Genomic DNA, 70,422 nt, shown 5'->3' with positions numbered 1-70,422 from the left:
TATGTGTGTGTGACTGTTTGCTCTCTGGAGATCAGAGTCCCAGTGCTATCACCAAAGTCCCAGCTGAAGCTGATGTCGGCATTGTTGAGATACTGGCTGGGATCATGGAGTTTGACGCTAAAAGCAATAGCTCGATTCTGGATGAAGTTCTGGTCATCCTGGTTTACATCACTGACTTGGGCAAGTGATATGGTGAAAGGAACCTGGTCTGAAGACAGAGAAAAAAATTGTAATGATGGGGGTTGTTAAAGAAATACAAATATTGTAAATAGTTTTCCTCAAGTTGGGTTAGAGATTGTTCGATAGGTTACCTGTGATGATGAAGGTTGAGGAGGCATAGCCGAGAGGGATGAACTTGTCTTTGCCACGGGTGTGATAGATGACAACCTCCATGTTGTAGGAGCCTAGGGGGACATTGTCTGTACCAATGGTCAGGAAGGAGGACGGTCCATCTGCCACCTGCCAGTAACGCCCTTTAATACAGTGACAATGGGATTATTAACAGTAGACTGGTAATCACGACACAGTTCAGTTAATTCACACATGTTGGAGACACTCCAGATGTGACTTTCATCACACGGTACATGAGATGCTTTTGTGATGGTGAACAAAAAAAAAAAGGCTCATGTTTAATTTGTTGAGAAGTAACAGCAGAATAGAGTGAGGAACAATTTTAAAGTCTTCATCTGGGAATCTGTTTTAAAATTTTAATAATTTAATGCAGGTGTGCTTCCACTTCGCTGGTTTGGATCTCTGCTATTGTCATAAACGCATATTAACATGGATAATGTTCTTGACTTCGTGACTTATTTTCCAACACAGGTTAGTGTTGTTGGATTAGCCCACTCAGGGGACCATTAGTGATTTGGTTGTATACAATTTTATATAAAAATTTGCATCATCAATGAATACGGGGCCTTAGGTGCCCATGAGGACATTGTTGCCCCAGGTGGTCACCCTCTTTGCCTGGTTGGTGATCCAGCCTTGCAGGTTAGACTGATGAATGACAATGGTAAACGGAGGCCATTGCATCAACAAAACTTCTTACAGGGTGCCACTACTTTAATCTACGTAATGATAATTATTCACAGATTAATTTAACCAAAAGATTATTTTCTTGAGTTAAGAGAGCACAATTTAAATCTAACATGTATTTCCTGTTACAATGTGTCTTCAGATATAAAAGGTGATAATCACACGTCATAGAAAAATATAAAAAGCCAGAGATGTTCACAGCTCATCTTCAGCACAGACAAGCAGTTTAAAAAGGCTTTGTCATTTTGTCACTTGTTAACCTCACTGGCCAGAGGAGAGACTTCTCATGGTTTTACAGCCATGGTCTGTAGCTACGGTCTGTTTTTTGGAAATCATAGCTACATTTGGAAGATTGTGTTGTCTGTTTTATCATCACTCAGTTATTCAGTAATAACGATCCTGTGAATTTTTTTCACCACAAATGGAGCAAAATATTTCTTTATACAACACTTGTAGATAACGAGCAGCCTAGGTTTCAGTTGGGCACATTATTTCAAAATCTTTACCCCATGTCTTCCACACAAACACATAGTGAGGTTTCTTGCTCTGGCTCCTGGGGAACGGTGTGCCGTCAGGGAAAAGTCCCGTCTGCTCAGAGTCCTGGTCAGGATACACAGCCTGACCCTCCTGATACTGTTGTCCTGAAAAAGAGGAAGGCCATAGATCATACATCAGTGTAATAAAAGACGTGAAAACGATGAAGATGAGGCACCACAGGTGAAATAAAATAAGAATAAATGATCTTTTATTCTAACACAAACTAGCGGAATTTCAAAATCACATTGGTTTACTGATTGAAATAAATTGTCAGGGTTTTAACTGGTAATTAAAAAAGACATTATTTTGTTGTCACATCTTTGGTAAAATCATCAGCTATCCATTCATAGCTGCTTGTTATTGTTTGTGGTTTTGAACTTTAATGAAAATAGGAAAAAATAATGACGTTACAATAGGTTGTATAGTAACCTGTGGTCCCTCCACTCCACAGTGTCAGTGCGAGAGAAGTCCTCTTACCATTGATGGTGCAGTTACGCTCCCAGACCACCTGCCCGTCAGGGAGGACTGTCTGATTTGGTGGGAAATTTAGATTAATGGTGAAGGTTGCTCTTGCTCCAGTCAGAGTGGGTGCATCATTTTTAAGATCAAAGGTCACTTCACCTCCTGGAAAGAAGATTACACACACAATTTATCTCATTTAGACTGTGACAGACTCACAGAGAGAAGCTTTTCTGTATCAAAATAAAAAAAAAGGAGGCTCACCGGACCAACAGTTTCTGAATCTGGGGTCTCCATCTTTCCACGCAGGATACATCCGTGAGTTCCATGAGCGGTAACGTGTGAACTGACTTCTAGGCTCTGTGAGGAATATTACAAAAGCTTCAGAAAAAGCAGCTACAACCTGCAACTCATGTTATTCTCAACAACAACCAAAACAATCACTGAGTTTCCAGTGAAGAAAAGATTGCAAAACATAGGTTTGGCTGCAGAAATATATGTATTTCCTTTTGTTTGTCAGTGTATTTAACTGGATATTTATATGTTTGTTTTGGCCAGATTCAGTAGAGAAGACACATCAGTAGAGATAAAGTTTGTTGGCATGAATCCTATATGATAACCAAGCAGGTTTTAAACATTAATGATAGAGATGCTTAAGTAAACAAGAGCAGCTCCGTGATTATGGCGTTGAGGGTGGTTCAGGAGAGTCGGGGTTCTTGGCGGTGGAAGTCACACGACCTGCAATCCTCCTCAATCCCTTTCATGTGACTATCAGCTGAGCAGCAACATCAGTAATCCCAGCAAGAGGAATGAGAGGTCCCAGACTCTGGCTCACTGGCTTTTCTCTCAGCCTGTGTGTGTGTGTGTGTGTGTGTGTGTGTGTGTGTGTGTGTGTGTGTGTGTGTGTGTGTGTGAGAGAGTGTTAGTGTGTGTGTGAAAATGACACTAGGGGGATCTTTTTAAAATGTTATTGTTTCAAATACCCTCACTCAAACAGAACTAATAATTTTCACATTTCCAAGTAGGAAAAGAAAATAACATAATGAATTACAGTAGAGTTTCCTGAATTATAGCAGATACCTTGGAAAATTGGCATAAGAAATTATGTAATGGCGTAAAATTGGCATGAAAAAGTTTGTACAGCTTCCTCCTGTTTAACAGAGTGGAGTGTGTTCGCATGAAACAAGCAGAAAATTACACTATAATACATTTGCTGTTCAATTTGTAGTGCAAACACATAATTTCTAACTCAAAGATCCACACATAACCTTACAACTAGTGGGAAGCAGAAATTGCACATTAATTAAAATTAATCACTTTCCCTGGTGTTAGTCTTACCTCACGTACAGTAAAATACTCAACCTTAACAAACAATTTAGACTCATTTTCAGCTTTGAAACTTTGTTTTTCTCAAACAGAAGAGAAAAGTGGCCACTGGTTTGAGATAATTCCACTTTATCAACTTGAAGTTTGTCTTGTTTTAGATATGTGTCAAACAAGATCTATGAATACAGCTCGATGTAGTTGCACTGTGAAAATAAAAGGTCTACAAAATACAAAACTTGATTCTGCAAGAAAAAAAGTCAATTGAAAAGTTGTTTTACTCTTTTGATAGAAAATAGTGTGTGAAGAAGAAAGGAAATGTGATAAAATTTTACAAAAAAAACCCCAACATAAAACCACATGCCTGACCAGAAATTGATTATCAATAACTTCAGATGTACTCACTTTTCGCATTGGCTGATGTAAGAGCCAAAACCAGCAGCACAAGTGCCAGAGTCCTCATCCTGTGTTTGTTAGTCTGTGTCCTCTCTCTGAGCCCCGATCCTAACCCGGCTGAACCCCAACTCCCACAAACACGACTCCCAGAGAGATTTAAAAAATATCTCCTCACGCTCTTTAAGAGGGCCTCAGACCTGAATTACCATAAATTTCTTCTCACCTCTGACATCATTGTGAGTCTGTAAACTGGCACCACCCACTTCAAGAACAGATGTAAGTGCTGTTTTGTTAACTATTGTTGTGAATTGCCAGAAAAGTTGTTTCCACTCGTATTTTTTTAAATTAATATTATCTTTTTTTTTTAATTTTATATTCTCACATAAAAGTGTTTTCACTTCATGTGTACCGTGTATTTTTACTTTTGAGCCTCATTTAAGCCCCATTTCCATTGTCTTTTTCTGATTCTGATGCTACATGTCATACAGTAAATACAGTACCTCCAATAAAGCGTCCAGGAAATTGTACAGTAATCTAACACAGAAAAAAAATGGATAAAGTGCACGTAAATAATTCAAGTGAACACAAAATAATGGACATCCCTCAAGTAGGACAATAATTTCTAAGTGCATTATTGGAAAATCAATGGATGCTTTCTGCACAGTATAAAGGCAAATGCCGGCTTTAGGATGGAGAGTAGTGAGAACTGGGAGCAAAGCTCGAGTCATGCCTGTGTTTGACGTATGACCTTACAGCTATGTGTGCATGGGCGTCACAAGATGAGTGTGTGGACGGCAAATCAATGGCATCCTTTTATTTCCACAGCCATTGCTCCGTATCCTGCTGTCCACCTCGGGCTGCTGCAGCTCTAAGAATCTGTGCTCGTGGTAACACACAGACACACCCGTGCTCGGATTATGAGACACATCCTCTGTAACAACGCAGAGTTTCATTCAGATGGGGACGAGAAAACATTTACTTGAATGAGCTGATCGATTCTGGAAGTGATTGAAAAACTAAAACCAATTTTCACTCACATCGATTTCAATATTTTTTGTGCTTATTTAGAGTGTTCTCTCAGCAAATATGAGTCACATCTAGTCTATGACAAAGCATCCCACATGTAGCATCTTCAAGTAACATGATGCAAATGTCAATAAATCCTGAAGATATCATTGATACATCACAGTTAATTATTTATGTTTCTCTGTTGGCCTGAGTCTAATCGGGATGTGCTGTGAAACTGGAAAATAGAAGAGCAACATTTAAGTGTGTTTGTTAGGTAATCCACCGATCAGTTTCTCTATAATAAAACAGAGTAATGTAGACTCACATAGTATTTATCTAACACATTATACATGTTTATACTGTGTTACAGCACGAGAAGTATCATAATATGAAAACCTTTGCTGTTGAAGAGGCAGGGTTGATTCTCACACTCATAATCTACCCATTCATTCAATCAAAATGAAGCAATGTGCATTATAATAATGGTTCTGGTGAAAAATGCCATATTTAAGGGAGAAATATGAATGTATAAAACATGAGTAAATAATAAAGAGCGGATGCTTTCATAAAAGCTTTTATTATTTACTCACCTTTTATTTATGTTGTTATATTTAGTATTTTTATTTAGTTATTTATTAGTTTTTTACTTTTCCTGTTTTTGTTTCCTGTTTTTGCCTTTTCAGATTTGCATGCATGTTAACTCCTATGAGCAATTAAAGTTAAATGAAAGAGATGATTAAGTGGTCATACTAAGTACTAATATTTTACTTTAAAAAATCAGTCATTAAGAGCTCTGTTATCACAGTGATTGGTGGTTTTCCCACTGATGTTGTCTCATGTCTGTGGGTCTGTTCAGGCTGCGCTACATGTGACCTCTCATGTGCTAACAGCAAAGTTCAGGAGGAAATAAATCCGCCCCACAGAGCACCTGACTTAACATACCACAAATAGTCAACCATCAGCCTCTTTCCTCATTAGTCTCTACTGTATAGTATCTTAATAGCATTGTTGCTGTGGTTCAGGGACTTTCTGGGATTAACATGAAATTTTGAGAGCTGTTTAGACAGAAGAAGTCATGGGAAATAATCAAAAATCAGGGAATTTTACAAGTGCTCACTTTCCAGGAAAATTCTTGGATATGTTTTTTCAATGTATTACACAGATTTACTGCATTTGGTAGTTGACTTCACAATAAGTCAAATTAAAAAAATTACATGAATTCTAAAAAATTACAATATTAAAAAAAGTAGTGAATTATCACATTAACTGAATAAAAAGTAATCAAAGTTCATAGACTTTAACAATGGGGGCCAGAGTTAATTTCGAGTGCTTGAAAAAAAACACCTAACCACAGAGCCACTCACTGACCTGCATTCACACACACACACACACACACACACCACCACACCACACACGACACACCACATAACACACACAACACACGCACAGCTCTTTTCTAAACACTAACTCACAGAAAATGAGGATTGTGGTTTGCAATCGACCAAAAGTCAGATCAATAAGACCATCTGGTTTGTAAAAAGCCAGTTGAAGATCAGACCAGACAGTCACATCAGTTCATGAATACAGCAAGTCCCAAAAATGGGACAATAGAAACCTTTCAGTCGAACATGACTTTCACCAGGATACCTTTCTGAGGTAGCTCTTCTAAAAGGGTAGCTACCTGTTTCCTAACAATGTCCACACTGATTATTCTTTTGCATGTGTACTAGTAGCCAGAAAGAATAGTGACCGGCATCACTTTCAGAAACAATCTCTGTTTATTAAACAAAATTAGACAAAACTAGAAACCAACCTACATTCTCATCTAACCATGGCAGCCTTTTTAGCTTGTCTTTATGCCTCTAACTCACACATAAACAATAAATAAATGTTTCCTTTGTTGTGGACAGAGACTTAACCTCACATATAAATCTGCTGGGTGGAGACATGTCAAGCCTCTGGGCTTTGATCATGTGCAGTATTGGGCATGAATGCTTTCATGTCTAGACGGATCAACAAAGGCTGTTTCAGAGGACACCTAATGCCTCATGACAAAGCCTGGTCCATATTTTAGATCAATATGGACCAGTTGTACCAACATTGACCTACCCTACATCTAATAGGAGAATCAGTGAGATTCTACATAAGTCTACATAAATACAACCACAAAATCATGATAAGAAGTGGAAGAAAAAATAATGTGTCCCTCTTCATGTTTCATGCCACCTTGAAGCCAAATGGTTGACAGATAACGACATAGGTTATTTATCAGACCTGACAGGACTTTGGGTACGTTAAACTGTTCACTTAAGCATCCTGGTGACCTGTTGATTCCCATGATTATCTAACTGCTCTGTCACCGGCTTGATTCCTGCTGGAGATCTTTGTTGCATGTTGCATAATATCATTTTAACTTGCCACACACAGGTATAACTCATAACATTACTACAGCATTGCAATAATTCCTGCAACAAAACCATTAATAATGTTAGTGCTAACACTTAATCTTTTATTGTCAAGTCAAAATGTCTGCTGTGAAAATGGTCTTTGAATCTTGTTCATTTAGAGGAGAGTTAACAAAAATTTTTGGCTTTCCCAGAGGAGGCATGACAGAGAAAGGTTAGACACCTCAGCTTTACAGAGCAAGTGATTGCACAGCTACACTTTCTTTCACTAGAGGGAGCAACTGTCCTCCCTCAGTCCCTCCAGTACACAGTGAAATAATTGAGGGCATATTTACTGCATCAATTTGACATTCACAGCAAACCAGACTAAATCAATAGTGTGCAAAAATTCTGAAATAGTAAACAAAACTGCCACTCATTAGATTAATGAAGGTATTCTGAAAGTAATCTTGAAAGTGTTGCTTGTTTCTTTGTGTTGTGTTAGTTCACTGTCATTTGTTTCTACCAAATTTTGCTCAGTTGATAATAAAAGAGAGATTGAGCAATACACAAATGTGAGTAGTAATCATAGTAGTTCCCCTGTTAATTGTTCTAAAATTTGTAAAAAATAAAATAAAATAAATAAATAAATAGAAAAATTTAAAAAAAAAAGAGAGGGAGATTTATGAAGAGACTTAGATTTTGTTTAAACTTTCTATTTTTTAAATCAGGTTTCTGTAAACGTCACATGTGTTTATCTTTATTTTATAGCATGATATATTTATTTATTTCGATTAAAATAAGAAATTAAAAAAAAACTTCCGCATCCGCCTCTTATAATACACCCATGCGTTGAATATGTCACCATGTGACCTGTGAGGGTTGTTCGTTGAATGCTCTTTCTCATCCCGACATGAATCGACTCCATCTCCCGACTTACACTCATTGACATTAAAACCAAGAATTTTAACACAATTGACAAGTGCATTTGAAAAACATGTTTACTTACTCAGCACTGCCAGTCTAATACAAGACGATTCCCTCGGTGGGCGCTGGTGAGAGGCGATTAGAAAAACTCAAAAATACCACCCGGCTTCGGTTGACGGTGTGTCCTGAACAGAAAAACGAACGCTCTCGGGGTAACGCGGGAAACGCCGCTGTGTTGGTTCAGTGTTTTCCACAGAGCAGCAGCCACCGCGCTAATCCTCATATTTACTGAACCCACCATCACCAGGGCCGGCTAATGACCCTTTCTACGGCTTTTAGTGGCTTCACTCTGACCTGAGAAAGTTTATCCTCAACAGGAACTCCGTCCTCAGGCTGTGGTGAGTCCGGACAGTTTTAACCACCCCGGAGGAGCGGTTAATTATATGTCGGTCCCCCACGTTTGTCTCCGTAGCCACCGAGCAGTTGTTAGCTCCGACACAAAGAGAGGAGTCTTGCTAACTGGCTAAACAACCAACAAACTTATCCGGAAATGGATACGTTTCAGAAAGTGGAAAAGATAGGAGAAGGGACGTACGGAGTGGTTTACAAAGCGAAGAACAAAGTCACCGGAGAAACTGTCGCTCTGAAGAAAATCAGGCTAGACACGTAAGTAACCGTGAGACTGCTGCGTGTTATCATCTGGCCGATTTCTGCTGCTGCTGCTGCTGCTAACTACACAGCTTCCTCCTGCCGCGCTGAACACAGCTGAAGGATTTTCCCGGGTTGACATCAGAAAATAAAAACATTACAAAAACGATGTGTGTTATCCACCAGCCTTTAAGCTGTAGCTGTGCTAAGACAGTACTAACATATATCCCTGTGCCCCTAACACTTATATTTCAGATTTTATTTTTCATACACATTGTACAGCATCCATTTAGCTATAACATCAAAATACGATCCATTTAACGGAGAAGAACCTATAAGTACTGTAGATGTTTTTGCATTGAGTCCCAACCAGCAAAGAGAAACGACTCTGGTTGAACTCATGTCTGATAAGAGGTCACAAGGTGAGCTGAAACAGTGAGTTGGTTAGCTGCTTAGTCGACTGACAGAAATTAATGTACAACTATATTGAGAATTGAGCAATCGTTTGTTATTTTTCAAGCATATTTTATGAATATTCGGGTTTTGGGTTGGGTGGACAAGACATAAAAACATCTCCTTGGAGTTTTGACATTTCATAAACTAAACGACTAAATAAGAAAAATAATTGTCAGATTAACTGATTATTAAAAATGGTTAGTAATAAGTTGCAGCCCTTTGCTTTATTGTAAGCAATCGGGGTCACGGGGTCAGAAGCCCCAATAATTCTGGGAACCACTGAATATAATGCATATTTAAACATGGGTCTGATTGTTGCTTCAGTGCATGTGTAAGTATGTAAGTGTATTCCTTATTTAGGCCTACAAAAGGAATTTTTTTTATTTATAATATTCCTGTGCTGTCATGCTGTGCCAAGTAACAGACATTTCCCAGGCCTCAGCAGGTGGCACCAGTGAGTCTCTGTATCCAGTGTTTTGTGACTTTTGTGTCAGACAACAGGAAGCAAAATCATTAGTGGGCTTATCGGTCCTTTTGCTGATTTGTTAGCTGTACTGCCAGTGATGGTGCAGTGATGTAATTATAGGACTTAGAGCAGTGCCACTACAACAGAGGCAGCTGACGGCACGACTTTGGTCGTCTTCATCCAGTTATTTTGTTTTTATCAAGTTAGTTTTTGATTGGATGCTTTACACCTGCCCCAACTGTCAAGACACAGAAAAGATAGAATAAAACTAATTAAACACGATAGTGAAACTGTCGTCACATCAACAATAACCAAGCAGAAGTAAATGACAAAAATGTTAAAATGACAGTTATTATAACCTGGTATGTATGAGCGAGTGACACTCAATAACATAACCAGTTAAGTTACCATGGATTTCATACAGGGAAACGGAGGGTGTACCAAGCACTGCCATCCGAGAGATTTCACTTCTCAAAGAACTCAGTCATCCAAATATTGTCAAGTAAGTGCTTAATCTTACTTTTGGCTACTTGCAAGATAATTGTATTGTTTGTGTCAGATTTTAGTCCAACCTGCCTGTTAATGCGTTTCAGATTGCGAGATGTCATCCACACCGAGAACAAGCTCTACCTTGTTTTTGAGTTCCTTCATCAGGACCTAAAGAAGTTCATGGACTCCTCATCAGTCACTGGTATCCCACTGCCTCTGGTTAAGGTAAACATCAGCTAGATTTGCAAAACAGATTGGTCTTGATATCTTCAAGAAGAAAATGAACTCTGTCTGAATCGGCTCACCTGGGTTTATATTTCTTGCCTTTGTAGAGTTATCTTTTCCAGCTGCTGCAAGGCCTGGCCTTCTGCCACTCCCACAGGGTCCTTCATCGAGACCTGAAGCCACAGAACCTCCTCATCAACGCTCAGGGGGAGATCAAGCTCGCTGACTTCGGCCTGGCAAGAGCCTTCGGAGTACCTGTCCGCACATACACACATGAGGTAAAGTGTATAGCTACCTTCTTTGATCCACGCCAACAAGCTTGTGAAGTAAAATAAAGGGTTATATGATTTAAAGTGCAAATTCATTACTATGACCAGTTGGGGAATGAACTCGGAAAGTGTTCAGACCCCTTTTAATTTTTTCACATTTTGTTATGTTTTAGCCTTATGCTAAAATAAATAAAAAAAAAAAATAAAAAAAAATCAATCTAAACTCATACCCCATAATGACAAAGTGAGAGCAAAATTTTAGAAATTTATTATAAAGGAAAAACTGAAATCACACTGACATAAAAATTCAGATCCTTTGCTATGACGGCTCAGGTGCCTCCCATTTCTCCTGATCATCTTTGAGATGTTTCTACACTTTGATTGGAGTCCACCTGTGATAAATTCAGATGATTGCACATGATCTGATCTGAGCAGAAGGGCCTTGGTAAGAGAGGTGACCAAGAACCGGTTCATCCCTCTCACTGAGCTCCAGAGATGGGGGAATGGGGAAGTCATTTTGGGGTACTGAGTGTAGATTTATGAGGTAAAAAGTGATTTTTTTTTTTTTTTTTTTTTTACATACAACATAACGAAATGTGAAAATATTAAAGAGGTCTGAAGACTTTCCGAATGCACTGTACATTTACGAACCACAAATTTCCCAAGCTAGGGTGATGCGTTTTGTCAAATAAGCCTTCAACAGAAAGTGTTTCTCTTGCGGCACATTTTTGTGGATATTTTGAGTGTCTCTAAGTCGCTTCTGTGATATTTTTCAGGTGGTAACACTTTGGTACAGAGCACCAGAAATTCTCCTTGGTTGCAAATACTACTCCACAGCTGTCGACATCTGGAGTTTAGGCTGCATCTTTGCTGAAATGGTAATGCACTCAGTTTTCATCCTTCTCCACTATACAAGATGCACAATGGATCAACATCTCACCAACAGTCGGGCCTCACTGTTCTTCTTGTACAGATCACCAGGAGGGCCTTATTCCCCGGCGACTCAGAGATCGACCAGTTATTCAGAATCTTCCGCACCTTGGGCACACCAGATGAGACCGTCTGGCCCGGAGTCACATCAATGCCCGACTACAAACCCTCTTTCCCCAAGTGGGCCAGACAGGATTTATCCAAGGTTGTTCCTCTTCTTGACGAGGATGGAAGAGAATTGCTTGGAGTGAGAGCCTTTGCAGTCAATTCATACATTTGTTAATTTAGCACATCTGCCCAGGAGGTTAATGTTGTATGTTTGTTTGTGTATTTATTATCAGGAAAAGTATATGAGGCATATAGACATTAATTGACATCATCTTTCTTTCTTTCTTGTTCTTTCTTTGTTGTTTTCTGTCTTTGCAGGAAATGCTGAATTACGATCCAAACAAAAGGTTATCTGCCAAAAATGCCCTTGTACATCGATTCTTCCGCGATGTCACCATGCCAGTTCCTCATCTGAGACTCTGAGTCGAGCAAAATATCAGGCCATTTTTTATGCCAACAAACGTGTAAGCAATAAGGACCTCAGCCTCCTTTCAGGACCATACCTGGAATAGACAGAAACGGTGGACACTACAGGATATGTTGGATCCTTTATGGATATTTGATAATACTGAAAACCAGCTTTCTAGAAAATAGATGTCCTGAAAGTTTTGCTGTTATTTCACCTCTGATGTTGTAATAGTTATGAATGTTTAACTGTAATTTTCAATATCATAATTTTGCATATTTATGTGCAGCTGCCATGTTTGATGTAAATGTTATTTGTGATTGGGATGTTCCTCTGACTGAGTGCAGGTCAGGCAGACACATTCTAGTTACGTGCCATTAAATTTCCCAATTTAATCGGTATGTTGGCTTCAGGATGTCCACATTCAAATAGTCAAGTAGGTAGAATTAAATGTTGTCGCATACGTTTGTGGGATAGTGCAAATAACAAATGCCGTGCTTTGTAAGACTGAGCAGCAGCTGAATGAAAGGTGGAGTGACAACTCAGCACAAGTTGTCACACAACAGACATCGTAGGCTGATGTAAAACAGTTAGTGCTTAAAGAACATGGAATTATAATCATGTTCATGTAGTTTGATTCTTACAGTTGACTTTGGGTCCAAAGTATCTTGAAGTGATTTTAAAACTGCACCTTGGCTTGTTGAACACAGAGAAATGCTTCATTCGGGTTTTCTGGCAGGATTATTTACCAAACTTAAGTTCTCAGCTTTGTACATACAGTTACGATATTCAAATGTTCCCTGTTCTAATTCAGATTTTACAGAATTTAATGGGCTGTTGCATTTTTCTTATTCAAGATTTTATCCAAATTTAATTAACTGTTTTTTATGGATATTGTTTATTAACAGTTTGAAAAAAATAAACTTGTTCAAATAAGAGTTACTCATGATTTTGGTCTCAAGTCGGCAAATGAAAGGTCAGTAGTCTGTTGCAGTTAGAGCACAAGTGAATCATTATTTTCTTCAATTTTGGAGCCAAGTGAAACAATTCTGCCAAATACTTTGTGAGGCAGAAACACCACAAATGCTGCCTTGCCTTATTAAATCAAATTACTGTTAACACTGAAGTAATCTCTGGCTGGTCAAATACACAGGCCCAGTTCATCTCATCAGACATGTTAAGAAATTTATGAGGAAAGTTCGTGTCAGCCTGCAAAGTTATGTCATGAATTGGCAGTGACAATGAACTGTTTAATATTTCTAATATTGAGTTTAATGTGTACAAGTCAAATTATGTGAAGAAAAAACATGATGTACAGACTGAAATGATATAAGTGCAGGCAAAGTACAACAAAAGTGCAGATTTAATTGTTTTCAAGACAAAAATGAAAATGAAAAGAAGCTGTGGTATGAGGGGAAAAGAACATCTCAAAATGAAAATGATTTGATAGTTTTAAATGTTAAAACAACATTCCTGAGGTAATTAAATGTCATTAATCTACACCAAAAAGTGGAAAACAGGCTTCAAATGCTTTAAACTAAAATCTGATGATCTGTAATAACTCCTCCATACTTAAAGTTTCAAGCGTAATAATAGCAGCACTCACACTCACAGTTTTGGATTTTTAACAAACTCCCTTCAGGGTTTGAAATCTGCTCTTTCAGTTGTACATACCAGGATTTCTGACTGTCTCTGACAACTTACCGTGCTCAACTGGTTTTGTGCTTCAGTTAAATATAAGTAGTCAACCAAAGTGTTGAGTGAATTAGTTTTTATTAGTCACGCCATATGTAGACATAATGTCAAACAATACAGAAGTTTAATTTAAATGAAGCAGGTTGAAAAAAGTGGTATAGCAACAGAGAGGGTAGAAAAAGTCTAATGTTCAAATCCTACACAGTGGCTTTAATATTATTGTACATAGCAACAGAGAGACTCCTTGGGTTAACAGGTGTAGTTTCCATTTATATTCTTATAATGAACAATTATTAGAGAAAATAGGAACTGTGGGAAATTGAGCATATTATAAGCAAACAGCAGGAAACAGATGTTATAGCCATAAATTAATATTTAACAGTTGCATTATATGAGGGGCATAAATCATATAGTGGTGTGCTTTGTAACTTTTGGTGATTTCATTTAGTAAAAGGTTAACACCACAAAATACATATGTGCTCAGCTTGTGGGAAGGGAATACATAAAGCATAAAGAGAGGAATATATTAGTGCTAGCCAGCTAGCTGTTTCTTCCTAATATCCCAGTTATATTTATGGCAGCTCTTAGGGTGTCTGCCATAGTGACTAAATGGTTGTGGATGCTTTATAAGTGACAACATCATATATATTGTGATGATGATAGTTAGTTTTAAACTTTATCAATCCGAACACTAGAAATTTGTTAACACTGGTGAATGTATAAAGCTGCAGAATGAAATTTAATTAATGTAATGTTATATCTTGACTAGCTCAGGAACACTAAAGCCTTTATTTAGACTGACTTATTATGGATGTGACACTGACTGTTACCTTTGTCCATGACTAACCATAAAGCCACAGTTCTCAGACTCAGGGGCTTCCCCTGGGGGAGAACAATTGGTGCACATGACCAGCGGTGAAAAGAGCTGAGGTTCAATGAATTTAATTCATATGGAAATGACATAACAGTTTGCACTCAGCTAGGCTGCCAAGATTTAAGTTGTCGCAATTTATTCAGAGAGCAAAAAGATGTAGGAAGTATAGGATGGACAGATTTTGACAGCGAGGCTGAAGTGAGTGGTCAGGTGTATTGTACTAATTCAAAATTATGATGTGACCTTTACTTGCACAATATTTGCATGAACAAAAAGAAACAAGCACTTGGAACAACTTTAGAAACAGACAGTAGCACAAGAGATCACAGGTAAGGTACAGTACAGTAAATCTATTCAGGTTGACCCACCAGTACACACAGAGTTGATTGTATGGATGGAAGTGCAGTGCAGTGTCTGATTAGAAATATGATTGTGACAGTGATGAAACACCGTGCCTCAGACAGAGAAATCACCTAATACCTCTGAAAATCCAGAAATACATATAAAACACAGCCTACGTTCACATGTGAAAGTACAGATACATCTCATAATCCAGCACTCTTTCTCCTTTTTTGAACATAAAGGAACATACCAGTAATTTTGCATTTTTATCCTATTCACTATAAATCATGAATACTTAATATCATTGCTGGCTATTTTGCAAACTATCTTAGTGTTTCAGATTTTAATGTATTTTTCCTGACGTCAAAGCAGCCAATGTTTTCTATGAATTATTATCTCCTGGTATTAAAATAATCAAATGGCAGAATCTTAAAATGTTCTTGAGTTGCTTGATGCATCATACTGAACATCAGGTTTGTATCCAACTGTATTTTCAAAATTATGTAATAGTTGTGAAGTAGCACAGTATGGCATTTTATACGTGTATAAAAGAGTAGACTTGATGCCTACTGTGATTATACAATTCAAGTTTCAATAGTATGAGGTGGAAACTAATGGCTGCCTGAAAAGTACCAAAAACACAAACACAAAATCTGAACCTGTACAGTGAACATATACAAATAGTCACCAGCTGTATTAAATATACATGATTTGTAAGGAGCTAAAAACACTGGTATATTCATTTAAGCGTTTGGTAGGTGGGTTATCAGCTCAAATTTCTAGTTTCTTTTTCATGATAAGCTTGTACAGGATCTGGTAGCCATCATCCCAGGCATAGAGCAGCTGCTCCTGTGGGTTGTACTTCAGACTGGAGTGAGCTCCGTAGCGTTTCGGAAAGTAAACCAGTGGCGCATCTTCGTTGGTCACCATGTCATTGACATCAAACACGCACTGCACACGTGAGCGGCCGGGCTGCTTGGTGTTGTACACCACATACAGAGTGCCACAGATGACGAAGGCCGCCTCTGCGTTCTCTCTTGGACAGTTCGTGTCCCACATCTGCTCGATGTCCAGCGAGTTGGCGTCCATTTTAGCCAGAGAGATGTGCCTGTTCTGCCGTGTGGCGTAAATGGCCCACAGGCCTTCCTCGTCCACAGCCAGGTCCATCACTGTCTCAGGGGTCAGGCCGTACACTGGGACATGGTCCTGGACAGGAAACACTGCGCTGTCTGTCACAGAGTTATTCTTCATGTCATATTTAACCACCATTACTTCTTCAGCCTGATTTATATAATACGCGTGATTGTTGTAGACGACGTGTCCTGTTCCCTTCCAGGCCGTCGGCAGCTTCAGGGTCTTGGACTGAGACATGCCCAGTGAGCGGGTGAAGTCTTGCACTGAGGAAAACTCGTGGATGGTGTCGTCATCAGTCCCATTAAAGATGTAGACCTTCCCCGAGCCCCTGCTGGTGTCTTTGCTCCACATGCCCTTTGGCCCTCCAACTCGCTTCAAGATCTTCATGGCTTTTATACTGGAGATCATGTCGCTGCAGTCTGAATATAAGACAGTGAGAGGCCTTATGTGATGGGTGACTCGTTAACAGTGTTTACATTATGTTGTCATTTAAATCTATCAGAACTGTATTTAAAGGGATAGTTCAGCTTTGTTGTCAAGAGAACTGGCTCACCAAAGGAGTGACTATGAATGGAAATTTAAGGCAATGAATGCACTTTATTATCTCACTTTGTGCCTTCTTGATCAGTCGATATATGGGACCTTTAACGACAGCAGAACGTGAGATTTCTGTGTCTTTTATTATTATAAAGCAGGTCTAGGCGTTATATAAACACTGTGAAAGTATCAAAGTGCTCTGTGCCCATATTCAGAAACTGTGCCTTAAAACGAGCCATCAGGACTTCTGTAATTTTGTGATGTCACAACTATACAGTCACCACCCTCAGCCACACTCACAGCACAGCACACCTGGACCCGCCATCTAACCTACCTTTTGTGTTTTAACTTTACTAACAACACAACAGCAAGTGGTCATTCCATCACTGAGCTATAGCAAGCTACAACACAGGAAAATGCTGAGGCCGTCTTTTTGCCTCATTTCAGAACAGACTGACCATTTGCATTCACCAGTGAGTTGTACCAAGCTACAGTAGTAGGCTACAATCCATAATCTCTGGTTGGCCTGGACCGTAAGTCACTTAGAAAACAGTCAGCCAATCAGAAGAGAGGGTCTGAGATAAACACAATGCAGTGTTTATTCTGATACACTGGTCTTCTTGCTGTAAGTTTAAGAACATCATATCTCACCTGAGAGTTTTGAATATTTGGTTCTCTGTTTCTCCTTCACCAGAGTCACCTGCTGCTCTATCAGCTTGTCGTCCACATCCACACACGGCTGAGCCCCGTTCTGAGTCTCCAGGTAGTCAAGTTCACGCTCAACTCGGTCCACCCTCGTCCCCACACCATCCAGATTCATCCTCAGTGCCTCTTTCTCTTTGTCCAGGTTCTCCAGCTGAGATACCATTTGTTGCTTCAGCTCCCGCAGCTCTGAGGCGTAACGGGTGGTCTGTTCGTGCCATAGAGAGATCCGGTCCTGTTTTTAAAAAAGGTGATTAGTTATATCTGAATATAAACACAAGCAGAAGTGGTCAGACTCCATCTTAGATTTTCAACAGTGGGAATGATACATGGATATTCGTTTTACGAGAACTATAAATATATTCCTGGAAAGCATGGAAAAGGCCATAATTTTATGTTCCTTTCATGCTCAGTGAATAGACTGGAACAGAGGGGCATAATCAGTAGGAAACTCATCCTTCAAACAACCAGGTTCAAACTACACGTGGCAAGTATCCACCCTGCTCAAATGTCTTTTAGCAAAACACTGAATCCTATCGGCACTCTCTGTGGGTGCTGCTTTGTAGCAGACCCTGACCTCTGACCTCACTGTGGAGGAAATTAGATTTTCTCTACAGGTGATCAGTGAAGTCTGGCACCACTTTACAGAACAATGAAGAGACTAAGTGATGTGAATGTTTGAGGGAGTTTATCGTAAGCAACTGTGTTTGAAGGACTTTAGATCTAATATGGAAGAGAGAAGAGCATTACTTACACATGAGCAGAACTGAAATAGCATTACTGAATGGCAAGTTATTACTGGTAAGTTTGCATTAGTCTGTACAATACAATACATGAGATACATTTTCATCCATGACAGAAAATTAGTTTATACACAGGCAGGAAGTTTCCTGAGAGATGTTTGATTTTCCATGTGTTGTTGGTAAAAATTAAATTAAAATTAGAATTATTACCTTTACTTGATCATCATGACAAAAGTAACTTTGTGACAAAAAATTAGTACAAGTCTTGTAAACAAACATGTCTACTGTCATATAATAAACTATAAACTATATTTTTTAAAATGGCATTTTGACATTACAGTTGTCTGACATGCATACAGACCGTTTAAGGTGCATTTTTTTTAACTCAGTGGTATAACCCAGACAAGACAAGAACCTCATAATCCCTAGGAGAGACGTATTTTCCAGCATTTTCCCCAGTATTTGCCCACATCTGCATTCCATTGCCATTGCCCTGTCCCTGGAAGTTTCCTTTCAGAGGGACTCTGGAGCTCAGGGCTCGGCAGGGAGGTAAAGGGAGTCTTACCTCAATAGCAAGCAACCTCCGCTCCAAATAGTCAATCAGTGCTTGGTGCTGAGCGGTGGCAAAGCAGGCCAAAGTAACCAAGACAACAAGTCCTCTCATTTTGTATCAGCTCGGTCTCTTTAGCTCCTGTAAAATCTTGACTGGAGTTCAGTGGGAGTGTGTGGAGAGCCAGCCGAATCCCAGAGGTGGGCTGGAATGTTTTACCAAGCTGCCGGGGAGGAGCCAAAAACATCTGGTGCAGATGGAAGCTCACAGAGTCTAACAGAGACAAGATAGTCCATCTCATTTTTGCCTCACTTTTTACCTGGTTGACGAATTGAAAAGCCAAACAAATGTATTGTCTTCAGTGTATGGTTGTATTCAGGGTGTTGGAACCTTTATTTCTTCAAAACACAGGACACTAATGTGGCACAGATCCACAAGTTACGTAGGAAGAGGAAGCGAAATGTGAGTAGGAGTCAGGAGTGAGTGAAGCACTGTACTGCTCTGTATGGAGAGGAAGATATTATGGGTTGTGGATACTAATCAGAATGAAAGATAGGCCATATTCTAAACTCTCCCACAAAGCTAGACTATAGTATAGAATATTTCTCTGCAGCACAGTAGGATAGATTATCACTGCACATACAGTCTTGTGCAAAAGCTCGAGGCACCTAAGTTGTTTAGCTTATCATCCATCACGCAATACTATCAGGGGGATGTCCTGCAACAGATGGTCTGCCCCCCACAGAGCCCTGCTCTCAACATCATGGAGTCAGTCTGGAATTAATGACAATGAGACAGCCCTGTCTCCACAGAAATCCACAGAAAAACAACACTGGACAGATAAATAAACACTATTCATGGCATTATTTTTGTAAGCATCCTCACATTAAATATATCTTAAAACAATACTCACAGACCCACATGTACACTACAGACTCACTGGTTGACATAATCCCTCTTCCTGTCCATACTGGCTGTAAAAAGGATCCTGTCCACAACTCCAGTGTAAGTGATGGGGTACAGAATTCACAGTCCCCACAAAAATGTATTCTGAAATTAACCAAAGCTAAGACGAGGCTTCAGCAGTCCGTTACACAAATCAAGTGGCTATCGTCAAAAGTTACCATCCTTTTAGAACATAATTCCTTCTTCATGGACTAATCCCTCCACCCCGGCTTAGCAAAGAATCAAAGAGTGATTTTCGCACTAAAAAGACTAACTTCAGGAAAACTGTGCAAAATCTGTAACTGCTGAGGACACGTATTAGCTTCAGTCAAAATTTAAAATACATTTTTTGCATTTTATCCCCCATCTCTTACAGTGAAGTTGCAGTAAGAAGGGGATCTCTTCAGGAGAGGAGAAATAATTACAGTTACCAGTAATTCTGACACTGTGCATCTGGACCTGTGAGTATTAAGACAGACTTAAAAAATGTAAAACTATCCTCAACAGTTTTACCAGATGTATCTCTTGGATATTGTCCTGAGCTGTAATGGAATAGGAAAAAAGTGCCGTATCTTTGTAGGTTTTAAGTCTTCAAATGCGCCATATTACTAGTATGAAGAGAAGAGGTGAAAAATTGTTGCAGATGAATCCAGATGTTCAGCAACATTCATTAATTTTTTTTTTCCCTTTGGATTAGAGCCATCTTGAAAATCCATTTGATGTCGCAAGCTCTGAGCAGTCATGTCAACCTAAAGTGTGGTCAAAAGTCATATTTCATGCTGGAAAAAATGTTAACTGCAAAACAGTGTGTGAAAAGTAAATGCAAGATTTTCCTTTCTCGAAATAGATTCATCAAGTGTTTAGTCATATTGCCAGTCTGTCTGCCATGTTTTCCAGCTGTTCCATGTGCACAGGAACAGTTGTAATAGCAGTGGTGATGTCTATAGCATAACAAAAACAGTAGTTAGTTTGGTGAATGGTGAATTACTGGGGAAATAGGAAATGCTGTCTAAACTGTCTCTGGTCTCCCCTGTAATTTATAAGACCACCTTGCTATACAAAAGCTACATGACATCACTGAACACCTCTTTAAAACTCAACTCAAGCACAGAATAATGACTGTGTATTGTGTTTGTTTGGTTTTGATCCTGCTATGATTCATAATTTTCTAATTTTCTTCTTGTCTTTTGAGTGTTATTTTTGATTTAACCACAGAGACACAGACAAAGTTGTGGAAGAAAGCATTTTTTTTAATATATTTAATGAGACTGAGAAGGAAAAGGTTTGATCACATATTTTGTTGTCTGACTAGTGCAGTCTGTCATTCATACGCTCTCTTTTATGATTTTATGTAAAATGCACCCTGGGCACCAGGAGTAGTAAATGAATTTTGCAAATCAAACCAGTGTTATTTTCATTCTGTATGAACAGTGCTTTGCATTTTCATATTTGCAGCATCACTGCAGTGTGCCTATCTGCACACGGTACATTGGCACTGTTACTACTGACAGCATGGTGGCTTTTACCCTCTTAATATCGATCATACACACAAATTACACCCTCAGTGCTTCTGTTGCTACTTGATGCTGCAACAACTGAGTCTATTGTACTGTTGCTTATTTGCAATATGATCACTCTAATGCATGGCAGTGCAAGGTGAGTTTATGACTTCTCTCCATCCCAATTTGTATCATTATTGGTTGAGGTTTGTTTGTATAAGGATGTGATTATTTGAATATGAGTCTTTTTTTATTATTCATTTACTTACTTAAAACATATCATAACAATAATACAGTTGAAGTAATAAAACACTAAACCAAACAGGGTATACATGTAGTTATAACAACCTACACAGCTAGAAGTAAAAACAGGATAAGATGATCATTACATGACAAGGTGAAAAGTTGGTTATGTTAGCAAACCAGTGTTTTTAGTAGTAGTAACTCTGTGTTAGATAATAACAGATAGGGTTCTGCAAATTCACCATTAAAATCTGTCTTGTGATTTATCATATTTGTATGATGTGAAGTAATTCACAGAGAATTAGATATCATGTAATTCACCTACAGTGGTAAAATGAAATTGTATGTGTTCATTCACCACATAAATCATGACACATGACTCTCAGCCCATTTCAGTAATATACAGCATCAGTATCAATATCAGTGATTGTGTGTTTGGTATTACACTAATAACAGGAGAGTGTGCGATGTGTTTGTGGTGGAAAAGGATGGAGCCGTCGAATTCACAATGGACAGTTTTAAAAAAGGATCAAAACTACAGATACCATCTTTTTTTACATGCATTTTCACACATTCCTCTTCCTTGTCCTGGTGTCTACCTGGAAGCTACATTAACCACAATGCAAATTGCCCACTGATGATTCAGTGGAAGATTCAGGTGTGTTATGCTAGCAGCAGCTAATGTAGCTTCTGCCACAAGCCTCAAGTACAGATGTCTAGTAAGCTCACTTCTTCCCAACTCCACACCCACAGATTTTCAAACTTGTAGTCATCCAAAACACAACTAGCGCTGACTCAAGTGACATCACTCGAGGCAATTAATCAGCCTTCCTGCAGCTTTTTATGGAGCCTCGACCACCTTTAATTAACTCCCCTAGACCTGTAAACAGACTTTAATGTGTACAATGTGGCTCCCCTTTAAAATAAATTAATGTAATATTTAATCTTTAATTGATGAAAGCCCGCTCTCCCGTGCCTCCACAGTAAAGACACAAGCAGGCCTAACACCCTTTGCTCCACACCCATGTATGTGTGTGTATGATTGTGTAATACTTATCAACATCATTATCATATTCATTGAATCCACAGTGGATATATAAAGTATGTTATAATACTAAAAAATAATGCTATAACTAATGCTTTAATTATGAATAACTATTACTGCTAATAATGATAATAATATAAACAAATCACAATGATTATCTTCATCACTTATCAGTTACTATAATTATTCATGTGATTTGATATACTTTTTTTTTGCGGATGCTCATTAATACTTGTGTCAATGTTTATAGTCTGTCTACCTGTAGCTGTGCATATATCCATATATGGTGCCGACGTGGTGGTATAGGGCAGAGTGGGCTCAGAAAGGGCTGGACATGATGGTGATGATCAGTGTGACTGTGTGTGCATTTGAATATGAGTCAAAGCTTTTTTTTCAGCACATTTGCCTACAGGATTGTGAGTCGTCCTCAGTGATTGGGCAGAACGCCGTGAAAGATCCTGAAACATGCAAACACAGGCAAATATGGGGCACTGAGGGGAAGAGGATTGAGGGCCTTTTGTTATCAGATGGGAAATCAGCTGTTGGAGGATCATATAAGCTTTATAAGCAGCCCCTTCAAACAGGAATATCAGGTATGTACTATTTGATAATATAGAAATGATTTCATTTGATTGTATAGGCTCTCTGTAGGTTTCCAGTTCAGTTGGATATAAAACTAATCTTGTACAGTTTATCGCGAAAAAAGACACTAAAGCTAGAATCTATAGTTTATAGATAATATAAACATTTGTGCTGTGGTGTGCTTTACGATAAGGAGACTATGTTCAATGCACAAGAAATCGTTTTGCATTTGTATTAGGATCATTGTATTAGTATTTCCTCTTCCAGAGAAAGACAAACAAAGAACAAAAGTGTTCAAGTGAAGCTGAATTCATCCAAGCAACATGGAGTACACGTTCAGAGCCGTAACTCACAGCCCTGGGATTATAATCTGGAGAATCGAGGTAATGTGATTTTAGTTGCTGCAATAATGTGGACTGAAGTTTTACGAAAATCAAAAGAAGAATTATTGGGCAGCAGTGACTGAACATCTCTAGCTATTAGATTTGAAATGCAGCTTTTTTCTTCTTCTTCTTCTTCTCTCTGCATAACAGAAAATGGAGCTGGTGCAAGTCCCTGAGAAATCTCATGGAAACTTTTATGAGGGTGACTGCTACGTACTTCTATTTGTAAGTCTGAGAAGGTGACTGATGAATCATTGTGGCTCTGTGTGCCAGGGCTCCAGGATTGTCTAGTAAAGCCTACTGCTGTGTTTGTAGACTTTGCTCTTTAGGCATATAGTGTGTTTTGAATAATGAAGCTGTGACAAAATGCGCTTGTATTTATACTTTTATTTCACATCAGATAGCATCCTCATCTATACACCACCCCACACTGACTGTTTCTCCACTGTTGTTTATCCAGACGCAGAAGTTCAGCAGCTCTCTGTCTTATGATATTCACTACTGGATCGGCTCACAGTCCTCTCAGGATGAACAGGGGGCGGCTGCTGTTTACACCATACAACTTGATGAATTTTTGGGCTCAACTCCGGTCCAGCATCGTGAGGTTCAGAACCACGAGTCAGGTGCCTTCAGGGGATACTTCAAACAAGGAATAATGTGAGTGAAAGTGTTGACACAGTAGGCCATCATTTATAGACAGTGAAAGAAACAAGAATATATATTCATCCTGTCTTTTTTTTATAGCTATAAGAAAGGAGGAGTTGCATCAGGTATGAGACACACTGAAACCAACACCTATGATGTCAAGAGGCTGCTTCATGTCAAAGGGAAGAAAAGAGTGATTGCCAAGGAGGTGAGCCATGCTGCACAGTGGTTATGTAACGTAATGAAAGTCAGGAAGCCGTGTAGAAAGAGTGCTTTGTATTTTAATTTGTTTCAGGTGGAGATGAGCTGGAAGAGCTTCAACCTTGGAGATGTGTTTTTGTTGGACATCGGGAAGACTATTGTTCAGTGGAACGGGCCAAAGAGTAACAAACAGGAAAAGCTTAAAGTAAGATTTTTGTGACTTGCATTGGTGCCTGTGTATGTTGTTGGGTGCAAAATTAATTTGTTGTTTTGTTTTTGTTGCTTGCGATTTGAATTGTCTGGGAAGATGTTCCATGATCATGATTTTTTTCATCAGCATGATCTCCCCAAGTCAGTGCTTGGACCCTGGTGTATCTGCACAAAAAAAACTATTTGCAATCCAACTTTCTCTAAAGACACAACATTATTTACATGGTACACATTGTAGGTAGACCTTGAAATAGGTCTGACTGTAAGTTCTTTCAGTGCTGACACCAGATTGAAATATCGTATCATATAACTTTTTGGGAACCTGTGAGCTTCTGATTTCCTTCTTCCTTCTAACAGGCTCTGAATTGTTCACTCTCCCACAAACACTTCAAAACCATATAATAGTAATGCAGTAAGTGCATCACTTTTAGATCCTGGATATTCACGTTCTAAGCATTTACACACATTTTAGTTAATTAAGTCACATTCAGCTGTTAACTAGCTTACAGTTTGCATGTCCTATAATAATACAGGATTTCTGGTTTCACTTGTTGTTACTCGCCAGAACTGTACTGTAAAAAGTCAAAGGGCACTGGGTCACATCTGGGTGCTCCACCTGTCCCTTGTAGCCTGGATGTTGTCCAGAGTCCTGTCGAGGTTGGTACTTACTCTACTCTATGTCACAAACATGAGGCTCTGGAAGCTGCCAGGACATTGTATCTTTTTTCTCACTGCTAGACACTTATTAGACTTTCTTAGAGGGTGATTTGTGACACAGTACAACAGAACCGTACTGTAAACTAAAGTGAAATCCATCAGCACTTCTATGGTTATTTTAACAGTTTGTATACCTTTGGTAAGCTAAGTAAAGAGATAAATCAAACAGTGTTATTGCTGAGTAGTTCCTCATTACTTCATCATCATATTACAATAAGTTCCTTAACAACAAACCACAGACAGCAGGTTTCAAAGCAAGTATTCTAATCATAATATTCAGGCCACATATAGATTAATATTCACATCTGTGTTATTTTGATTCATTGTTTGGAAACCTGCTGTTTCTGATTTGTTGTTAAGGAACTTATTGTAATATGGTTAATCAATGAACGCTTAACAACGCTATTTGATGTGTCACTTTATGTAGTAAAGCTATACAAACTGTAAAAACAATGGACCATCATTTATGGTTCGGTGCTGTTGTACTGTGTTGCAAATTAGCCTCTAAGAAATGATAACAAGTGTCTAATAAGTGGGAAATAAAGATGCAGCTTAATGTTTGTGGACGGGCGTACCGGAGTTGAGTAAGTATCACAACCTCCACGGGACTCTTGACAACATCCAGACTGCAAAGAACGAGCGGATCACCTAGATGTTAGTTTAAGGTTTTCTTCCAATGAGCAGCAAATGACCCAGTAAGAGAGTGGGACTATGTTAAATTGTTTGATCCTAAGTATATTTACTGTCTAATAAAGATCACATCATTTCCAGTTTTGTCTAAGTTGATACAAAGTCTTGTTGCATCTTATTAGTGTACGGGAAAATGAAGTGTGACCAGATTTCTAACAATCCAGCGCAGAAAGTCTGAAATGAAAAGCAGAAAACACTGGTATTTGTACAACAACTGACCATTTCAGTCTTTTAGCTCTTTTCCTACAGTAGATATGTGCCTGTGTAAAGTTACTGAATGAGTTAAAACCACAGCTTGTGGCAACATATTTTAGTACACTGGACACAACATGACATTGGCACATTGTTAATACTTCACTTTTGAAATAGACTGTGAAATTTGTCCTAAGATTATAGGTGAAGTCTGGATTGTGTTGTACTGTACCTCTGCTTCTCAGGGCATGTTGTTGGCCAAAGACATCCGAGACAGAGAGAGAGGCGGTCGGGCAGAGATCAGAGTGGTCGAGGGTGAGGCAGAGAGCAACTCTCTTCACAGCATGGGGATCCTGAATGATGTTCTTGGTGAAAGAACCTTCACGCTGACAGACGGATCTCCTGATGAAACCGTTGACCTGGAACAGAAGTCAAAGCTCACACTTTACCAGTGAGCTGCTCCCTGATCTGTGTTATCCTAAATGTCTCATGTAGTCTGCGGGTGAGGATCCATCCATATTCAGTTAAAGTGTTGTTTATCTTTATTTCTTTCTGCCTTTATGTCAGCGTGTCAGATGCTGATGGCAAGATGAAGGTCACAGAAGTTGCTACCAGACCACTGGTTCAGGATCTGCTCAACCATGATGTGAGTTGGTGCAATACTGACTAAATGTAGGATGCATATAATTTACATTATGGGCACAACTAATCAGAGTGCCACTATAAAACTTGATCCATCTAGTTTGACCATTTCACTTTTCCTATACAAGCTAAAGGCTTTACATTCTTGACACTGCAGGGTGAAGATAAAATATTTTATTAACTGATGTATGAAATAAGTTGGTTTTGTATACTTAGTGTAATTATCATTTTAGGACTGCTACTTCCTGGACCAGGGAGGGACGAAGATCTATGTATGGAAGGGGAAGAAAGCAAACAAAGCTGAGAGACAGGCTGCTATGGGCAGAGCTTTGGTAAGTGACACTACATCATTAGCTTGTGTTTGATTGATCTGGCATGACGTATTTATTTTCTTGTGTTGAATTCCACTGTTATAGGAATTCATCAAAGCAAAAAACTACCCCATCACTACCAATGTGGAGACGGTGAATGACGGGGCGGAGTCAGCTCTTTTCAAGCAGCTGTTCCAGAGGTGGACAGTAAAGGACCAGACTCAAGGAATGGGCAAAAAGCACACAAGAGGGAAAGTGGGTACGTGCCTTTGTTTGTAAATCCACAGAAACACAACAAGCAAGAAATAACAAGCACATTTTTCTTTGAATAAAAACTTTGTTGGTTGTTGGTTTATGATTTATTGTTGTCTGCTTTAGCTCACATCACACAGGAGAAATTTGATGCCACTCTGATGCACACGATGCCAGAAGTTGCTGCACAGGAGCGAATGGTGGACAATGGCACAGGTCAAGTGGAGGTATTTGTGACTACTCTGAATTTAATTTTAGTCACACTGTATCAGGTTTGTCCGTCCATCAGTCTGTCAGTCCAATATTTTGGTACAGAATCAAATATCCTGACATTTCGAGTATGAATCACTCGCGTCCATCATCTATCAATCAGTTCATGATTGATACCTCAAAAACTGACTGAACAGCTGGAGGCCAGCTACTTTGAGATTAATGCAAACACAGCATGCTACTATAATGTCAGCATGCTAACATGTTAAACACGAGAACGTGACACTGACATGCTAAATGTGATCATTGTACCACAGTAGCTGCTGCATGTTCACACTAAGTGTTGGTGGAAGGCTATATGTCAAACATTCAGTAGTTGTTAGGATGCCTGTCAACATGCTAACTGCAGACATGTTACCATGCTAATGTCAGCAAGTTAGTACATTACATTAGCATTCAGGCCAAAGTGCAGCTAAGCAGGCTAAAGTAAGCAGGAAAGCTAGGTGCAGTTGAGACAAAGGCTGCGTCCGAAGTCACTCACTACTCCCTATATAGTCCCTTCTGTAGTGCTGCCCGAATGTGTAGTGAAAATCATTACACCCTATATAGTGGACTCAGCTGAGACAAATATTTTTTCATCCTGTTATCCCGTTATGGGAAATAATAGAGCTTTGTTTCCTCGAGATAATGGGATGATTATCTGGAGAGAACAAAGCTTCATTATCTCGAGATAACGGGATGGAAAAATATTTGTGTACATCTCTGTACATAGTATCCCACAATGCATCATAGAAAGTAGTGTACAAACAATGGGTATTAATCTGGCCCTACTGACAAAATACAGCATAGTTCAATGAAAACTGAGCCAAGTTTGACAGTGTAGAGCTGACCAGCACAAAATGAATGTTTTGCTTTGTTTTTTACAAGTAGTCCAGAACAGCAAGGTTAGCTCATTTTTTCATGCATCCAACATTTTTCTTTTTTTTCCGGGGTGTAATGTTACAGCCTCTTGGGGCCACTAGTGTAGCTACAAACTTTGCACAACTCTGACACACATCGGAGAGAAACATGCTGCTGATGAGGTTTGTTTGAAACTTTCAGCGCTTCAGGCCTCGTGTCTATCTACTTCACAGGAAAGACAACTGCTCAGACACCACTGGACCTCAGCCATTGCTGTGCAGCAACACTTTCTCTGCCATTTGTGTTTCAGAGTTAATTTACCTTTTTGATGTACCGCAGGTGTGGAGGATTGAGGATCTGGAGCTTGTGCCCGTGGACCCTCAATGGCACGGATACTTCTATGGAGGAGACTGCTACTTGATCCTCTACACTTACTTGGTTAACAACAAGCAGTGTTACCTGCTCTACATATGGCAGGTGAGGATGTATAAATTAAGTTTCTTACAAAGTGGCTCACAAACAAAATGTCCTCCACATTCCCTGCTTTGGATTTTTCTGATTGTCACTTATATTATAATTATTTTAGGGGCGTCATGCAACACAGGATGAACTGGCAGCCTCGGCATTTCAGGCCGTGGACTTGGATCAGAAGTACGGTGGTGAGCCAGTCCAAGTGAGAATAACCATGGGCAAAGAACCAAGACACTTTATGGCGATTTTCAAGGGTAAAATGGTCATCTTTGAGGTATGACTGTTGACCACATTTACAGTCATTTCTTTGGAATCATTGTGTTTGTTAAGTTTTTTATTTACAGGCTTGTAAATTGTTTTAGAGTTTTTATAACAGTGAAGAATATGTCCTCTCTTGTTTTGAAGGGGGGCACGTCTAGAAAAGGATCTTCTGACCCAGAGCCTCCGATAAGATTGTTCCAGGTCCACGGCTCCGACCCATCCAACACAAAAGCCATTGAGGCTCCGGCGCTGGCCACGTCTCTGAACTCCAATGATGTGTTTTTACTAAAGAGCCAATCAGGAATTTATCTGTGGTACGGAAAGGTAAGATGGAGTTAAGATAAGAAAGAATTACAATATGACACAATTCTTTTGTGGTATTTATCTTGTAATACTGTATCAGTGAATCAGCAATTAAATTAAACTAAAACAGAAATATACTATATGGCCATTAGTATGCGGATACCCAAATTCAGATAGATCTTTTTGCTGTTGTCTAGGGCTGTTTTTCATGATTTGGAAGAGGCTTTGGGGAATGATCATGATTATTCCCCTCTGCACAAAGTCAGATCAATAAAGAATTCTCCATAATGTCTCCATAATTTGTTGGGTGTCCACAAACTTTTGTCTATACAATTGTAAGTATTTATGCCGGAAAAGTGTAAACATGTTCTCACCCTGTTAATGTAAACTGTTTTGATTTGTATTTGATCAGATGAGATCATTATGTCAAACTTTCAACACTGTTATTTTTTAAAAGATGAAGTTATTGATAAGGTGTAACTGATTATTTTTTTTACAAGGGATCAAATGGAGATGAGAGGGCCATGGCGAAGGAGGCCAGCTCTGTGATTGGCCAAAATGGATCAGAGGAGATTGTGGCAGAGGGTCAGGAGTCCACTGAATTCTGGGAGTTGCTTGGAGGCAAAGCTCCATATGCTAGTGGCAAGAGGTAATGATTATAATACTAATGCTAATGTAGGAAAACCAGGTTCAAGTGCATTACTCTTATAGTGGGCACAATGAAGAGGAAACACATTTGTTCTATATGTTTCGTCATGTGTTGTCGTCCACAGACTTCAGCAGATGGTTTTAGACCACGAGCCACGTCTGTTTGAGTGCTCCAACAAGACAGGTCGATTCATCGTGACCGAGGTGGTTCAGTTCACACAGGACGACCTCAGTGAGGAGGATGTCATGTTACTGGACACGTGGGATCAGGTATGAGGTGACACTGTTTGTGACAACTACTCACAAACTTTGAAATTGTCTTTTCTTTTTTTTTTTTATCAACTCCGAGTTTTCCTGTAAATCTTTTTTTTCCCCTAACTCTGTCATCTCTTCAGGTGTTTCTCTGGATTGGTAAAGAGGCCAATGAGGTTGAGCGCAAAGAAGCAGTGGTTATAAGCCAAGAGTACCTGTACACCCACCCAGGCGACAGAGATCAAGACACCCCCATCGTCATGGTGAAGCAAGGGTTCGAGCCACCCACCTTCACTGGGTGGTTCACAGCCTGGGATCCGTCCATATGGAGTGTGAGTGTTTTGTTTTTTGAATGAAATAGGGCATCGACATGCACATTGACGAGAAAAACACATACGCTAACAAACATGTCTTTCTCTTAGGGAGGAAAGAGCTATGAGGAGTTGAGGAAGGAGTTTGGAGATGCAGCATCAACTGTTAACGTCACAACTGTATGTGTTCATCTCTCAAGCTTTTTAACACACAGAAACTGTTGCTTTCTTCATGGTGTGCTGTGAAATTTGAATTTTTGTTTACATTAGATACCAAAATCTTACCATTCTTCTTCATAGCAATGGTTTGGGTAAAGAGGTTATATGATTGTAAACTAAGCAAAGGGTCGTTTAAGGTGTTCTTGTGTTGTAAGCTTTGCTTCCAGTCTTACCTCAGGCATAACTAGCATTACCGGCTGGTTAGTAATTCCTACTTTTGTTTGACTTTGTTCAAAGCTAGTTTCTGCTACACAACCTTTATAACATCCAGGGACAGGAATCAAAAAAGGGGCAAAAATCTACAAAAAACTGTAACTGGAGTTGTCATTTCAGTGTCACAAGAGTAAGAGATAAATTGATGAAGATATAGTTTAACAATCTTTGTTCCTTTAATGTGAATCTCCAGGAGCAGAACTCTGCTGAAAGGGAGAAATACTTTCAGCCCTTTCCACCTGAAACTCTGGTCAACAAGCTCGCCAGTGAGCTGCCTGAAGGTGTTGACCCAACCCAGAAAGAGGTTGGTGTGTGTGTGTGTGTGTGTGTGTGTGTGTGTGTGTGTGTGTGTGTGTGTGTGTGTGTGTGTGTGTGTGTGTGTGTAGGAATTTCCTTAAGAGAAAACCTCAATTAACACCTACGAAAAGATTAGTTCATTATCGATTTATTCTTAAAAACTTTATTTCCATATGTGCTGAATTGTAATCTGTCTGTAGACACATTTCACATTTTCATGTAGCTCAACTGCTGTCTCTATTTTTCCTACAATTAGTACAAAATCTTTATTTCTAGAAGCCTCCCAGGAAATATTCAAAACTGCAGGTCCACAAAAAAAAAAATCTTTACCATTCATTTTCTCTAAAGTCTTGAAGTTATTATCAGTATCTGCCATGTGTGATTCAGTAATTATATTTTCATGAACTCCTTGATACTTTGTGGAGTTGTTTTTCAAACTTGTTATACAGTATTTTGTGAACTGCCTTTCAGAAACACCTCAGTGACTCCGACTTCAGCAACACATTTGGGATCACCAAAGATGAGTTTGCGCGCCTGCCACAGTGGAAACAGCTTAAAATGAAGAAAGAAAAAGGGATGTTTTGATATTTTTATTATTTCTTAAAGCCATCTTGAAGTCTCTCTTTGTGTTCTCTCCCCTTATTGACTTTCCACTTTCCAACTGAATCTCTTTGTTAACCTATTTGAGGGCAGGACTCAATTTCTCTTCATGCCCTGCAGATACTGTGATCCACATATTTGTCTCAAATCACTGTAGTACAAGTCTATACTTTGTAATTTTTTAACCTGATGTTATACAAGGACACTCGTAGCTATTGTAATAATATTATTCGTAATCTCAATACGAAAAAAATAAAAAAAAAACTGTATTGCTTATTCTTCTGTGTGTGTGGATAATAACCAGAACATTCAACTTTTTAATAATGCATTTTATCCAACCCAGCACAGTAACAAATATTTACTTTACAGAGGCTGTACTTTTATAAACCTTGAGCTGAGTCATAAACAGCAACTCAAATGTCCACGACTCTGATTTCCCTTTTAAGTAAACGTCTACTTTGCCATCTGTTGGCCAAATGATATTACAGCATGTGAGGTTAAATAAAAATACTTATGTTTAAACCCCAAAGTTCCTTCACTTACCTGCAAGAGAGAGAGCGTGAGATCTTAATATCATTGAGTAATGTGGATAATATGAACATTTGAAGGGTTTCTTTGTTTGTTTTGGTCTGTTTTTCTTTTTTTTTTTTTACTTTTCACCTGTGTTAATATTTGTTTCTGTTTTGGAAAATGAAGTGTGCAGAATTAGCTGTTAGCAGTTCCTTTTTGCTATTCATCATTAGAAGTGCTGACAGATATCACAAATAACACAATTACTTTTACACTCAAGTGTTCAAAATCCTGCCTCATTAGACCATATTCTCTCATAATAGTTTTCTCATAATTGACAGATCAGGTTGTCATTATCAGTTTTTTTTTCACAATTATAAAATCCTGTAATTATGAGATAGTCATAATCTTGAGATACGGAATTCATAATTATGAGATAACACACTTCTGTAGGAAAGTGATTAATTTTTGAATACTTTCAATTATATTTTCAGTACAGTTTACATCCAGTTTCGCCTAACATACTCTGAAGGCACCACAAAAACTGTCCTGATTTTCAGCATCACAAACCTCGAAAACTCTGTTTAAAGTATTATATATTTTTTAAAAGCTTCCTCTGACATTCATCTAATCATAATAACTTTAAGAATCATTCTGGGGTTTGTTCACCTCCATTTGTAAAACATAAGTTGATGAGAATTCTTACAGGAAATTGCTGCGATATTCCTGCATCGGTTCAAGATATTTAGTTTTGAATGTTTTGAATATTTTAAATAGAAGTCAACACAAATCACTAACCAACACCAGCATTCTTAACTCTTTTTATTTTGATATGTCTGAAATGTTATATCAGGTACAAGTATAAATTTATGTCATTTACTGTAACATCTGAACATTCAATTCAAAGCTCTGGAGTCAAAAATATTTAGACCCATAAAATGCACTGAAGTACAGTAAGAACATATTTTTTGCATTGTTGTCTGAAAGTAAAACACAAAAACAATTTGATTACTCAATACAATATCAAAAGTCACTGCTGTGTGTCCCAGTATCAGGGAAGCAGTTTTCCCTGATATTGTGACATTACAAAAAAAGCCTTTGAATAAACAGGAAATGGACTTGTTGATGATACAGTAACAGTAATTTCCCATCAGCTCACTTTGTGTAAAAAGAGCAAGTCATCTGAGCTGCTTGTGACTCCAGTGGTCTGTGAACAATGGCAGTCGGCACAACAGAGAATCAAGTATTGGCATGTGAACCAGCATTGTTTTGAAACAGGCATGTGTGATTAAAGTAATGCAAAAGACAAACAATAGGCTTAAACCTGAAACATCATATGCAGCTAAATACAGCAACTGCAAACTTTCTACCTTTTTTCAGATTTCCATAAATGTATTAATATCTTTACACTTTTGTCAACCAACCGTACGTCAGAATCACTTATCAAAATTGTGATTTTCATTTAAAAGATTTCAGTGTCACATGATATGTTCCCTCAAAACTGTTGTAAAAGATCCAACTCAGGAATGATGCATGTTTTGCAAACAAGATTAAAATTGAAAATGCTTTTAATAAACCAATTTTTCGCAGTAAACAACTTATTTTAATAATACTTTGATCTAAGTGTGTGAAAGTACTGCATGCAAAAGTACTATTAAATGACAGATCAATTCATGTGTAGTTTGGAAATCAATATTCATTAGCAGTTGCTCATGCAAACTATTACAAATGAGGTGAAAGAGTCTACTCTTGCCTCAAGCATTACAAAAAAGAAATGTAACATTGTAAAAAATACACATAAAAATTGCGATTAAATACAGTGTGTACAGCAATCAAAGACATCCAAAGAGACTTATTTCAGCAAGTTTCACTGCAAATGTGCAAACATACAGTATCACCATGCAGTCAGAGAGAAAACAGCCTGCGGCAGGTCAGCTGTTTACTTCCCGCTGACGTGTTTGGTTATAAAGGGAATGTTGTTTCTAATGTAATCTGACAAATTTTTTGCCACAATACAAGAACTTTAGAAAGTGCAAATGCAGCCAATTTCTCAAAATTTTCAAAACAAAACAGGAACAAGGGACAGTATGAAAATAAAATTTTAAAAAATGTTCTTGTGGAATCAGTGAGACAGTAAATAGATGGCATTTCCCTTATGTAAAAAAATCCCTCTTGTAACCTTCGCCTTTGATTATCAGCATCTGATCTTAGCTGTCAAAGAGCAATGTCAAACATGACGTAAACCTTCTTTACAGTGAGCTCTACAACTGAGGACAGTCAGACCAAATATCTTTAACTGCAGATGATGTTATTTTATTGTACGCGAGACTATACTCATCCCATTTTGAAAAGCAAATTTAATTGCTAAAATGGTCGGACTACATGTGCAGGTATGGTTGAAGCCGTAACAGCAACAGTCCCTGTCCAAATACTTACAGAGCTCACTGTATTTTGTACACAGGTAAATCCTGATTTGTGTCTTGGCAGCTGTTAGTATACAAACAAACTTTCTTAAAAGATGACCAAACAGATACACAGCCAAGGCAGCATGGAGTACTTCCATGTGTATACACAGATTAAAAAAAAAACAAAACAATTAAGACAGATATTAAAAGACATAATTGTCAAATTATATAAAGTAGTCATTTGTGGAAATGGTAAACCACCTGGATCCTGAGTTTCTTTATTGTGAATTGAAGTAAATCTTAATTTATACTACAGTGTATTACAGAAAGGGCTGCAACTAATGACTTTTTTCATTATAAATTAATCCGTAGATTATTTTTTTAGAATAATCAATAGGAAATTCTGTCTATAACATGATGATTATGATAATAAAAAATGATCATTACAGTTTTTTAGAGCCCAAAGTTTTGTCTTCACCAGTGTTTGTTCCACCAGTAATCCATAAAGTAAAGCAGCAAATCCTCATTTGAGAAGCTGAAACCAGCGTGTGTTTGGCATTCTTGCTTGAAGAATGACTGAAACAATTAATTGATTATCTAAATCGCTGAAGGTAATTTTCCTTTGATCAATTAAATGATTTATCGTTGAAGCTCTAATTACAGTAACTCTGGGTGTTGTCGATAGCTGCAAAGTTAAGAACATGAAGATCAGATTTTGATAACTAGCAAAGAGCTCTTGAATTTGACCAAATGATCAATGATAATCTCTGTCCTTTTCCCCAGCAGTAGATAAAACAGATGAAGTTAAGACACAACGCAGGCATCACTTTTGGGGTCTTGGGTCTCACCGTCTTTGACCTGACAGTTGTTGGTTGGACGTTTCTCTTTATTTTCTGAATCATCAGGCAGCTCAAAAGTGTCGCCATCCCCTGGAAAGATCCTGTCCTGCTCTGGAGTCTCAGCAGATGCATCCTCATAGGCACTTAAGTTGTCTGAGTCGTTCCTGTCCGGCGAAGGATCGCGTTCGTCATCGACACCATTTTCGTAAGGCCTCCGGAGAACCCCGTCTTCAGAGACCAGATTGTCCAGTGCAAGAGAGGGTATGTGGGCCAGGGGCTTACTGACCATCCTCCGCTGCTTTGTCAGGCCACTTCCTTCATCCTCGGCCTCTTCACCCTGACCCTCCTCCTCAGACGCTTGACCTCTGTTTTCACTGCTGTGAGGTTCACTCAGGGACGAGTCTTTGTCTTCTCTGTGTGCAGCTTGTCCTTGTCTCGTTGCCCCGTCTTCACTTCCACGTCTGTTCACAGGAGCAGATGGTTTATTCCTTTCCTGCACAGACAAATTTAATTGTGGATTAGTAAATCAAGAGCCCTTTCAGATAAAAATAAAAATATAATCAAATTTGAAAATTAATGTGATGCATTTTAATTCCAATTGTAATGTGTACAAACTTAAATGTGAGATTTAAACATGAAAAAATGTTTTGATTATTATTTTATTGCTTTTCCCTCTTATGGATATAATGCGCAAAAGCAGATAATCAAATCATTTGAATCTAGGTGTTGTTTTAGGAGGAATAATTCAATGTCATTTTTGGCGACATTACTCTGTGATGTTTTGTTATATTCTTATTTCATTTGTCACGTTACCTCTTTTAATCTCTCCACCTCTTGCATCAGAGAGCAGACCATGCTCTCCAGCTTCGTCTTGGCCTCCTTCTCTCGCGCCAACTCCTACAAATGCAGAGAGACACGGTCCCATCATGAGACGACCAGCAGCTTGTTGGTTTTAAACGTACTTGTTACAATTAGGAACAAAAGTGAAGTGGTGTTTCAGTTTTGGTGAGGCCTCAACATACCAAAGTAGCCTGTCCAGCTTCCCTCTGGGCCTCAGCCAGCAGCTCCTCTACGCCCTCCAGTGTGTCCTGCAGGACATCCACCTGGAACAACAGAGCCTCTCGCTCGACCTCCAGCCCACGCAGCTCCTGCACCACCTCATCATAGCTGGCCTGCAGCTCCAGCTACGCCACAAACACAGTTACAAATCAGTGTGGGCAATTTCAGAGGAACACGTGACAGTCAGTGGGAGGGCGAGTGTTTAGTGAGCTCTGAGGTGGGAGGCCTAATCTGGAAGCATGACAATCCCTCCATATGTAAAGGAATCGTCTAATAATCACCAATATTATCAATAATAATATTACATCCATAAGAATCATCTAATAATATACCTGACAGAACTGTGAACAAACAGTGTAATAGTTTATAATTATGATAACCATCATTATATTCATAATAATAAAAACAGTAAGAAATAGTCACCATTTCTGGGAGTCCCATGAAGAGATCCTGGTCAGATTGCTGAAAGGAGAAAATGTAAAAAGCAAATTCATTCGTAAATGAAACTTTTCTTTTTGATTACATTAAATGAAGACAAACGGGGCTGTAGAGGAGCATTTGCTGTTCATCCTCTCATACACCCAAAATAATAATAACATAAAGTTATGTGTGAAACATTACTTGAAAATTATGGTGTTAAAAATGACCATACACTTGATTGACAAATTTAATAATCATAAGTTTTCATGAAGGAAATCTTATTATATCATAAAATTCTGTTCCTGTTACTAAGTCACGTCTTTACTTGGACTGATGATATCACAGACAAGAGCCTTCAGTTTGAGTTGTTAGACCTTTTTCACAGACAACATTTTGACACGTCACAGTAGAAAAAAATAGATAATAAATAAATAATTAAAATGAATGATGACTGAATTACATTTAACTACTTCATTTCTGGAAAATTTCAGCTATAATTGCAACTCCAAACTTTTTACCAAACACTGTTACTGCTTAGTGGCGTCTTCATAGTATTTTGATTGAACACTTGATCGACCCTAGGTTTTCATTTTATGTTCATATAGTTGATCCTCTGGTGTCTCACAATCTAATGGGTCTCAGGTTTCGGTACACTGAAATCCCAGCTATCAAAACGTGTGACCTATGTAAATACTGTTGACGCACCATGTTTGATAACAGCTCTCAGTATGTGATAAAGTATGATGAAAATGCTTGGTGTGGCAACACGGTCTCAGGTCTCAATAAATGACTTACTAAGACACTTAAACTGGCTTTTTTTCCACATTAGACTCACAGTTTTTTCCTTAGTGGTGGTAAATTAGAGGAAAACAGCACACAGCACCAGAAATAGCATTGTTTTTTAAAGATGGGTTGGCTGAATGTGAGTTTGGATTTTCTGTAAATAATCTTTGTGACATGGATTATCAAGGTAAATATTAAGCTGTACGTCAGTCAGTATAAGTATTATCATATAAATGTACTTAAATCATCAAAAGTAAAAGTACTCATGTCCCCTGTGAATAATGTGTTATTATATAAGAGCTGGTCAAGGTGGAGCTGGACAGAAGTTCCCAACCTAGGTGTCCCTACAAAGAGTTGTGAGATGATTAATGAGGTAAGACAAACAAAGCTCTAACAAATGATTGTATATTCATAGATTTCTCGAATCTTTAATATGTGGAGGATAGCGGATACATTTTCTTTATTTTATGCTTGCACATTGAATGGCCTCTGTGTATGATAATGTGCTATACAAATAAATTTGCCTTGCCTTTAGGCCTCAAATAGCTGATTAAAATTAAACAATGTAAGAAATGTAAAGGGAAAACGCCCCAATTAGACATCACAACTCAACACGTTTGGGAACTACTTGCTTAATCTTTAACATTGTGTTGTATTTTATGAGCTTATCATATGTGAAAACTTAATTTGCTGCTGTTTAACTACTAACCACAGTTGTCAAATTAATGCAGTGTAAATAAAAAAAGCTATGAAGTAGAATGAAATGGAAATGCCCAAGTAAAGTACACGTACTTGAGAACTGTAGGCTACTTGAGAAAATGTACAGTTACTGTGCACCACTGATCAATAAGAAGTGGGTAAACTGCAGATAACCAGGACCCCGGTCAGGTTAGATAAGTATTACAGTGTAACTACAGGTGTTTCTATTTTTCTGGCCACCCCTGGCTCCTGAGCGTGATGTCTGGCTCCTACCTGGCTGTCGCTCCTCCTCTTCAGGGTGCCTGGTCGGCTGTCGCTTCGTGTCAGACGCCTGGATGAACTCTCAGTCTGGTGATAAAGAGACAAAGACACATCTCAAGCAGAGCCCGGGATCACGTACAGCCACAACAAAAACAAAAACACATGGAGTCAGCTTATAATGGGGAAGTGGTCCGAAGAAACAGGCCTGTTCAAAACAACTGATTGTTTATCTGAGCCGCTGTTCGTCTTAAACCGCAAACAAAATGTCTTAACGTCTCACTGACTACATATTTCTAACGTAAATAGATTTAAAACACTGAAATTGAAGTATAAAACAGTCGTGACGTTAGCTTTAGCTCTACACAAACCCTCTCGCCGCCGACGCCGTGATTTCCCTCGGCTCACCTCTTTTATAATGCTGCGGAGAGACTCGTCCTCGCTCAGTCCCCGAGAAAACGTCCGCTTCTTTGGAGAACCACTGCTGTCCAGCGTGACTGAATGCATTTTTATGGTTTATATTAAGCCTTTGTTTATGTAAGAGACACCTCCGAGCTCTCTGGGTGAAGTGGTGTTTGGTGTTTGTCTCCTACGCAGCAGCAGCAATGAGTGCACTGTCGACGCCCAGGCCGTGACCTACGGAAAGCCACGGGGACCAGATTGTCTTGAACACCGCCGTCACTCCGCCCACATTCACAGAAAAAGTCAAAGATCGCAGGAGAGTGATGTTTGGAGCTGTGGGGAGTTAAAAAATAAATCGCTTTTTGTTTGTTTTAAAGATCAGATAAGCAGGATGGCGCATGTCAAGCCGAAATGAATCAATGACAACAAGGCCCGCCAGGTATTTTCAGTTGAGTTTGGTGGTTTATGAGAAAAGTAACTGAGTAGCTACATTTACTCATATAGTTTGAGATAGTAGTTGCTTACTTGAAATAGGTGTATATTTTTGCTACTTCACAACTGCTCCTCTGCATTTTTTCCACTATATTTATTGCAATATTATATATTAAGATATCCAGCAGTATAGAGTCATTAAAATTAGCCCCACCTTTACCAGTTGCAGGATTAAGTTGGTGTGCAAATTAAGACATTAAAAACTACAATCCAATAATGCTGATAATATATTATTATAAAATAGGCAGTTCTGCATAATGAGTACTTTCACTTTTAGTCAGTTGGCAGTTTATTGGACCCAGCTAGCTAAAACTAATGCAGTCCAGTACAACAGTCCTGCAATAAAACCAACCCTCCTAAGCGTTATAAGGTTCAGTTTTTGTTGAAACTGTTTTAGAGAGAGAACAGGGTGTTGATTCATTTTTATGATCATTTTGGAGGCTGCAGTTTGTGGTGATGTTAAATTGTATTGCGTTAGAGAGAGGCAGGTGTTTATATTTATTTATTTTTGTCCACTTCATTCATATCAATGGATGTAGGTTAATTGGCAGAAACACCTCGCTGTGTAACATAAAACTGTTCAACAGCTCCACAATCTACATCATACAGTTGACTCAACACCTCTCTAACACAGTTTCAATAAAAACTGAACATTATAATCTTCAGGAAGGGGGATTTATTGCAGGACTCATGTATTACTGCATTACACTGTATTAGTTTTGGCTAGGTGTTCCTAATAAACTAACAGCTGAGGGTATATTGATACCAATACGTTTGTACTTTAACTTAAGTAAAACTTTGAATGTAGGCCTTACACTTGTAACAGTGTTTCTATTTTTACTTTATATTGAAGATCTGAATGCTGCTTCCACCACTACTGCGAGGTATTTTCAGATGAGTTTGATGGTTTATCAGTACTTTGTGGAAAAGTAGATCTCTGCCACTTAAACTTTGGTAAACACCACATCCTTGTTTTTTATTTCAATGAGCTAACATTAAGTTCAACATGACTGTGTAGTCAGATCAGATAACACCACTATATCTGCAATGTACAGTACGTTCGTCTCCACAGAGAAAAGACTGTGGTGAGTATTTCCTCCAACAGAGTCGCTGCAGACTGAGATGGCAGAGACATGGTGTAGTTTTGTCCCACAGATACTCCAGAAATATCACCCCAGTTCCTGTCCAGTTGAAACAAACTCCCAAGCAGTGCATGCATTCATACAGATCCCCAGAAGGAGCATGAGATGAATGAGAGTGTACATCCATGCTGAGAGGAATGACATGGCAACATGCCAACAATACTTGCCATTATGATACAGTCTGCAGCAGTTTAATATAGGGGTCATATATCAGTAAGCACATGTAAATATAACATAGATAGTTTTTGTATTTGTTCAGTAAACATACTTATACTAAGAATTTAAATTGCAAATCAGGTCTAAGTTGGTAACATTTCATTTCATTTGAAGTTGCAGATCATAGATTTAATACACAGAAACATTATTTTCGCCATGCTGGGTCACATGAGTGAAGGGAAAAGGTCTGTGTTACCCAAACCTGGATTTTCTGCCCAAGTGCTCTTACAAGAATAACTTTTTGTCATGAAGTCATGTGGCATTAAAGGTATAGCTTGACACTTAATAATAACGCTTTCCTGCTGAGATTTAGATCAGAAGATTGATACAGTCTGTATCAACCTGCTGTGTGTCTGTATGGCAAGGGTGATGCTACAACCAGGAGACATTTAGCCTATCTTAGCATAAAGACAAAAACAGCTAGCCTGGCTGAGTAAAATGGTAGCAAAATCCCATCAGCACCTTTGAAAATCACTAATCAACACGTTATATCTTGTTTGTTAAATCCGTAAAAGTTGTGCAGATTAAACAAAAAAAAGACATAACATGCAGCTTACATGAAAACTAAAAACTTACACATGATCTGCTCTGCAGCTGCAACTATGTTTCCCTCCAGCAGATGACACCAGTGGGTCAGTGTTGCCACAGTGACTACAGGAAACCCATTGCTCCACAAGGGGCATCTGTAGAAGTCTGCTCCAGAAATATCACAACTTTTATCAAGCATGTATACAGTCATGAAAACAGTATCTCTGCATGGTTTGTAGCTCGGCAACTTTTGATTACATCCTGAGGTTTTTGCGTATAGGATGAGTTTATAGATGAAATATGACTCAGATAGAGCTTAAAATTTCACAATGCATAATAATGAAAGGAGAAGCAATATAGAAATGCATGACACTTTAATTGGACTCACCAGTTGCATAAATAAGTAGGCCTATAATTCATTTTATGAAAAGGTATGCTGCTGCTGCATGAATGATTGCAAAACCTATTGATATGTTAACCATTTATTACTTTTTTCACCATGCTGCCTAAAGGGATTTAGCCTTTCTAAAAGCTTAATGATGCAACCATGAGTCTGTAGAGAAGGGCATATAACTACTTTTCTGGAGACTAACGCTTAGTTTAAAGATCCCTGCTTGGCAAAACCATGTGCAACATCTTAATAATCAGGTAATAACCATCCGGTGCACGAAGATCCAATATAAGTGATTTTTGTTTTTTTGTTGTTTTGGTTTTTTTTTTTAAACTAAAATGCACCATAAACATTTAGATGGGTGTGATTTGTGGGTGGATGTGGAGAGTTAGAGAGGAATCCATGCGGCTTTTTTTCCCCCAGTTTACACCATTAAAATCATTTATAACAACAGGCGCAGTGAGCCATAGTTTCTGCCATCATCATAATAACCTAATTGGGCAATATCTCTAATGTGAGACATTGTTAGTGCACTGTAAAAACATTTATACTCTCATAACAGTGCCTGCACCCTCCCTTCGCTCTGTCCCTCTTGACTTGGTGACAGACCTAAAAGCCTTTTGTTGCAATCTTAGCCAATGGAGACGGATTACGACACCGGGCAGCTGAGATATATAAAGAGCCCCTTTTTGACCGCACTTGCACATTTTTCAGTGACACTTCTGAACATTCACACACCTCCATGGACTAAATTGTACAGAAGACCCACAAAACAACCATTATACTACATGTGAGCGGGCTATGCATTCATCAGACAGATAATTTGTTAACTTTCAATCAAAGCAGCCTGTACCGAGACACACTGGAACGCACTTTTTTTTTTTTTTTTGAAAATTTATTGCAAAAGCTCCTGCTGCAAAAAAAAAGCAACTTCTGGGTGATCGTACTGGATTAGATGCATGTCACTGATTCCCTGCCTTTTGTAGGATAAGGCAAGCAGCGGCGCACATCCGAGAGAGGGGATATAACGGGATAAAGGGAGTAAAAAAAGACAAGAAAAAGAAAGAAAAAGTTGCATTGCCTGGTGTTCGCGCATCGTCATGCCGAGGTACAACTTCTTACTGTGCTTGATGGTGCTCATCTCCCTGGGACAGTCGGGGAGCGATGAGCCCAATCTGCTGCTGCCTCCTGCCAGCGAGACGCCCACGGATGCCGGGCTGTCTCTGCTGGACGAGGACGCCGGTGCTCACGAGTGTTCCGCCTGTGTCTGGAGGGAGCAGAGCAAAGTGCTGAGACTGGAGACTATTAAGTCCCAGATCCTGAGCAAACTGCGTCTGAAGCAGGCGCCCAACATCAGCCGGGAGGTGGTCAATCAGCTGCTGCCCAAGGCGCCTCCGCTCCAGCAGCTCCTGGACCATCACGACTTCCAGGGAGACGCGTCGTCCCAGGATGAGTTTATGGAGGAGGATGAGTACCACGCCACCACGGAGTCCGTGATCACCATGGCCTCTGAGCGTGAGTAATCGTTTACAACCCAACAATATTGTCTCCAAATGCGTCATGCGCGTAATTGCGGAGCAGATAGGTTGAAGTGTCTCAGGCCTGCTGCGTGGACAGTGGAGCCGCTGTGGCTCAGTCAAGTCAGTGACCTAACCTACTTTTCGAGATTGGGATCTGGGGGTCCACTCTGTGTGTCTGGAGCGGGCTGATAAAATTAGACAAATGGCTCTGGTCAGCTGTTTGCCACGGCTGTCAAAATAGGGATTAACGTGTGGACCTGATAAATCAATAATCAGCAGCATAAAGAGCCCTGTCACTCTGAAACAGACAGCTCCAATATGGCCTGATGAACTTTTGTTTTCATGGTGATGATCATGATGATGATGATGAGGAGGAGGAGGGGGGAGGAGGATGGAGGGCTAAGTGCTGTTGGAGCAGGGTGTCTAATATTTAGCTGCTGAACTCCTCAGTCCACCTTCCTGCTGTCATGTTCAAACTTTCCCTCTCTGAGATCGTTTTTGTGTGCAACGCATGGCAGACCCGCTTGAATGTCAAGTGCATTATTAATGATAATGCAGCATTTGGCTGGCAGTTGCATCACTTTATCCTTTATGTCCTGTTTTGCATAAAAGCCCTAAATTCTGGAGTTATGATCACGTCGTGAGGCCCTCTGATTATTGCCCCCTGACAATTTGCTCGCCCTCTTATGGTTTCCCATAAATCCACAGATAAACCGCAGGCAGGCCCCTTAGAGACATTTTATAAAATTACTGTTGAACCCTGGCAGCTGTGCTCTATCGGTCTTTTATAGGAGGCTCTACCGGTTTCCCTGCTGTTCATCGCAGTGAGAAAAAGTGTGTCCAAAAAGCTGCTATTGTTCCCCTCATGCAGCGGCCCCCCTCGGCCGCACTTGCCTTTTAAATGCGAAGTTTATAGGCGCAGCTCGTTTTTTTTTCACCACGAGTACACAAAGACAGAGAATCACTTAGTGTCGAGGGGAGTGTGTGACCTTTTCCTGGCGAATCGCGGGGTTCAACAACATTTACACACGTAATATATTCTGCACAAGGCGGATGAAACACACTCCAAATAATCAGTTTTTTTTTTACTCCAGAGTGAACAAAGATAGGCCTGTGTTCAGGAGACTGTGGCTTTATGTGTTGTCTGACATAATTAATTTATCATTATAATATTATCTATCTATCTATCTATCTATCTATCTATCTATCTATCTATCTATCTATCTATCTATCTATCTATCTATCTATCTATCTATCTATCTGTCTGTCTGTCTGTCTGTCTGTCTGTCTATCTGCGTACTAAAGGAGCCTATAGTGTCTCCATACCGGTTAATTAGCTTTTGAATAAATTGGTCCAGGCCTATGTTTGGTCTATTTTGATATCTTGTACTTTAATTTTACTGACACCTCCATCACCTGTGCTGACAGCCCCGCCTGTCTCTGTCATCAGCTGACAGTTGTAACTGCAGGTCATCTGAATCGCTCCTGTTCCAGCGCTCTCTTTTAACTACTTATCATTTTAAAATACCACTTGCAAAACTCTTTTCGAAAAAACCTTGTGTACATCGTAAAAATAGTTTCCTCTGAGAGTTGCTCGGCTGATGTCTTATATCTTACAAGTGACATATAGAGGCATTGTGAGGTATTTGAGTTACTGTCTATCCATCTATCTATCTATCTATCTATCTATCTATCTATCTATCTATCTATCTATCTATCTATCTATCTATCTATCTATCTATCTATCTATCTATGTTTCTCATATACTTGCTCACAAACACTCATACTGTATGTGATATATGCTGACAACTGAAACTTTCTGTAATAACCTGCTGTGATTTCTCTGATGTGCAGATCAGTGCTTTACTGGCTTATCCCCTCTCCACTTGTAAATATAGACAAGATGAAACTCCCTCCATCTCAACACCCTCAGCTGTACATTACAGAGGAAACAATAACCTCCAACTATATTTTTGACTCTTTGCTTCCCATCCTCTGCACGCAAACAAACAAACACACAAACACACACACACACAGACGCACAAAACACCATGCCGAGTGATTTGATACCTTCTCAAGCCAAAGGAAAGGTATTATGTATGACGCTGGCTAATTGCATACTTCTGACAGCATCACGCCAGCCAGAGGAGCTTAATGACTGACATTACTGCTATATCTGTCATGTTACAGCACTTCCTCTCTGCTCTGTTTGCCTCATCTCTTTATGTCAGCTGCAGTTTTTATCATCTGCTCCTTCTCTCTCTCTCTCTCTCTCTCTCTCTCTTCCCCCTCCCTCACCCCCCACCCACCCGCAACCACTCCCAGCCCCCACATTCCTCCCCGTTAGCCCCCTCTCTCCTTCCTCCTCTTTTCTCCGGTACTCATGGAAGAGTTGAGAGAATGAGTGCATCTTTTTTGCCTGTGGCGCCTTAGTGATCCCACAGGATTAAAAGTGCCTTTTTCTGTCTCTCTGATAGAAGGAGGACTTCAAACACTATTCCCTGCGCACCTCGAACCCAATCACCCTTTCACGGTCGTGCACACTGCCTTTGATGGGCCATGTGGGTTCACACAGTACATACTGAACTGGACCTGTGCCAGAGTTGCTTCTTAGTATTCACTCAAGGTACGTGGGTGCCGCAGTGGGGGTTGAGAGGGTCCATGCTTCCTGGTCTCTAATTACTATGAAATTTCATGGAAAAGTACAGCTATTTATATCATAGTGCGGCACTTTATGTACTAAAACATCTCCCTCCATACAGCGTGTTGTGTAGGTAACCGCTCCGCTTGCTGCTCATGCAGAAAAGGTGACTCGGTTTATGAGCAGTTTATCAGGGGAATTTTCTACTGCAGCACTGACAATGAGTGTTGATGATTTTTTCTTAATCAACAAATCTGTTTGCATTAACATATGAGCTGAAGTGCGGGAGTTTGTACATGTTGATTTATGTGTGTAATTGTCATGAGCGCTTGTGCAAAGTGTGTATTTTGGAGCTTGGTTTGTTTTGCCTGAGGTGGGGTGAGGATTTGACCCCTCTAGTCTCCCATTTGTCACCTGTCCAAGACATTTAGACCAGACCTTCCTCTGCCATCAGAGACCTTGTCCTCCTTTCTGTCTCTCTCTCTCTCTCTCTCTCTGTGTTTTGATGCTGACACGCTATTTGACGTCTGGCAACTCCAGAAGAACTTAATGTATTCTTGATCCTTTTTTGCTGTGGGTAAACTTTTTTTGTGTCTGTGTGCTGTGACAGTAATTTTAAGATTGTCCAGTAACAGAGAATCCAGCAGAGAGCAGCACTGGCTTACCCTCCTTCCCAGCCTTTATTCCATGTTTAAGTTTTATTCCAGCAAATGGACACGTTAGTGTGTCCAGAATGTGGGGAATCAGTGACTGTTTGCAGGGAAACACTTCACTTTTAAGGGGATTAATACTGAGGTTTAGATATAAAAGATCACATTTGAAACATTTCCAATACCACTCAGTTCTTCTTGAGACCTCTCACTTTGTTAAACTTTTTTATACCCACATTTTGTCTTGTCCGTCTTGACTTTGTGTAGGCTAACATCACAAAGTGCTATACTGGTATTATTATGTAATCTCGTTAAGATGAGGCACATTCAGTTCAAGCACAGGCTTACACAACTCTGCAGTACATAAAATGGACATCCACACACATGTAAAGGTATGTATGTACAAATTTCCACATGTTCACACTTGTGTAGATGCATAAGGATGCTCACACACAGTCACACACACTCACACACCCACACACACAGTCACACACACACTCCAGAGAAAAGTTCTCCTATTGACAAAAAGGGTCACAGAGTTCACAGCTATGTGATATATTGGAAGAGGAGACTATTAACCTCATCGGGTCTCTTTCTTTGGCAGCAAAGACGAACCGGTAGTAACTTGAACACTTATCCCCCACCACACACACACACACACACACACGCTCACACACACTCATCCACTAACCACTCCCACAAAAAAACAAGTCTTTTATAGTGTTGACCCTATAAAAGGGTCATTTCCTGAAGGTGCAGGAACCATAAAAATTAAGAGGGAGAGCGCTAAAAGGACAGAGCAGCAGAAGTCGGACTGTCTTCAACTCGCTGGCCAGTGTTTGCCGGAAGTTGATGACTATGTGAGGTTTTTATAGATTTATTTATTCCATGGAGGTCTCAGTTTGACGATGACACCTGTTCTCCCTGTGTCGTTGCTGGCATCAGTTGAGGGAAAGATAAACTTTGGTGTTGAATTGTTTGGAGGCCGGGGCACGACCGGTTTGTTTAAAAAGGAGTAAAAACTCAAGAAAGAAAGGTCTGTAGGACTGTAGAAATTGCACAACATACTGTCAACTTTATGGCTAATAAAATTTCAAAGGGACCAAAGTCTATTAATACAGGGACAAAATTTCCCCAGGACCTCAGGAATCTCACTCCTTCCACCCTCCTTCCCCTATTCCCACGCTCCCGTGTACCAGTCCCTGCAGCCGGTCTTTTCTTTTGGCATTTGGGAGTATGTTGCTTTGGAATTTAATGCATGCTTTCACCAAAAATACAACACTGAGAAGTTTGGAGAATGGATGCAAGACTGCATCAATGTCAGTCAGGAAGAATTGGCTGTGCAAGAATATGTTTTGTCCCCTACGTTTTCAGCTGGTGTGTGTATCCACTGCTGAGCTCTTCATGGTTTCTTTAAAGGATTTCAAAGAGTGTGATCGAGTTAGGTGCACCGCGGCTCATGCTGTGGGTATGAAGGGGGGGGTGGGGGTGAAGGGAAGAAGGGAGTGAGTCCGCAGGGAGCAACAAGCAGCCCAGTCCTATCCTAAAGGGACAGAAATCATGGAAGGGTTTTATAGGTACAATTAAAAAGACCTGAAACAGATGTTACGTTTCACTAATAAAGGAAATAATTACTTCGCACCAGTAATTAAGCCCTGTGTAGGGACATGAGTAAGGAGGAGGAGGAGGAGGGGAGTGAAAAGATAAAATGGAGATCATTGAGGGGATTATTGTTGATGGATGCGTTCAGGCTTTGTGTGGTCGTGTGCGAGGAGCTGCTGAGGATCAGTGTATGGAAGAGTCCATTAAATCTAAGAGGCGTTTAAGCAAAGGAAATGCTGCATGGACATAATGTTGGATCCCATGAGGGAGCCACTGTGTCGGAAAGAAGCACAATTAACAGTGGATTAGCTCATGATTATCTACATGAAAATTTAATTAGCCTCTTTTCTGCGGCAAGGGAGATCAGCTTCTCGCTGTATTTATCACCTGTGGTTGTATTTCTGCCAGCCTTACCCACATCACCCCAGGAAGTTCATTATGAAAATGCACAGTTGAAGTGATTTCTTTAGGGAGAAGAGCAGAGTTTGATTCATATAATGTACAGCACAAATGGATAAAGAGAAGCCTATAAAGGGAACGATAGATAGTTTCATGTTGCACAGAAATCCTTGAGGATACGGTAAAAAGAAAATGCTTCATAGAGGGAGGTTTGGCACAAAGTGGCCACACTGACTTTGTCTTTAGAGAAAACTCTTGGCTCAGGCTCTGACAGATTTGGGTGGCTTCAGGGATTTTTTTTTGTAGCTGAGTGTGCTCAAACAGAAACACTTCCAGAGAGAAATATTGCACATTTTTGAGTATTTAAGGAGATGTAACTAATCAGTGGATGGCGTGTGTGTGTGTGTGTGTGTGTGTGTGTGTGTGTGTGTGTGTGTGTGTGTGTGCGTGTGTGCGCGCGTGTGTGTGCGTGTGTGCGCGCGTGTGTCTGGTGTGTGTATGTGCATGTGCATGTGTTTGTGTGTGTGTGTCTGTGTGTTTGAAGGATGGTGCATGTATGTGTTTGTTTGAGATTTAAGGGCACAATCTAAAAAAACAAAACATTGTCCTGCTGCAGTGTGAGAGTCAGGTTCAGCAACAATAAACACATGAAATGTATTTGGGTGGATTAGATTAATTGTTTTTGCAAGCATGCAGGCTAGAAGTTCAGACAAGTTTATTTGAATACATTACATGTAGTTCATGCATGATGTGTAATATACATTAAATAACAGAGAAAAAAGACACTGAAAACTGAAAATGTATTAGAAAAATGAAAACAGACAAACAGGGAAGAATGCAGGATGAAATGAAGGATGTATAATGGTCTTAAGATGGTGAGCAAACTGAGACTTGTTGAGCATACTAGTTTTTTTTACCTGCTTTAAGAGGTGATCATCATTATCTTATATATTATTTTATACTTATAAATGGTGCTTCTCCATGTTTTGTTTGGACTCTGGGAACAGGTTACCTGAGGGCTTATGATGTTTCATATGGCAAAGGTTAAATAGATGGGTGACAGAGGTTATCAAAGTTCTGTCTGTATTTACTGTGGGACGTTCAGGCTCATCTAACAATTGATTTCCTGAATACGCTGGTTGCTGAGTCTAATGGAGCATTGTCACTTGATGACAGAGATAAATGTGAGCGTCATCTGCATAGTTGTGATAGTGAACTTTTTTTTTCCTTAATTATTAATTCGCATGTAAAGCATCAAAAGTCATGTACAATGTCTAGAACAAGAGTGGCATTGGATCAAAGTTCTCACATCAGTTACCAGTTGTGGGATCTCCAGCAAGCACAAGTGGCTGTGTTCATGACTGGGAAGCCAGTGAGGGATCGTGTCCTTGTCGGAGCACAAGGTCCAAGTTACTGGTGCTCTGCAACAGACTGAGGCAGCATACAGTGTGAAGAAATACAATTTGATTACAGACAAATAATCCCATACATTGACTCTGCAATGTTAAACATTTTATGTATGTTGAGGGGCGAAAGACAGCTTTTAGGGCCTAATAGTTAATTAAACACGTGGTTAAAGTCATTTTATTTGCAGTACAGTAAACTGTTGTAAAACAACAATTTATGTCTTATTGTATGGATTGTTATGTATTCTAATGTAATCGAATGTAATGCATGGTTACTGCAGGCTCACTGCCAGTGTTGAATGATTTCCAACACAAATGTATTGTAATATAAATTCATGGAGCTGTTTGTCAGATGGTCTGTGGAGAGTTTACACTGATCAATGTTAAAAAAAAATATCAGTGACTCAGAGGATCATGATCTCAGAGGTTTGACTGAAGACTGTAACAACAACCAATATGTGCTGCCAGTGTTTATACAGTATGTGTTGTTCTAGGTCACTTGTAGCATGTAATAATGTGGAGCAGTCTAATCTCTGTTCCACTAGCTTCCATAACTCAGTACAATCTCTCATTTAGCATTTCCTGAAAAGAAATTAAATGTGTTCCTGCTCTCCACATTAAGAGAAAAATCTGTATCCGCTACAGTCGTTGCCATAGGAAACTGAAACCTTTGATATCAATAAAGTTACTTTGTGAGCACAGAAAAAACTACACATTAGGTTCCATGAAAAAAGGTGAAACAGCGCAGGTATTTATTTCATCTCAAATTGGTTTTGTATATATTGATAAAACTCTTCACCCTCTCTTCTAAAGTATTTTTTCTGCTCAACTTACCTGTTGTGATCTCCCTCAACTCGCTCATGGATTTGCCTCATCTCTCGGGCATGACTGTGAACGTCAAGAGCTCATGGGAAATTAGAAATGGCAGCTAAAAAAATATGAGCTTGTTTCAAGCAAGCCACACAACATACTGTTGAAAAAGGCTCCAAGGCTGGGTTGTTAGTTATTCGCCTAGTTACAGATGTCAGTGGGATTTTGAATGATTTTCTTACTTGCTCTTACTTCAGCTCTCTATAGATAGGCAAGCAGGTTTGTAGAATTGAACTCCATCAAACGAGTCAATAAACAAAATCGACCTTTGTCATTCTGCTAAAACTAGACCACGACAGAAGATAAGCAGCCGCACAATTTAAATTATAATTCTTCTACCACAGGTTTTTAACTGCTGAGATGAACAAACAGTTATTTGTCCATCTCATGGTGATGTTAGCTGACAAGTGATGTGAACTGAACTTTGCTTTAGTTTCTGCCACAGAGTAAACTCGTCTGTCGATGATTTGTATTGTACAAATGTTTGTATGTTGTGTTAAGCTTTGCCTGTTACATTGAGCAATGATCATGCACCGATTTTTCTTTGGTAACATTGGTGTTCAGTACAGCGACTTGATGACCAGCAGTGAAGTGCAAGTTAATAATGGGTGTAAATATTGTCCTTTGGTTATTCAAATTGAGTTGACAGATGAATTGTGTTATTCAGTGAAGTAGCTCAGAAGAAACAGTCAGTTGAAGAGATATATAGCACATTATCACCACATTTAGTGACATATGGTTAAGCCTGCAAATTAAGAGTTTGTTGCTAAATCTGTGTTTTCATCGTTCTATACTCTCTCCTTGTGTACACACTTAAGTAGACTAAATCACAAAGTTCATATGTCCAAGAACAAAACTTTAATTTGTTGTATGTTTTGGGTGATGTCTGCCATATAAGATTCAGATTTCAGAATATTAAAGAGGGTACATGAAATGAAAACTGTGTGAGCTTGATTGAAACTCTCAGCATGCAGGTGATGAAAACATAGTCAGAGACATGTGCAATATGTCATCACAGCTTTTCTAAATCACCAGGATATAAACAACCTTAAGGTTTCACCTCAGTAATAAACAAAACAACTGGGTGTTGCTCCCCAACGTTAACCCCAAATAAAAGTTAACAAAACTCTGCTCAGCCATAAATGTTCATTTTACTGGTCATTCTAGTTTTCTCATTTTCTTTTTGTGTGTGTGTGTGTGTGTAGGGGGGGGGGGGGGGGGGGTCTTTTTAAAAGCACAATATGGATTGGACCTTAATGGTTAGTTAAAATTCAGTGGGTACAAACTGAGCCTTTTCACCAACTGTTGTCAGCTTTGTGCTTTAACTATAATAAATCAGTTAAATGTTGTTCACTGTTATTACATCGTTTCATCATGCAGTGATGTTTCCTTTATTGACAGTAATAAAGAACCTGATGGCCACATTCAATTCAGATAAGTAATACTAATTTGTCCTGTGACTAAAGCCTTTCATCAGTCTAAAGCAGCAGCAGCTCAGACACAGCAAATCAATCAGAGCCATCTTTCTGCCTTGTCCTGTTTACATATCTACTTATGTGACATGAGTAAAAAGTTTTTGGTTTTAACTTGTGGAAGCAGAGCAGAGCATTGTCTTGTGACATTAACGTCTTGCATGTATGTGTGGATGCACACAAACACAAGTGGTGAGACCCCAGCATGCTTCCTGCTGTCCAGCTGTCCACCTTATTGCAGTTCACTGCACGCTCAGTCTTTTCATCCTCTGTGCCCGTCCTGCTGGAGATGTCCCACAGACGTTCCCCTTATAATACAAACATATATAACCCTAAACACTAAAAGCAATGAGCTTCGAGTCTGTTTGCTGATGTCAGTCAGTTTAGAGCTTGTGCGTGTTGTGTGTTTATGTGCAGTTGCATGTTTCCATGTGTGTGTGTGTGTGCTCACTGAGTTGGAACAGGGAGCATTAGGAGGTGTCTTTTGTTGCTCCTGGGGGGCTACTGTGCTCAGTCCTAATAGGAGTCTTGTGCCTGCCGTTGTCCCAGGGGAGGGCTTCTGAATGAGGGGGTCTAACTTCACACCCCCCCCTCCCCGTCCATCCCCAGCTCGAGCCTGGCCTCCCCCACCACCCTCTCCCGTCCCTGGGGACTGGCCGAGAGACAAAGAGGGAGTGGGGCTGGGGTGGGATGGGATGTTTGAGGGGGTGCACTGTGGCCCCTGTCTTATTAGAAGGGTCGTGAACGTGTCACGATGATTAATATGCCGAGGTGCGTGGGGATACCCTAGAGTCACATTTATTCAACACGAAGGCTCCCAAACACACACTCACCACAAAATGGCACATTTGCATTTCCCATTAAGAAAAGAAAATATAGATATATATGCAAATGAAACGCCTATCTAGGTTTATACCATTATGCATTATCCATTTGGACATTAACAATAGATGTCCATTTCTCTCCCCACCCCACTTTGGCTGCATGTATTTCACCTGGTCGGCATATGTTACTTCACATGTTTACAATATGCACACGACTGCCTTTCAAGAGTTTGGATAAAGAAAAGTGAACTTTAATGAAACCGTTTCGGTTTAAAAGTGAGATAGATGTAAGTGTGAAGGTTGTTTTTAAAGCTAAAAACATCTGTCTTAATCCTTTAATCCCGTCTGATATTAGTCACTGTAAAGCAAATTCATCACCCAGCTTAATTTTAAACAATTTTTTGCACATGTTCCTATTTTTTTTAAGCTTGTTATGCATTTCATCCTGTTGTGGTGATTCAGTGGAGAGATTGTCATTGCAGTAAATATATTGAGGTTGCTCTTTATTGCTAAAGTTGACAGCACGAGGAAGTGCGAGAGGCAGCAGCACAGAGATCAGAGTCTTCATCAACAAAGTAGAAACCTCTGTGAACTTTCTGTCAGTTCTGTCTTTGCTTTTTCTCCTTTAGCACAGAGATAAATACACGTATCCATTCGCTTAATAAAGATTCTACTGCTTTTTTTTTTACCACATACTATAATATTTTGGCACAGTCATTGCTAACACATGTTACCTATTCATTATATAACTACCTTAACTTCCCCTCTCCATCTGTTTTCAACTGTTTTATTAAAAGCATTTAACTTCAAAATGGCCCACGGTCGTATTAAAACGGACAGATGGCATGGTGAATAAACCCTTATATTCTATATGTCTCCCTCTCCATGCATGTATAGGAGGCTGTGGGCTAACTATGGGACACAGGTACCCAGGGAGTCCACCAGATGTTTGATAGGCTCACCTGCAGGCCTGCTGCGTGCTGGCAGTAAAATTCATGCGCTGCATATGCTGCAATTATACCACAGGGAAATAAGCTGCTGTAATAATGTAGTAGGCTGGAAACATGAGGAGGAAAAGCAAACAAGCCTGTTTCCTATGTCCATAATTCATTTGGTTTTGACTTGTTTTTTACTTCTTACTGTAAACTAACTAGTTTCTATCTTCATTACCAGTGTAGCTGAGGAGAGAGGTGTTATTGCTCCAGTAGGTGGTGCTGAGCTCTTATTGCAGGATTGAAGTCAGCGTGTTAAAACAATGAGCTATAATTAAACGAACTGTTCAGGAAATTAAGCTATAAAAACAGTCCTGCAGTGGCAGTAAAATTATGAGGTCTTTCAACATTAATGTGTTACGGCAGCAGGAGCAAAGTCAGCCACGGTAGAAGGATTAAATGTCCCATTGGTTTTCTGATCTTTACAAGCTAGCCTTGCTCGTTTTGCACAAGTGGAGCGCTCTGCCAAAATGTGGGGTGTAATTATTAAGGCATTCGTGCTCCGTGGTTTGCTGCTTACTTGTGCACTTACAGGATCTATAAAGGCACAAATTGATTTTGCCTATCAATGCAGTCATTGTTTAACATGACATAGCTCATATGTTGTGCATGTGTGTTTAATAACCGGGGATCACGGTACACGGGCCCTGCTTCTCAGATTACTGCTTCTCAAGACAGGCCTCTGCCCGGGAAACTGAACCATTTCAGCTATGCAATGTTGGTTGAATTGTTTCCTTTTTTCCAAGAACTCAACAAAAGCAATGGAAATTGTTTGCAAAGGAAGAGCTGTTGTGTGTCTGTCCCCATCTACAGCGATTAAAAACAACCAAAAAAAAAAAGTAGTAATCACAAGTAAACCCCAAGCAAACTGCAGAATCATTCATTCCCAGTTTTGTGCTGATGAGCGAACACAACACCACCCACGTTAATTGCTGTGACCCCAGCAACCCACCAAAAAGGAACATTGACATATTGTTTGTCCAGCGTGAGACACTGTATAATTTACACTCACTAATGACTGTCCCTGGAAATACAGGCTGAAGGACCACGTCTGTCCCCGGCTTGGCCCTTATTCAATGTTCGCCCTGGACTCTTCTAATGGATAGTCCATCTGTACCTCAGTGAATTCATATCCCTCAATGCATGACCATAATTCAATTACAACACTTGTTTAGTGTAAAAAAAAAAGAAGCCCGGTGCAGTGTTCCCTCCTGGTCAACCGAGGTTTGATAAACAATCCACTATTGGCTGGAGAATCTCCACCCTAATCAAAACAAAAACAAACTGTGGCTGATTCAGTGCTGTTGTGTCTCAGAGATTTCAAATGATTCTCTGGTGAAAAGGCGCGTTGTGAAGAAAGACATATTACCATTGCCATAAGGTCGACCTTGACCTTCAAACTCAATCTGGCTATTAGGGGCTGCCCCTCCCCAGCACCCCTGAGATGTAAAGAGGCTGACGGTTTTGACCCCTGATCCCATTTCTTAACTAGGCTGAGGTGCCAAATAACCTTTTGACCCAGGAAGCATTTGCAGGTTGCCTGAGCAACCTCAGATTTAGCAGTGATTGACAGGTCCATGCCTTTTTTTTCTCTCTTATTTTTTTAAACAGTGGAGCAATAACACTCCTCTTCAAGATAAATAACAGAAGATGGCAGTTTATTTACTAAAATCTGGAGTTGTAATATGTCAAATATGCTCAGAGAAAATAGGCAGATTAAATATTCTATTGTACTCTGTTGGCAAATTATTATGCCAGATAGATGCAGAATAAATTTCCCTTAATAAATGAACGCTTTACATGGAAATGAATGTATGAATGCAATGGATGGATGTCATTATATCAGATGGAGGTCTATGTAAATGAACCATGTGCAGATTTGACATGTGGTGCAAATCACAGGAACACCAGAGCCGAGGATCATGACAGGAATAAATCTGCCTATTTTAGGAGACGCCTTGTGTTCTTTGACATTACCCATAATCCACAACCCAAATATATTTGCGAGAAGGGAGAGCCTCTAAAAAAAAACTTGAGATGTTTTAATTTTGCTAGTTGTGATGTCGAGGTAGACCATTTCATTACAACTGACCCAGGGGAATCTAAGGTTACCATCTGGCCACTGGCCACCATTACTGATTCTTGTTTTAATATGCAAATGTATCTGTTTTCCAACCTTGATGTAATCCCAAATGTAACCTGACTGAATGGACCAAACAACAGGACCATGTGCACATATGATAACCAAATGCTCTCATGCATATAGACGTGGACAGCAGTCAATCTTCCAAAAAAAGTAGTGCTCAATCAATTTAGGCTCTGCTGTTTACCAATATCATGGAAATACTTCTTTATTAACTGTCTTCTTCTGGTTTGGATTATATTTTATTTTCTGTGAAAAACATAGACTCAAGGTTTATGTTAACTTTTTGAAAACCCTAATTAATGTTCTTCATAGAACTAGAAACTTGGGATTGCATCTAGAAAACAACCTACAGTATATCCCATACGTTGACAGTGTGTTGTGGAGCCACAAACTGTGTACAAGTCTCCTTAATTCATCAGTTTGTGTTAAACGCTTCTCTGTGACGTGGGGGGCTGTGGTAGTCTTTGGCTTTATGATCAGTGTGCAAAACACATACACGTCTTTCCCGTGAAGTTGCTGAGTCCAGAAAACTGCAGCTGCGCTCTCTCTGCCACCCAAGGACTCGCAACACTGTTAACAGCTCCCTTTAAAATTTCTCTTTTGTTATATCGGGACAATGTTTTCAGCCCAAATTGGTCCTTCTCGTTTTCTTTTCTTTTGTGTACCTGCTTTTTGCTTTAATCAATCAGCAGCCATTCATCAGTGTGGTGAGAGCCATAGAAACACAGAGCCTGCTCACAAGAGTTATGTGTTAAAACACAGACTGTCCTGACTTACAGTAACTATACCGGCCTTGACCACTGACTCTCGTTAATACAGGATAAACTCTAGTTCAAGTTTTAGAGGAAGAACTTTTCAGTTTGCTGTTTATATTTTGGAACACTAAAACAAAGACCCTGGACAAGAGATAGTTTTGATTCTTTGTGTCCCTTTGGGAGTAAATTTTCTTTTATCTTCAAAAGCCTCTCTTGGCTCTACTAGAGAGGATCCCCTTCAGTTATTACCAGTAAATAGAATAAGTGTTGTGGTTTGTTCCTTTTATTCCCTTTAGCGTCTGTTTCATTTGTTCATGTTTACGTAAACATATAGTGAATTTCTCAACCCATCCCTCCAGACTGCAGCTGTTGAAAGATCAAAAGTTGTTGTTTGCATTACTCAACGTTTTACTTGGATTTGCTGATTAAAAAAAAAACCCTCTGGTGCACAGGAAGTGATGTGTTCTTTGTGAGCGGTGGTTTGTTTGGAGTGAATGATGCAGATGTCCCTGCAAGAACAGTCACCATGACTAAACAGAAACAGAGAAGAGCACCACCTGCAGAATCACAGATTTCATCAACGAAATTTCAGTGAGAAACGTCGTAGCTGTAATGTTTATCACCAAATATGGAGCCAAAATGAAAACGATACTTGTGTGGAGAAAAATCTATTTGGCACATACATAGAAGCAAAATGCATGTTGTGGCGGAGGTATCAAATGACCTTTAAATTATTTTGGGGGGAATTTTAATCCTTATTCGATAGTAGAAAGTAGATGACAGGAAATGACGTGTCTCAAAAGGTCACAGTTTGAACATGAGCCAGGGACGCTGCAGTTCATGATGACATATGTATACAGTATACTGCATCTACAGTACAAGTATAAATGTAACCTGTGCTTTTTCCACAGCGGAGCCGCTGGTGCAGGTGAATGGGAAGCCGAGCTGCTGCTTCTTCAAGTTCAGCCCCAAACTGATGTTCACCAAGGTGCTGAAGGCCCAGCTTTGGGTTTACCTGCGACCGCTGCAGCAGACCTCCACCGTCTACCTGCAGATCCTCCGACTGAAGCCCGTCACGGAGCAGGGCAGCCGCCACATCCGCATCCGCTCCCTGAAGATAGAGCTCAACTCCAGGGTCGGGCACTGGCAAAGTATTGACTTTAAGCATGTGTTGCAAAACTGGTTCAAACAGCCACACACCAACTGGGGAATCGACATCAATGCCTTTGATGAGAGCGGCAATGACCTGGCAGTTACCTCGCTGCGACCCGGGGAGGAGGGGCTGGTAAGGACCCTCAGACCTGTCCTTGGGGAAGGGGGGTAATCACTTCCATCACAGCTCACATTTATACAAATGCCAGTTCATATTTCAATCAAAAGAGGGCAGCTAAAACAATGTTAGTGAAAAAGAAAACCTTGATTTGAAGGGAAATGTGGATCTGTATTGATAACTGGACTGAACTAAGAAATAGTTTAAGAAATAATCCTGGGGAAAAAGATGGATGGCACTGCTATCATCCTGCATGTTATTTCCCTTTCCCTATCTGCACATCTTCTCTACTGTCAGTCCTGTGCTGTCTCCCTCCAATATTTGTCTTGCTTCCTTTATGCTTTTTATTTGTTTTAGAGCAGATTTTGAAAAGCCAAAATAATTAGCATGAAAGCATGCTGAAGTGCGTTAGTATGAAAATCAACTTGCAGAGGCTTCAAGCTCACTTACATCAAGTGAAGCATCACAGTGAACATCAGAAGCTGAATGAAATCACCACGCGCAAACACACACACACACACACACACACACACACACACACACACAGACACACACACACACACACACACACACACACACACACACACACACACACACACACATACACACATGCATTCACATTATTCATATTAAGCAAGTTTTAAGCATCTGCATGTGGTTTCTCACATCTCAGTGCAATGAATAAAAACCAGTGGCTGCACAGGAGGAAGGGAGGCACATCCTGTTATGTTATGATATGAACAAAATACTATGATGGAGTGATGATATTAACAACAATAGGTAATTCAGTGTGCACCATATTGACATCACAGGCCATCTTTTGAACCACTGCCAAAGCAGATAACAATGTTTTTTATGAAACTGCGTTATTTGAACCACCTAAATAACAAAGTCACACAGTAAATATACCCGCTTGGCCACAGGTTCACCTTAAACATGAACATGTACTTGTTGTGTCAGTTAAAAATACTAATTGTAAATCTATCTATTGTAAATATTTCAGCATTGGGGAAGTGATCTGGTGAAAGCTGAACTCAGAAACTTCCAACACAAAGCTCTGCCACTTCCATCTCTTCTGGGTATATACGTCCTGAAAAGTCAAACATTTGAATTGTCGTAAGAGAGGGCTGTTTACATATAAGAGCACAGGAAGAGTTTTTATTCTGTGTCATCTAAAATTGTGGATAATTCTGTATTTCAATCATATCCATTTAAAAAAAAAGGCAACATACAACTAGATGGGAAGTTTATAAACCAGTCATGTACAGAAACACCACACATAGTTTTACCCTTAAATACTGTTACCATAAAACTCTATTTGAACGTGTCAGTCATGACCACTCTATATTTAGTTCACTCCAGAGAAAACACAGCTGCTTTGTTTGGATCAGCCTTCATCTATTAGTTATCACCAAATCCCATCGTCAAATCTACTGCAACTAACAACAAAGTAATTGTGCATGGTGCAGATGACCTGCACTGGCTCACATGTTTTAGAAATCCTAAAATTATTGGGCATTTTTCCATTATTTTTGTGGTTTGCAGATGAGGTGATAAAAGACTAAAACATTGACTAAATGACTATTCTATTGAAAACAAAGGCTGAAAGGTTTAAAGGATTTCACCTCAGCCTGCGGTGCATTTGGCTTCATGTTGACAGAAGTTGCTTCTGGGCCTCAAACTTTGAGAACAGGATTTTTAAAATGTACACAACATATATGACCAGACTTGCCTTGACCTACATATTTGCTTAGATTCTTTTTTTTAATGATAAACACTGGGCTTATGTCTAATGTAATGGATGGGGCTGCTGCACGAATGAGTTCAAACTTCAGTCTCAAGGCAAAACCATCCGTGAACCATTAATCTAGTTAGAAATCCCAGAGTCACTGCGACTGACAGTTACATACAACATCCATGTTGAATTATGTAGGCCAGTCATCCCAGTTAAGCAACACCAAATATTTACCAAGTGGTCATTTGGGTCAGATCTTCACAACACATATCAGAGGTCAGCTCTGGTGTCTTGGCCAATAAATCGCTGCCCTCTGAGCACACAGCGTGCACAGTGTGCAATATTATTCTTGAGCAAAAAAAAAGGAAAAGATCAAAAACACAGGCCAGTGTACAAAAATAAAACAAAACACAACAAGCAAAGAAAGAGTGAAACACTGCTTCTCCCTGATCCTCTGGGTCTTTTTTCTATAACAAAAGCCCTAAAGGCCAAGCTGACATGGTCTCACCCCAACGGCCTTTCAGCTTATTTCCTCTTTTGAATGCGTCACAAAAAACTGTGCTCGAGCCCAGCTGGAATCACTGTGGGGAGAGGAAGGCTTTGTAAAACAAACATGATGGAGTAAAATATTTGATCCGCTAGCTTTACCCAAAGGTCAAGGTTATATGAGCCTGCTGATGACCTCGTGGGTCATGGATCAAACCAAGAAATCAGTGTTAGAAAAGACTAGTTTCTGTCAGTGCTCTTTGAATCAGTGCTCAAATGGCAGATTGTGTTCCTACCTTAAAAATGACAAATTAATTCATATGGTTTTGTGACATATTAGATCAGTAGATCCTGAATTTGACACAGTTTAAAGCTTTGCCTTTGTCACTTTGGCTCATTAAGGGTCACCCAACTGTCAACAGTATAGTTTGAGGAAAAACTGGCTGTAACTATTCCTAATGCAAGGCTAAATCAAACCTCTTTCTTTACCAACGTCAACGCCAACGTCACAATAAGAAATGCTGGTGGACCTCAGATTAATTCCAGTGGAAAAAATAACTGGACCTGGTTGAGACCTTGGGGCATGGCGGCAGAGAGGCTGTGACGAACCATGTAAAACATAATGTAAAAATGTATTTATAGAAAATCCCTGAATTCACTGTCTTGCGATGTAAAAATGGCAACACCCCTATGTATACATGATGTAGTTGCATTCACATTAATGAGGAAATATTTATGGAAAAGTTAAGACTTTGTACTATAAAGAATTCTGTGTTGTGTTGTCATGGTTACTATATCATATGATATCAGATACTGGCTCAGCTGGCTTTGACTGTACTCAGCTGTAAAATGCATGAAACCAGTTTATTGGTCGAGTTTCTTTTACTCTTGTAAAAGGGGTAGTGCAGTGGTTTTTATATAATCTAGAATTTGTTAAATCTTTGTATGTCAGATGAATGCAGTTACCTACCTGATGTGTTAGGAACCCAGTAAGAGTTGGTGCTCATGTACCAGGACAGAAAACTACAGAGTCTGTGTAACTAGCTGATCTTTAATTTTTCTTATTGTGACATGTCAAAATGTCTTAAAAAAAGCCTGATTGACTACTAGTTGTTTACAGTTGGTCATCAGTTTGGGGTTGTCGTGTTGCAGAAACCTTGATTTTGCGACTGAACTGCATTAGTATACTGGTGTGACAGAATTATTCCTATGTATGTTGAGAGAAAGGTCACAACACACCACAGCTACAAGAGTTTACTCTCCACAAAGGCCTCCATTGACATTAACATTGAGTTTTCATCACCTAAACATCGTTCTGTTAGCTTTTTTAGTGTGATGTGTTTTATTAGCAGAACAAACTCTGAGAGTAACTGCTGGAGCAGTTCGACAGGGCTTGAGTTTGACAGTAGTTTCAAACTTTGTCATTGTCTGCTTTGTACTTTTGCCAAGGATGTTAAGTTTTCACCATAAACTGTATATGAAGATGGGACATAGCCTCTGTGATCTCGGCAGTGCCTGACTCTGCCTAACTCCTAATCCAAAAATGAGCAATGTGGTGGGGTGTGTGTGTGTGGAGCCAAGACTTCAGTGCATTCCTGTTTGTGGCAAGCATACGCTCGTCCACCTGTCACTCAAAGTGGTACGCCCTCAATTATGCATAAGGGGAAATTAGCTATGGAGACCAAAACCGTTTTTTGTAGGAGCCTGTAAACATGTTTATTTCTGCTGTAAAGTTAACATGGGAGTCTATGGGGACTGACTCGCTTTTGGAGCCAGCCTCGAGTGGCCATTCGAGGAACTGCAGATTTTGTCACTCCTGTGTTGTCTTCAACGTTGCTGCTTGGTTTTCACCCACGTCAGTTTATTTGTCAGCAGGGATAAGGAAAAAGAACAGAACCAATTTGCACCTAACTTTGTATAGGGATGGGGCACGGGCCAGGGAAGAATCGTTTACTATGAATTTGATTTTTTTTCTCTGATGCCTGGTATATGTTGTTTGACATTGGCCTTGGCGGAGGTGTGTGCTCTCTGAGTGCTCTTCTAGTTTGATAAATGACCAGAGCAACAGAATGTGAAAAGTCTTAAACCTTCTGATAAGTATTAACATCATAAATATCATCCAACGAGAGACAATGCGTTTAAAACTTCTTCACACGTTTCTTTTGTAATACTAGCTGTCTTTGATAGTTGCTATTCTGAAATAAGTTTGTTAGCAGGTTCAATGACAAACAGATGATTGAATTTCAGTGGGCAGGAGATTTTGTGTGGTTATGTGTCTTTACGTAAAGAAAAAACACTTTATTTTCTCAATTTGTTTTTCTCCATCAGCCTGACAAAGCTCTTATGTTTCAAAATAATAACCTTAACAATGCCCCAGTTCCATATAACAAATGTCCCCCAAATGTACTCACTTCATTAATGTCTCTTCAGAAACCTCAGACTTTCATCAGGTAAAAGTCATTAACAGGACATGTTTGCTGTGACAAAGGTCTAATCTATATTGTATTTGTTCCAAAGAAGAACATAAACTGTATGTGATGTGATAGAATTAGTGATTATACGAATCAGAAGACATATCTAGATCAGTCTCTGTTTATAGTTAACACTGATGCCATAAACAGTGCAGCCTCAAAGGAGCTAAGGAACTAAATATATGCACACTTTTAAGAGTGTGTGACATTAAAGGAATAACTCATCATTTTGGGAAGTGCACATGTTCAGCTTCGTTCCGAGAGTTAGATGAGAAGATTGATACCACTCTCATGTCTGTGAGGTAAATATGAAGCTAAAGACCAGTAAAAGATGGAAACAGCTCACCTTTCCCTGTCCAAAGTTAAAAATCCCACCTACCAGCACTTTGAAATTTCACTAATTAACATGAAGTATCTTCTTTTTCAAATTTGTATAAAAGCATAAATGTAAAGAGGTTTTTGGTTTTACAGAGTTATGTGCTATAATTGTTTCTTGGTGAACAACAGCTGTGAGTCTTGTCCACACACTGAGGTTGATGGACGGTTGGAAAAACTTTTGTTAAACCACAAAACTCCCTCTAAAACCTAAAATATTCTCTTTCAGTTTTTGTTAAACTAACAAGACACAATATGTTAATTAGTTAGCTTTGGAGGTGCACATAGGTTAGGTTCCAGTCTTTATGCTAAGCTAAGCTATTCTCTTCCTAGCTTTAGCACACAGACGTAAGAGTCGAATCAAACTTAGGGTGAGAATACAGAAACATCTTTGTAAACCAATGCATTTCCTTATTTCTACTACATTTTCTTTACATTGTGGTTTGCTAAACATGACATGTTTACATGCCCAAATGATAACATGTACGTTCGCTTACGCACACGCTGGAGAAGCATAATGCCATCTTAACTCTAAGATGTTGATATTTTAAATTTCTGTGGGTAGAACTGTTGAAAAATGCCATTTATTACCTGTCAGTAATTGTATTTTCCATAACTGATATGTCAGCCATGGCTCTGCAGTTGTTCTCTTATAACCACCTCTTTCTCTCTGTCCTGCCCCTCCTCCCCCTGATTCCAGCAGCCGTTCCTGGAAGTGAAGGTTCTTGAGACAACCAAACGTTCTCGGAGAAACCTCGGCCTGGACTGCGATGAGCACTCCACTGAGTCTCGCTGCTGTCGCTACCCTCTGACTGTGGATTTTGAGGCGTTTGGCTGGGATTGGATCATTGCTCCCAAACGCTACAAAGCCAACTACTGCTCCGGCCAGTGCGAGTACATGTTCATGCAGAAATACCCACACACCCACCTGGTGCAGCACGCCAACCCCCGAGGCTCTGCAGGGCCCTGCTGTACTCCGACCAAGATGTCCCCCATTAACATGCTCTACTTCAATGACAAGCAGCAGATCATCCATGGCAAGATCCCAGGGATGGTGGTGGATAGATGTGGCTGCTCTTAGGCAGCAGGAGGGGACGCACACTTGTGTACAGCCACCATTGCATCGAACCACCCAAAACCCTTACGGAGCTCTCCCCTGGCACCAGAACCCACTCCTTGGCACCAGATTTCACTTTTGCTCAGCCACAAAAACATCCCACTGGGTTTCCATTTTTCCAGTAATTAAATTGATTCTAACTGTAAAAAAAAAAAAAAAGTTATAAGTGAAATATGAATCAAAAAAAAAGGGACTGAGTGATGGAAATACAGTACATTATGAATGATTTAAAGAGGTTGTACTTGTGGAGCAGCTTCAGAAAATGGTAAATGAGACAAAACTATGTTATAGAGTATGTGTTAGTTTTGTGGGTTTTTTTTAAAAGATTTTGTTTGTTTGTTTGTTTGTCTGTTTCAATGGCATCTTTGTGAAATGTCCAGGTTAGTGGATTGAGATGACAGGAGACTAAAAGCATTTACAATATTTTTAAAGCAATTCCAGTCCTAAGGTGAGTTTGGAAATACTTAATTTCACAGATAAGCTTACTTACTGGTGAGATTTGATCCACAAAAATGATCAGAATTATTTTGCAATGCATCACTTTAACGAAAAGATCAAAAATCCATGCTAATGTGAGGAGAGTTTACCATTAGAAATACCCTTTAAATCCAAAATCTTGTTTACAGATGTTTAGAGATGTGCTCTAGAGATGTAAAGTGTTGAGGAGATCCAAAACCAAACCTATACCCTCTATTAATGTATAACACCCCAGTGTGACATTCTCGAGTATCTACGAAACCTTTTCACAGTTACTTTGATCTTTTTTTATTTGTAGTCTTGTAAAACTCGAAAAGGAAAAGGGAGAGAAGAGGTTATAGTATATATTAACTCTGTCTTTCAAAGTGAATACATAAAGTCGGTATAGCTATTTCTGCCACTCCGTAAGAGTAGATAAAACAGATTTAGGTTTGACTTGCACACTAAAGTCTGAAACAGAACTGTAATGTAGATGCACTCTGAAGTCATTCGGCACCGTCTGGGAAAAGAGGAAGAGGAGGAGGAGGAGGAGGAGGGGGAGGAGGAGGGCAAGTCCTGCAGGATGACAAGAACCTGACAGTTTTTCTTTCTTCTGTGTAACAAAGGAAAATACACTTTAACACCTTCAATTTTTTGCATTAAATGTTTAAAACAGAGAAGTAAATGCACTGTTTCATAACTTGAAGAGGCCTGGGACTGAGCATGTAATACAAACACAGCAAAATCCATAACCTGAAATAAAACACATGAGGACGTCAGCATGCTCAAATGTTCTCTCTGCTATAACCTGAGTGAATTGTTGAGCTGAGAATAGCACAAAACATAATCACAGTATGATTACAGTATTATGACTAGAAGTTTACACACTCATCCAGCAGTGTTCACAACTGTTAAAAATACACTGTCGAGCCAGTTCATTCACCTTTTCTCAATGCTAGTTTCAGAAAAGATAAAATGCAAAATCCTTTAACTGCAGTACTGTACTCATAAATAATAGCTTTTATAAATCACAACAAACCAGATAACGTGCAAAAACAAAACAAAACAAAACAAAAAAAAATATCGAGAGAATGTAACTCAACCGCTGATTTAAGCGGTAAATTTAGAGAACGTATTTTCATTGTGAAATGCCCCCACTCCACTTCAACCTCAGCTGTATCATTATCATCATTACGGAGAAAATATTGTTAGTGCTTGAACACAGAGTAGATTAGTATGCTTGAAGTCTGTCTTTGTCTCCTGGATGTCAAAGCAAAGATATCCTTTTGTTGTAAACGAAAGCACTATGCTGTTGGATAAAGGAAGAGCCTTCTGACATTATATATAAATGATATATGTATATATTAAAAAAAGGGGTACAAAAACCTTTTTTGGGGCACTCTACCTTACCAACAATAAATTTTGCACTATGGGACGTTCATGGCGTGAGGAGGTAAAGTGTTGTTTGTGTTTTACCAAGCACAAGAGAGCTTGTACAGTATAGGATTAAAAAAAAAAAAAACTATTCAAGCTTCTGGTGATAAACCATAAACTAGAGAGGTTATCACTTCTTTTTGATACATCACGCTTTCCTGACTTTTGTCTGAAGCGGGGGCCTGTCCATACACTCACACACTTCTATCCAATCTGGAACCTGGACGTACTGAACCAGCGGCCTGAAAGGCCTCCTTGCCCACTTTGGGTGATAAGTCATGTGTGTAATAAGTGTCTGGATCAATGAACATAGAATGCTTTAACTGGAAATGGCCCGCCCACCAACTTTAATCTGTTACCATGTTAGAGAGACTACGTTCTTTTGACTTAAACAATGTGTCGACTGTCTTGCATAGACATGTTTTTGCCTTTGTGTGTAATTTAAGTGAAAGGAACCCATGTAAGAATGGGAAGAGTATCCAGGGATTGTTAGCCAAAGTAGAGGATGACATGTGTGCTGTAACTTTTGTGATCGCAGGAATATGCTAGAACATTTCAAAGGGAGAAGAAAGCTGGTTTAGGGGCAGTGGTTGGAAATAATTCAACTGGTCAATTGTCTATTTATTAATATTAATTACAATGCATTTCAAAGTCTGTCTACCTCACTTTAGCCTCCTAAAAACCTTGCTTTTTTAATTTGTCATTGACTAATCTGTGCAAACATTTCACCCATAAGATCTCTCCACCCCCCCAAAAAATGTAGACGAAAACCACAGGGTCCCCTTGCTCTCAGGTTCAGATTGAGTTATTGACAGAGTGACTGATGGTAGCGGCTCTGGTAATGTGTGGTCAAAAGAAAAAATTAGCTGTGCCCACATCTATGGCTTAACAATGGTTAAAGCTGTTGAGAAGTTGCATTTTGAATTTTAGTGTTTGTATACTGGTATGTGTGAGAGTGTTTTCATATAAATATATGAGAGTAAGAAATCTCTATGTAAATACCTACCCAAATGTTGACATTAATGATGTTTGGACAGGTTCACCGCTTCTAATGTTTTTCTCACTTTCCCCCTTCATTCCTCTGTTCTTTGTGTAGCTAAAAAAAAAATCACCCCAACTTTGTAGTTTAATGGTTGTGCATATGAATAACTGTTCAATTGTTATTTTTGCCTTTTGTTGTTTATTTACTGTCATTTTTCTTTTGTACAATAAATCATTTATTTAGCTTATGGGATTTGTTGTTTCTTTCTTATCGATTCTAGAGTAACAATCCTCCATAATTGTAATCTCACAGCAGCACAAGAACAGAATCATTAAGTCAGCAAAATGACTCAGTAATGTGAGTCACAAAGCAATATCTATCAGTTTGTGACGATTAGCAAATGTAAGCTACTGGACACACCAGACCAAGTAAGACTGCAGCAGAAAAACTTCAGAGTACTGAATTGATGTTTTATTTATTAAAAGTTCAACCTCTTAACAGGTGACCAGGATTGAGCAGCTAATTGTAAATCCAAAGTTATGAGTCACTACTAGCTATGTTCATTAAAACTGAAAAAATGTCTACTCCAATGTGTCCCTATTCAAGGGCTGCATCCTTTGGAAGACGCAGCCTCCATTGACCACGGAGGCCAAACTTAAATACAACGGTCTGCTCTACGCCTTATTCTCTTTTTGAAGAGGTTCATCACTGGCGTGCAAAGACTCTTGAGATGGGTTGGACTGCAAAGGATCCATCTGTCGGATCCTTCATTGGCCAGCAGACGGACACATTTTTCAAACACATTAGAAGGAGCCTGCGAAATTGGACAGTCTTGTTGCACCGTTGTGACGCAATTGGTCTTCAAATGCAGCCTTCAAAAGATGTGACCCCAGTATTGAGACACGGCTTTAATGTGTAAATCAGTTGCTGGGAAACATCCTCGTGTTCACAGGAAGTTTTACAAGATCAAACAATACTGCATCAAACAGATATTAATTAATGCTTTGTAAAAAGTAAATATGCAAGCTAGCATAGGTTTGGTTAGTTGGTTCAGTTAGCTTACATCGAGCAGTTAGGTGTAAAGAAGCGAAACCTAATCTTTACGTAAGAACTAGTTTGTGTGGTGCTAAAGTTTATTACGCTGTTTTTGTTATTATTAAACAGCTTTCAAGATCAATGTGTCCAAGACATCCCAGTGGGTTTTATTCATCAATCTAAACAGGTCACTTATAGTTAGCACGCAAACGTTTTGTCCGTTGTGAAATTGGTTGCACCAGCTCTTCATAAATTAACACTTAGCCTTGTTATAATGTGTGTTTACAAAATGGAGATTTACAGATCACTCAATGAAAACAGGTTGGCACTACAACCAAACTACTTCTTACAGGGACTAGTTGATACTAAATATTTACATAGATCTGCTAGCTGCCAGTAGTAACTGTTGCACAGCTAACTGAATCTTAGCATGCTAAGATATACCTGTTTGGATAAAATACTCCAGGAATATTTTGAATTACACATCACAAAAATAAGATTAAAATTACAAAACATATTTCAAGTAACGTCAGAATAAATTACCAAATTATTGTTAAATCCATCAATAACTGTAGTTTTGTGATGCATGTAGCCTATACATAAATAAAACAAAGTAAACCCTGAATCTACAAAAAGTTCTCTTAGCCCTCTAAAACTGTTATTTGTATCAATGATGTTTACATACCTATATTTACACAGTTGATTGCTTTTGATTGGATGCAACTACAGATGTTTCCTAGCAAACTATTCATTACTCAGTTCTTTACTTGCTAAGAAATTTTAATTGTACAACCTGATAAACCTGGTAAATCACTATTGTGAAACTAGCTAGTCATTAAGATCTTTGCATTTTGTAAATTTAATTTTATCAACATGAAAACTTCTCCACACTGGAAGGAATAAAATTCTGGGGGGGGGGTTGCTTTAACCTTTATTTATTTATTGTTCTGTTGTCTTAAAATGTTCAAATTTAAACAAAACAGTAGCAACACCCCACACCTTGAGAAACACACAAACACACACACACACACACACACACACACATACACGGTAGCTACCAGTGGCTTAGGTAAGTGTGATTCTTGGAAAACCGTAACGGGCAGCAGAGGTGGCAGGAAGCAGATTCACCGCGAGGCTAATTGGTGAACGAGAGCGTTCAGAGGACAAAGGTTTAGTGTTGGGGTTCGGGTCGCCATTATTTGGATTTCATATGAGATCCAGCCTGACCCAATTAATATGCCACCTGATAGGAGGGCCTCTCATCAACCTAATTTAGAGAATCAATAGGGGACAAATGAGAGTGAGAACGAAGCTCTTTACGGATGCAAACAGACAAAGACCACCCAGTACAAGCTCGAGGAGACTGATGCCAGCAATGACATAAACCTTTTGACAAATCCTCACTCGACATAAACAAACATTCACACAGTCCCCTGCCCCTCAAGTGCATCAATGTGCCATACACATCATCAGTCATACCCGCCCTATATAGACAAGGGAGGACATTGATTGATGTTTTTATTGTTTTAGCACATAAGGAGTAGTTGTACAAGTTGGACATGAAGTGTTAAAGGCTGAATGCTGCAGCCAAAGCCTTAAGACTACTAACATGCTGAACTCTGACCCAGCATCATTAAATAAAGACTTAACTATGCCATGGAGGCGCTTGTGGAAAGCAAAAAAAGTACAGTACAATGGGAATATTGAACACGTTACAAAGCCCTCAAGAAAGGCCGTTGGGGGCTGGGAGGATTT

At 39.4% G+C, this 70,422-nt stretch overlaps 6 protein-coding genes across 7 annotated transcripts in view; 3 read left to right on the top strand and 3 right to left on the bottom strand.

Moving 5' to 3' along the window:
* Positions 1 to 8,235, bottom strand: part of LOC111221515 (melanocyte protein PMEL-like) — an 11,892-nt gene extending 3,657 nt beyond the window's left edge. Inside the window, exons 1-6 of one of the 2 annotated variants that reach the window (XM_022744906.1) lie at positions 8,152 to 8,235; positions 2,296 to 2,391; positions 2,050 to 2,196; positions 1,542 to 1,676; positions 312 to 473; positions 1 to 208 (exon numbers count right to left, since the gene is read on the bottom strand). The exon at positions 1 to 208 is cut by the window's left edge and continues 77 nt beyond it. In XM_022744906.1, the coding sequence (XP_022600627.1) occupies positions 1 to 208; positions 312 to 473; positions 1,542 to 1,676; positions 2,050 to 2,196; positions 2,296 to 2,347 (704 nt within the window). In that variant the 5' untranslated portion in view covers positions 2,348 to 2,391; positions 8,152 to 8,235. Of the gene's footprint in view, positions 209 to 311; positions 474 to 1,541; positions 1,677 to 2,049; positions 2,197 to 2,295; positions 2,392 to 3,759; positions 3,908 to 8,151 lie in introns of those variants that run through there. The other variant, XM_022744905.1, reaches the window with a different exon arrangement.
* An 80-nt stretch (positions 8,236 to 8,315) lies between these two features.
* cdk2 (cyclin dependent kinase 2) lies at positions 8,316 to 12,952 on the top strand. Its single transcript, XM_022744907.1, has 7 exons — positions 8,316 to 8,735; positions 10,064 to 10,141; positions 10,233 to 10,353; positions 10,461 to 10,631; positions 11,399 to 11,500; positions 11,596 to 11,799; positions 11,979 to 12,952. Exons 1-7 carry the CDS (start codon positions 8,620 to 8,622, stop codon positions 12,081 to 12,083), a joined length of 897 nt encoding a protein of 298 aa, XP_022600628.1. The 5' UTR covers positions 8,316 to 8,619; the 3' UTR covers positions 12,084 to 12,952.
* Positions 12,953 to 13,651: 699 nt separating this feature from the next.
* Positions 13,652 to 18,816, bottom strand: olfml3 (olfactomedin like 3). Its single transcript, XM_022745211.1, has 3 exons — positions 18,659 to 18,816; positions 17,300 to 17,585; positions 13,652 to 16,530 (listed from the first exon to the last, which is right to left on the bottom strand). Exons 1-3 carry the CDS (start codon positions 18,755 to 18,757, stop codon positions 15,749 to 15,751), a joined length of 1,167 nt encoding a protein of 388 aa, XP_022600932.1. The 5' UTR covers positions 18,758 to 18,816; the 3' UTR covers positions 13,652 to 15,748.
* Positions 18,817 to 22,921: 4,105 nt separating this feature from the next.
* LOC111221521 (advillin-like) lies at positions 22,922 to 32,092 on the top strand. The gene is made up of 20 exons (XM_022744948.1): positions 22,922 to 22,968; positions 23,225 to 23,340; positions 23,491 to 23,565; positions 23,801 to 23,997; positions 24,085 to 24,193; positions 24,281 to 24,391; positions 26,241 to 26,446; positions 26,563 to 26,641; positions 26,871 to 26,969; positions 27,054 to 27,207; positions 27,327 to 27,427; positions 28,650 to 28,787; positions 28,897 to 29,055; positions 29,187 to 29,366; positions 29,846 to 29,994; positions 30,119 to 30,263; positions 30,389 to 30,577; positions 30,668 to 30,736; positions 31,182 to 31,292; positions 31,757 to 32,092. Exons 2-20 carry the CDS (start codon positions 23,281 to 23,283, stop codon positions 31,868 to 31,870), a joined length of 2,445 nt encoding a protein of 814 aa, XP_022600669.1. The 5' UTR covers positions 22,922 to 22,968; positions 23,225 to 23,280; the 3' UTR covers positions 31,871 to 32,092.
* A 1,110-nt stretch (positions 32,093 to 33,202) lies between these two features.
* LOC111221522 (leucine-rich repeat flightless-interacting protein 1-like) lies at positions 33,203 to 39,482 on the bottom strand. Its single transcript, XM_022744950.1, has 6 exons — positions 39,267 to 39,482; positions 38,874 to 38,948; positions 37,122 to 37,160; positions 36,662 to 36,823; positions 36,453 to 36,536; positions 33,203 to 36,132 (listed from the first exon to the last, which is right to left on the bottom strand). Exons 1-6 carry the CDS (start codon positions 39,363 to 39,365, stop codon positions 35,605 to 35,607), a joined length of 987 nt encoding a protein of 328 aa, XP_022600671.1. The 5' UTR covers positions 39,366 to 39,482; the 3' UTR covers positions 33,203 to 35,604.
* A 3,474-nt stretch (positions 39,483 to 42,956) lies between these two features.
* Positions 42,957 to 64,729, top strand: gdf11 (growth differentiation factor 11). The gene is made up of 3 exons (XM_022745142.1): positions 42,957 to 43,544; positions 58,218 to 58,591; positions 64,347 to 64,729. Exons 1-3 carry the CDS (start codon positions 43,130 to 43,132, stop codon positions 64,722 to 64,724), a joined length of 1,167 nt encoding a protein of 388 aa, XP_022600863.1. The 5' UTR covers positions 42,957 to 43,129; the 3' UTR covers positions 64,725 to 64,729.
* Positions 64,730 to 70,422: the final 5,693 nt, after the last annotated feature.

This window comes from Seriola dumerili, unplaced genomic scaffold (genome assembly GCF_002260705.1).
Source record: "Seriola dumerili isolate Sdu_G_001 unplaced genomic scaffold, Sdu_1.0 BDQW01000088.1, whole genome shotgun sequence".
NCBI lineage: Eukaryota > Metazoa > Chordata > Actinopteri > Carangiformes > Carangidae > Seriola > Seriola dumerili.
This window is presented reverse-complemented; position numbering and strand designations above follow the sequence as displayed.

What these genes read in the sequence shown, in the direction of transcription:
- LOC111221521 (XM_022744948.1), top strand. Translation starts at nt 23,281, where the DNA reads ATGGAGTACACGTTCAGAGCCGTAACTCACAGCCCTGGGATTATAATC. An exon ending in CCATATGCTAGTGGCAAGAG is followed by an intron (nt 29,995 to 30,118) that starts GTAATGATTATA and finishes TGTCGTCCACAG; the next exon opens with ACTTCAGCAGATGGTTTTAG. An exon ending in TTGACCCAACCCAGAAAGAG is followed by an intron (nt 31,293 to 31,756) that starts GTTGGTGTGTGT and finishes ACTGCCTTTCAG; the next exon opens with AAACACCTCAGTGACTCCGA.
- olfml3 (XM_022745211.1), bottom strand. Translation starts at nt 18,757, where the DNA reads ATGAGAGGACTTGTTGTCTTGGTTACTTTGGCCTGCTTTGCCACCGCT. An exon ending in GGAGGTTGCTTGCTATTGAG is followed by an intron (nt 17,586 to 18,658) that starts GTAAGACTCCCT and finishes TTTTAAAAACAG; the next exon opens with GACCGGATCTCTCTATGGCA. An exon ending in CAAATATTCAAAACTCTCAG is followed by an intron (nt 16,531 to 17,299) that starts GTGAGATATGAT and finishes TCTTATATTCAG; the next exon opens with ACTGCAGCGACATGATCTCC.
- cdk2 (XM_022744907.1), top strand. Translation starts at nt 8,620, where the DNA reads ATGGATACGTTTCAGAAAGTGGAAAAGATAGGAGAAGGGACGTACGGA. An exon ending in GCTGCATCTTTGCTGAAATG is followed by an intron (nt 11,501 to 11,595) that starts GTAATGCACTCA and finishes CTTCTTGTACAG; the next exon opens with ATCACCAGGAGGGCCTTATT. An exon ending in ATGGAAGAGAATTGCTTGGA is followed by an intron (nt 11,800 to 11,978) that starts GTGAGAGCCTTT and finishes CTGTCTTTGCAG; the next exon opens with GAAATGCTGAATTACGATCC.
- LOC111221522 (XM_022744950.1), bottom strand. Translation starts at nt 39,365, where the DNA reads ATGCATTCAGTCACGCTGGACAGCAGTGGTTCTCCAAAGAAGCGGACG. An exon ending in TCCGCAGCATTATAAAAGAG is followed by an intron (nt 38,949 to 39,266) that starts GTGAGCCGAGGG and finishes CTTTATCACCAG; the next exon opens with ACTGAGAGTTCATCCAGGCG. An exon ending in AGAGGAGGAGCGACAGCCAG is followed by an intron (nt 37,161 to 38,873) that starts GTAGGAGCCAGA and finishes TTCTCCTTTCAG; the next exon opens with CAATCTGACCAGGATCTCTT.
- gdf11 (XM_022745142.1), top strand. Translation starts at nt 43,130, where the DNA reads ATGCCGAGGTACAACTTCTTACTGTGCTTGATGGTGCTCATCTCCCTG. An exon ending in GATCACCATGGCCTCTGAGC is followed by an intron (nt 43,545 to 58,217) that starts GTGAGTAATCGT and finishes CTTTTTCCACAG; the next exon opens with CGGAGCCGCTGGTGCAGGTG. An exon ending in GACCCGGGGAGGAGGGGCTG is followed by an intron (nt 58,592 to 64,346) that starts GTAAGGACCCTC and finishes TGATTCCAGCAG; the next exon opens with CCGTTCCTGGAAGTGAAGGT.